The sequence below is a fragment of the Larimichthys crocea genome, unplaced genomic scaffold (genome assembly GCF_000972845.2).
Source record: "Larimichthys crocea isolate SSNF unplaced genomic scaffold, L_crocea_2.0 scaffold456, whole genome shotgun sequence".
Lineage (NCBI taxonomy): Eukaryota > Metazoa > Chordata > Actinopteri > Sciaenidae > Larimichthys > Larimichthys crocea.
The window spans coordinates 3,147-75,235 of NW_020855938.1; the positions used below are offsets into that span (position 1 = coordinate 3,147).

Genomic DNA, 72,089 nt, shown 5'->3' on the forward strand with positions numbered 1-72,089 from the left:
TTCGTGGACTACAGCTCGGCATTCAACACCATCCTGCCACACAAGCTGGCGGTCAAGCTGAGGGACCTCGGGCTCCCTGAGGCCACATGCAGGTGGATCAGCAGCTTTCTCTCTGGACGCAGACAGAGAGTCAGAGTGGGTCATCATACATCCACGGCCCTTAGCCTCAGCACTGGCTCCCCCCAGGGCTGTGTGTTGAGTCCCCTGCTTTACTCCCTCTACACACATGACTGCACCCCTGTCCATCACAGCAACACCATTGTGAAGTTTGCAGACGACACCACATTGGTGGGGCTTATCACCGGGGGGGATGAGTCCGCCTATAGAGAAGAGGTGGAGCGGCTGTTGGCTTGGTGCACAGCCAACAACCTTCTTCTCAATACTGCAAAAACAAAAGAACTCTATTCTTAGACTACAGGAGGAGAGACTGTGGTCCACCGTGCTCATCAACGGGACAGTGTGGAGAGGGTGGCAGACTTCTGCTACCTGGGAGTCCACATACAGGCACGTCTTTCCTGGAGCTACTAAAGAAGGCCCAGCAGAGACTGTACTTCCTGAGAATACTCAGGAGAATAACATCACACAAGACTGCTGGTGTTTCTACCGTGCCTCCATTGAAAGCATACTCACCTACTGCGTATGCATTTGGTACACCAGCAGTACAGTGGCTCAGGAAAAACGCTCCAGGGGTCATCAACAACGCCCAAAGGACTGTCGGCTGCCCTCTCCCAGCACTGGAAGACCTACACAGATCCCATTGTCTCAAGAAAGCCCACAACATCATAAAGGACACTTCACACCCTGGTCACCCCTGTTTAAAATGCTGCCTCAGCAGACGTTTACAGAGCCATTGGTGCTAGAACAAATAGCTCCAACACAGTTTTTATCCCAACTGCAATAGCCACTGTGAATGCTGCTAAAAATGATGTGCACAATGTTTTAATGTTTTATGTTATGGGTGTATGCTCCTTAGCATATTTAGTATTTATTTTGATTTTGCATGTTTTAATTTTATTTATTTTAGTACATTTTAATGTCTCAGGTATTTTATTCTTATTTATTCTAGTTATTTTAACAGTCACTAGTCCATTTAATGCTAGGATTTTATTGCACTGACTAGAAGCACTTTCAATCTCGTTTTACCTGTGACAGTGACAATAAGTCTATTCTATTCTATTTATGGGGTTCAGTCCATTCCTTGTATTAGTTTACGGGCAGACCTGCCATTTCCAATATGGCGTCGACGTCGACTACGATTCCGCGCTCAATGCGGCGTCTATGTATATATGTCTATTAGGGATGTAAGGATACACTCAACTCACGACTCGATTCGAGTCACGATTTTTTGTTCACGATACGATTTTTTCACGATTTTTTTTTTATCAAAATGAGCTACAGACAAATTCTGACCAAATAAAATTATCTTTTTATTTGTAGGAAAAAAATCTCTCTTTACAGAAACTCTCAAGCAGTTTGTGTCTTTTAGGGCTGCCAGCAAGCGTGATCTGACCATTACCTTTCAGCTTGAAGTATGAGCTAACTGAAAAAAAACAATTAAGATGATAGCTCATTAACCCTTTAATGAGAGTCCACGGCCCCGGGAAACGGCGAGGTCCGGGCGCTGTAAACGCAGAGCCGGTCGCGGCGAACCACCTCGGAGGAAATGAGCCTCCCGCACCGTGCGGCCGTCCCTGCCCGAGTTTAATGCCCCGTCCAGACTGCGCGGAAGTCGCGGAGAAGTTGCGGTGATTGGTTAAATTGCAACACCCCTGAATTCACGGGGATTCACTGAAGTTGCGTTGAAGTTGCAAATTGCAAATCGTGAATTCCTGGAGGATCGTGTTATGGTTCATTTACAGTACAGTCAGGCCTGACGCCGTACCACTACTGGCGCGTGTGTGTGTGTGTGTGTGTGTGTGTGTGTGTGTGTATGTGTGTGTGTGACACGGAAAGGCAGACGCGGCAGTTGAAGCTGCAGCCACAACGTAACCTGTTTCTAATTAAAAAATAGACGAAAAAGAACATATCCTACTTCTCTCGCATTCGCCAAGAATCGCGATTCATTTTTTCTGTCAACCGATGCGAGTCGTCACGCATTTGTACCGATTTTAATCGTGGCACGATGTATCGTTACATCCCTAATGTCTATAGTCAGTCCGGTCCAGAGTCCTGATCGATGAGAGAAGAATCATGCTTATAGAATCAATAAAGCCTTCATAGAATATTTATCTAAAGAAATCATCAACAAAGTGAACAACAACACAACTGCTCTCTTTACATAGACTCCATGCCCTGCGCTATATAACTTCACTTCAATAGTTAACAGTTAAACGTTACACAACATCAGACTAATATCTACAGTGGAGCACCAAATATTATGATTAGAGAGAAAATCAGGATTTTGTACTAATGTGGTGTTTATTGTCCAGAGATAATCTCAAAAATCTCAATAATCTCAGCTCTTCCCAGACATAGACATATACATAGACGCCTCTTTGAGCAGGTTGGTCCGTTGCTGCGATACGTTAACGCGTCCGCCATATTGAATGTGGCAGATCTGCCCGTAAACTAATAACAGGAAATGGACTGAACTTCATAAAACGCCTTTCTACAAAGTGCTTTAAGTTAATGTCTCTTATACACCCATTCACACACACACACTAATATATATGGAAAACAAATAGGCACCAAAAATGTATATGTATATATATATATATGCATGTGTGTGTGTGTGTGTGTGTGTGTGTGTGTATATATATATATATATATAATCAGGACGCGCATTGTGTTCTGCGTCCTGATTGGCTAAGTGAGAACCGCACGTGTAAGAATACTCTTGCACAGCTTTTTCCGTGTGTTGCCACTCTGCAACTTAAGGGCTGCGCTCTACTTTGCCACATCCAAAATGGCGGCGACGTCGATGTACGATTCAGCGCTCAACAATGCGGTGTCTACGTATGGGCGGGACAATTAACCAGTCAATTATATGTTACGATAAATATGTACAGAATGCACGGGAATGTGTTATGTGTAAACTATACAGTGGTGTAAACGTGCATGTTTTGAAGCTTTTATTTTATTTTATTTTTGTTTTATTTTGAAACTACTTCCGCTTTGGACTTCCGATATGGATTGGATATATGGCGGGGCTCTTGTCGGCCATCTTGCCTGCAGATGGGTACTCTTAGGCCAGAGTTAGTGGACAGCATGGAGGTATGGAAAGAAGCAGCTCCGTTCATTCTTAAACTGCTGCTGTTTCCCATTTTTTAGTTGGTATGATGGATATGTAATGGGTATTGAGATAAAAAAAGAAAAAAAAGAACCAAAATAATAATAATGTAAACTAGCATACACAATAAGCTTATTAAGCCTGATCAACCCATTGTATACTATGACAGTGTATACTTCATCTGCATTATGGTGTGACCTGTTTGCCTGCAAATGATCCACAAATTGTTTTATTCAGATTTTCATAGTATTCTTCAGTGGTAACACAGAAGAGCTAAAAGTGAAAACAGAAATATTTTGACACTGTGAAGCACAAAACTCAGATATGATTCAATATTTAATAAGAAACAACAGCGGTGAAGGTTTTCATGGTGTATTTACATCATTTGAAGACACTCCTGGACCTAAAAGCAATGCATTGTGAGTTATTTAAGCATACAAGTGACAAAATATGCAAATACTTATTCATCTTAATAACCATGTGGAACAAATGGTTATTTATATTTTACATCTTTAAATCATGTTTTTTTTAAATATAAATGTATATATTATAGAACAGTAATTGATGTTTGTAATTAACAAGAATTGCTAAATAAATCATCTCAGTGTAAAAAAAAAATACAGTATTGCCACCATTAAAGCACTATTTATGGGGCAGCTGTCATACTTACTCATATGCTTGCTGACAGCTCAGTCTACATAAAAATCTTTGAAGAAACTATGGTTAACTATTAATTAATGGTTAATTACAGAGTCAAATAATGATTGTTTTGATTAATTTTCATAAATCTGTTTATTTGAGTAGTGACAGTTTTTCATAAATATGCTCATGTTAGCAGACATGAACAAACCAATCTTGTTTTTAAAATCACACACAGTGAGTCTGCGCGAGCTTGTTGCAAAAAAAAAAGCAAACTTAAAAAAAAAAAAAACTCATAGCAGAGGTATGACAAACAAATTTAAACAGTTAACCACCATGAATATATTTAACAATTTCTTTAATTCCCAAAATACATTATTCAAGAGCACATGGATGTCTTCATGAAGGACAAGATTAGGCATATATTCAGTCTTCCATTCTGTACACATTTTGTGGATATTCTTTCATTTAAAGATGCAATCAGTAATATCATTCTGTGATCGAGTGTTCTCTTGAAGAAATAGAGAAGTGCTGGTCTTCATGCTAGTATTTATGTTTTTGGTGGAAACACCTTAACTCAGTCAGTTTGTACTCAGGGAGGAGGTGGATACCTGCCAACATAAAAGAAATTAACCTTGAATTACAAATGATACTTTTGAGCATTACAGGAAATGTAGAACTGAGACTGAGATTGACATATTCAGGATATTTAGGCCTATTCAAGTCAATACTGCATCCTGTTAACATAAAGCTAAAATTGAATTATGTAGATCTATTCCTAATGCAAACTTTACGTCATTAATCTACAGGGTTATGTTAAGCATATACATTGTAATTAGCAAATGGTGGTAAATAGTAATGCCAAAAAGCAAGACCTTACTGATTGCACCTTTATCTAACAGTTACAATATTAATTCACCAGCAGGATACTGGATTTAGACAGTGACAAATAAAAACATGATCTCTAACTTTTTCTCCACCGCTCATTAAATGCAGCTAATGAGATAATTAATTCAGTCCAAGTGTTCAGTGTTGTATTTCAGAAACAAATCTAAGTGAGACAGGGCAATAATTTGATAATTTGTACAAAGGACAGCAAATAATCTATCAGTAAGTTTAAGTGGCTGAAGAGTTGACCACAAACTGCTGATTATTCCATCACAGCATTTACCGACATAGCATGCACCTTGAACACAATTTTATTATCAAACTGTCATGTCAGTGGGCACTTCCAACTGCAGGACATAAAAGCAGCCAGCAAGTTATTTTTGATTGTTAACTGGAAGATTAAGATGGTGAATACAAGGCCCAGTATGCAATGTTGCAGGTTCTTCAAGCATACAAACAGAAAGGCACCATTGATATTTTTCTGTACTGAAACATACTGTGAACCATTGCTACATACTAGTGTATGGCACTTTACCTACAAGACATGAACACATTTGTACACTTTTATAAAACTCTTTATTTACTACATCACTAAAATAAAAGTTTCATTTCATTTACACAGCAAATCATTTATAGAAAATAATGGTTTAATAGTGACTATTCCTGCCCCCCTCAACATAAAAGGATTCTCAGCTATTTTTCAGCTATTTCTCTTTTTTTTCTTTACACAGCGACTGGATCTTGTTTGGTGGCAGAACTGGATAACTTGGCTTGCAGGTCATCATTTGGTGATGCTGGGTTAGTCCTGCGGCTATACATAGCCCTGAACAACAAGGCTGTAGTGCTATCTGTAGTGATGCAGGGCATGTGTCCCCCCTGAGGTTCCTCTGTTTTGCTCACCAGCATGCCAACACCACTGGACTCTACATTATGCAGCAAATGGGCATTGGTGGTTCTTTTGGTGCTGCAGTCAATGTTGTTGTTTGTATGACATAGCTTCTCAGGTGAAGCTAAGAACATATGGCTGGAAGCTGTGGTTTCATGATCACCTATGATTTGATAGTTACCATTCTCCATGGTAAACAATGGGCTAGGTGGTAAGCTATGGGCCTCATGGCCATGGTTAAAGTGGGCAGAGTTCCTCTTCTGTTCATTTCGGCTCAAAGACTTGTTTGGCTGACGTGTGTTCGACAACAGCAGGGGGCACTCCTCCTCACCAGAGGGACTTAAAGCCACTGATGGAACAGAGAAGGCCTGGCTTGACAAGGGAGCTGACATGTCTGATAAAGGAGACCCTGGAGTTGCTAGAGAGGTCCGGGACACCGGAGACAGCTGGGTCGGAGTTGTTGTGGCAGATACCAACCTGCAACAGACATCATAAAGATTTTTTACACCTTTGTTTGAAAGATGTTCATGTGCACTGTTTATATGTGAGTGTGTAAACGTCATTGTCTGGTTAATAGAAGGAAAAGGTGATATGTTTGTGTAAGCAAGGTAAGACAAAAGACAAGAGAAGGGTTGAAATACAGATGCTAAAGACAGAGCAATACACACTGAAGTTACAACAGCTTTCTGTTTCATGTCAGAACATCAAAATTAGAAAACTGAAATACATTTATAATGACAAGAGCAATCATCCCACCAAATGTTTTTTGAGGGGTGATCAATGTAATTTTATTTTGCTAATTCAACCCTAATTCCCTTGCTAAACGCCCAATTCAATGGTCTGCCTCTGAGACAGAGCCATTCAGCAAGCTAACCCAGTAGCATAAAGCCTGTAACATCAGAGAATGGAAGAAAGCAACAACTGCATAGCCTGAACATGTAACTGTACATTTATTTTTTGGAACAGTGGAAAGACTAACCAAGATGGTTTTGGTGCAGTTTATTTTGTTTGCAACGAACATGACAGTGGGTTAACAAGGCAGTTAAACCAACATTATGTAAAACTGGTATTTTTCCAATTTGTTGTGTAGTGTAATCCCACAGTGGTAAATATGGACAGCTGTACTTGAGTATTTGTTCTGATTACATTACTTATGATCAGAAACTAGCAAGTCGACAACTTTGCTAACAGCCAAACATGAACAAGGTCACCAAGAGCAGACACAGCAGCAGCTAATATTACTGACTAGTCCAATAGCAGTCAGCCCAGCTTGGCATCTTTCAGCCTTTTATTTCACCAAGCTCTCACCAACCACTAAAAGACAGTCCCACATTTACTCTTGTCCGGCAGCAATCTGGTTACATTGCCCACTTGCCCAGCTCTGGTTAGCATTCCCCCAACCTTCGGGCCTCAAAACATCCTCTACTTTTTCCCAGGGTCCAAATCACCTGTGGTACAAACACTAACACTCCCCTGGTGCTCTGAGCTCACAGCTCAGTTAACAGACTAAGCTAAAATTAACAGCAGCTACAGGAAACTCTAAATCAGAGAGTTGAGGCGGAGCACCTGGAGGACATCAGAGGGAAAACCAGAAAACATTTTCTCCATAAAATATGATCCAGTTTCACCAAAATCAGTAAAATAGTTGGTGGTGTGTGACTTAGTGACGTACTTCTCCTTACCCGGCGCAAAGTCATATAGTGTGTAAACAGACATACGAACAGACACCGTTCACCTGATCACAGGTCAGTGTAGATCAACAGGATTTAGAGAGATAGAGGGTAATAGCAAATTTTGGGATAGATAGTCATCAGTGAAAGTTGCTTTTGACAGGGCCCTAGTACTCATGGTAAATGGACTGTACTTATATAGCCTTTCTAGTCTTCCGACCACTCAAAGTGCTTTACAGTACATATCTCATTCACCCATTCACACACATTCATACACTGCTCATCAGTGTGAGGAGCTAACCATTCATACACATTCACACACTGATGGCACAGCCTTCGGGACCAATTTGTGGTTCAGTATCTTTCCCAAAAAAAGCACAGCACACAATAAGTCAGCTTCACATACATGTACTTGGATTCGCTCAGGTTAAAATGAGTCATATTCTGTAAACAAATAAATCATATTCTAACTAAACAAATAATTTACGTTCATGGAGTCTTTGACAGAGCGACCTTTACAGTTTTCCTGACAGAAAAGACCAAGACACAGGCACTTGCCCTATATCTCTAAGTCCAGTCTGGTGGAGTCCAGTGGCAATCAAGTGCTTTGAATGGCTGGTCAGGGGTTACATCTGCTCCTCACTACCCAGCACACTGGACCAAGTACTGGTACTACTTACCATCCCAACTGATCAACAGAGGAACAGGTAAATGGATTGTACTTATATAGTGCCTTTCTAGTCTACCATTCACATACCGATGGTGCAATTTGGGGTTCAGTATCTTCGACATGCAAACTGGAACATAGGCCCTACCTCTGAGCCACAGCCTCCCCAGGACATATCCTCCACACCACCCTATCCCACCTGGCAACCCATTGCTGTGTTTGGAACCTGGACACACACACACAACTGTGTAGCCACATTTGACAACAACACCATTGTCAAGTTTGATGTGGTACTACTGATCACTGAAAACAATGAAAAGGCATATCTGAAGAAAGTGGAGAACCTGAACCCACTGGTGTCAAGACAACAGGCTACCCCTGAACATCAGCAAGACTAAGGAGATGATAGCAGGGCAGAAACCCCTTATATAAATGGGGAAGTATCTCAGCGTCCACATCACAGAGGATCTGACCCAGGCACTACATACTGATTCTGTGGTGAGAAAGGCAAGACAGAGACAGTTTCACCTCAGACACTTGAGGAAATTATGGGTATCTCCATAAATCCTGAGGAATTTTTACTCCAGCACCATTGACAGCATCCCGATGCAAAACATTGCTGTCTGGTACGGAAACAGCACCAAACACAACATCCTGCAGAGTGGTTTTGTTCTGTTGAACAATAGGTAGTGCTCTACCTGCCTAAAGTATATATCTGCATAAGACTAGGAGATTATTTAAGAACCCCAACCATCCAAATAACGACCTTTTCTCGCTGTTAACATCAGGAAGGAGCCTTGAGAGACTCAGGAAGAGCTTTTACCCACAGACCACTAGAAGACTAGGAGAATGAATGGGAGCAGCTTTCATATTTGATGTAGACCACTGGCTCACAATATATATTTTATATACATACATATACAGTACGTATATAAATTTTCATTGCTTATATACTGTATGTCTTTGTTTTCTTGTTGTCAGTTTCAGTTTCTTCTTAGTTTTTGTTTGTTAAAATTAATCAGTCAGTTACCTTGTACTTCAAGACAAGTCCCTGTCGAAGTTGGGTGTGTCTCGGCACTTCTTTGAATGAGCAATTAAGTCTCTGGTACCACCAGTGGCATTCAGACGACCCCGGCCGCCCTGTGTGGCACGTTGGCTATTGTCCGTCAATGACATCACCGAGACAGACTCAGTATCAGACAGAACACTGTTGCTCCAGTCATTACTCCAGCTGCAGAGACAGGGAGGGGGTCGTTTAAATGGAGACAGGTTTGAGACAGGCCTCTGGACCATGACATAACGAAATTTTTTATCATTTATACAGTAAATGAAACTGCTCTTTAATCTGTTAGTATACAGTATGTTCATCCAATCAGGATTTAGCCTGCCCAAATGTTTTATCCCATTCTTGATGACTTTATCAATGGCTGAAACACCATAGTAATATGTTTTTCTGTTTTTTACAGTTAAGGATGACTTGGTGCACAGGAGGCACAGCAAAGACTGACATTGGTGGAATAAAGAATGTTGGAGTTTTCATGTTAATAAATATTTCTATTATTCAACTTCACTTATATTTACTAGATTTGTTTTAATTTATGATTTTGGAATTTGTTGCTGAAGCACATACAGTATTATGATAGAAATACACGATGAATACAACGATGAAAAAATTATAGGATCAAAGCCATTTTCAGTTCCCAATTCCAGTTCCAGTACCCTGTGTACTCCTGTCTAATGTCAGGTCACAGGATAATAAAATGAGGAAATAAGTCCAACTACTTTGTGGAAAATTAGAGACTGTTGTCCATATCTTTACAGAGACCTGGCTCCATCACAATATCCCTGATCAGCACTTGAAAGGCAGGCTGTTTTCAGGCCAATAGGCCTCTATTGTAAGGGCTGTCAAGAACAACAGACAACACCTCTAATTTTCCTTTCTCAGTGTGTAGGTAGAAACTATGATGGCTGTGAAGCTCACGAAAAACACAAAAGGCATTCTCTAAAGCCAGTGTCTGGTTTGTCTGTTCTGGGCTACTGTAGAAACATGTTGGTTCAACATGGAAGACTCCGTAGAAGATAACCTGCTTCCCTGTAAGAATCATGAAAAGGATTCTTACAGTATTATTTACTCTTATTTTCAGATGATTATACACTAATGAAAACATGAATATTATGGTATTGATGGCATTGGATGGCAATGGTCCTGACTGCAAAAGGACTGTGCAGATTAGCTCTCTGAGGTCAATTTCAACCTGAGCCTCAGTCTGAGCAGAGTTCCAGTCCTGTGGAAAACCTCCTGTATAGTTCCACTACTAAAGACCACTTCAAACCTGTCACTTTCAATGGATGAAGACTATGGAGAGTGTCATTTTCAACCAGCTCAAAGCTCTGGTGAGCTCAAATCTGGACTCCCTACAATTCACCTACTAACCAGGCATTGATGATGCCGTCATCCACCTAATACACAGATCCCTCTCACACCTGGAAAACATTGGACACTGTGAAAATCATGTTTTTTGCCATCACTGCTTAGGGGGAAGTTATAAGGGGACCGCCAACTACCTCATCAATAAACCACAGTATGTGAGTCTGCATGACTGTGTCTGATGTGGTGACTTGCAGCACAGGGGGCCCACAGGGTCAGGTGCTCTCCCCTTTTCTCTTCAGCATGTACACATCAGACTTCAGACACAACACTGACTGCTATCACCAATAGATGTTCTCTGATGACACAACCATCGCTGGACATGCATGTACCAGAAGGAAACGAGCAGGAGGGGGTCATCACAGATTTTGTCGACTGGTGCACTCTCAACTCTCACTTTTCACATCAACATCAGAAAGATGAAGGATGGTGATTGAGGAACACACATCAGTCCACACCAGTAAACATGCAGGGGTTAGATATCGAGATGGATGGAGCATACAAATACCTGGATGTTCACCTTTACAATAAACTGGACTGGTTGGACAACACAGATGTACTGTACGAGAAGGGTCAAAGTCTCCTTCACTTGCTGAGAAGAATGAGGTCCTTTGGAGTGTGCAGGACAGTTAAAACTTTCTATGACACTATAGTGGCACCTGGACTAACCCCTAGTCTCCATAGAGGAAGTGGGGGGGGGGAGAAAGCTGATCTTACAACTCTGCCATATTCTTCAACCTAAATCTTACACAATTGAACTTTGATACAAACGTAAATCCAAAAAAGTTTGGTCACCGACTAAAACGGAAACAAAAACAGAATGCAACTTCAATCTATATACAGTTCAATAACCAGATATTTAATGTTGAAACTGATCAACTTTATTGTTTGTAAATATATATATACACTTGTGAATTTGGTGCTTGGTCAAAGTTTTACTCTAAAAGAGCAGGTAGTGTCTCCTGTGTGAATATGTGTGGCACATTATGAAAAGCAAAATAGGACACTTGAGCAACTGCAGCAAAAATGGAAAAGGAGGCTGAGCATTGACTTTTTTTTTTTTGGCATACCCACAGCCACAGCCAAAATATATAACATATAACCCCAGTACAAATGTCACAATGGCAGTTGTGACTGTTGATTCCCTGTGTTCCCCCTTGTTTCCCCATCCTTGTGTTTCTGGTGTTTACTTGTCAGTCTCTGTCCTTGTTAGTCTCTGTGTTTTTGTGTGTTGTGGGCGTGGCACATTTCCCTGGTCCCTCCTGGATAATCACAGATGAAGCACACCTGCCATTCTTCAGCTCACCTGCCTTCCACCAGTTCATCACCTCAACTGCATATAAACCCTGGCATACTCCCACGCCTTGTCAGATCGTTTGTTCAGCTACTGTGGCAGTCTACATTCGGACCTCCTTAACTGTTGTTCTTTGTGTTTCCCATTGGTTTCCTAGCCTGTTTCTAACCTCTGATCCTTTTGTGCTCAGGTCCACCATCATCACCTCCTGCCATATACCTGCTTGCCTGCTCTCCACCAACCATCTCTGGACAGCCCACATTCCGTGCCTCCACCGTCTATTCCACCCACTGCTTCACCTCAGCCATTCCCTCCACCTCATCATCGGACCCTCTCCTTCTCCTTTTTTCCCACGTCACAAATAAATCCCCTTCTCTTGCCAACCTTTGTCTGAACCTGCATTTTGGGTCAGTTCCTGTGTTATCATGACACAAGTGTCTGGAAAAACCTGTGTCTTTTAAAATAATGAATCAAATCAAGTGGCCACTTGATTTGATTCATTATTTTAAAAATGGCTCCTGAGTAGTAGTAGTAGTAATAATAATAAACATTATTTATATTCAAAGTAACAAGGTCTATCACATAGTTTTGCACGCTCTAATGAGATCATCTATAACTGGTCAGTTATAGATGATCTCATTAGAGCGTGCAAAACTATGAGTTTGCAGGTATTCACATTCTATGGCCTTGAGCTATTCTGAGCTGTGCTAAACAGTGTTCTGTGGCAGCAGCAAACACTGCATCAGTATAACACAGAAACCACAGCAAGAACAAGTAGAATTACTTTATTTAGTTTTGTAGCTGACTGAGTGGCTCCTTCCTAGTGTCCTCACAAAAACACCCAATGAATTAGTAGTCACTGTTTAATGTCTGCCATCTGAGTTATCCATGTTACCTCTATATCACTTCCCCAAAGCTAGACCAAGCCCTAACTGATTAAAACCAAACCATGTTTATCAAACTAAATACAATTCAAGTTCGTTCTTACCTTTGGCTGGAGATGTGGGTGAATGTAGTGGCTTCATGCGCAGATAATGCATATTTACTTGTGGAGAAGGTTGTTTCTGTCTCCTTCTCAGTCGCATGCTGCATTACCATCCCATTACATTGCTTTAAAGAGAGAAATAGAAGAGACATTGACAACTGATTTGAGTGTACAGATTTAACAGGTTTTCATGCATTTTATTTGATACCAATGAGTTTAGCATACATTTATATGCTGCAAATCTTGAAGAGGTAAGTTAGAAATCTGATGTCCTCTGGCTGAGCTTGCTAGGTTGGGGTCAATACCAGTATTGGCATTGTTGTTTCTCTTATTCCTCAGGCTCTGCCTCAGACGATCATGGAGCTTCTTTCTCTGCTTCCTGTTATTAAAGAAACAAATTAAATTGTGAAGCAGCCCAGATCACAACTGGACAACTTATCAGAGAACAACAGAGGGGGAAGATTCCAAATGTACCAAAAAAAGGTACATTTACTCCAATTTTATCTGATGTTATTTTGGCTTGACTGTAGTAATGATAATTATTATTTCTTTCTGTACTGCGGTCAGTATAGATTACACTGTCATGTTATAGCGTCCAATAGCGCCACAAATCCCCAAACTTCCTTGCAGCACTTTTTTTTTCTTTTTTTTTTTTTTTTTTGGTTGGTGAATGATGTCCAGCTTTATGTATTTGTGAGAGCCTGGAAACTCTCTACTGTACTCTGTTCACTTACTTATCACTGAATACATCAAAACATAATTGTCAGACAGCAATGCTGGAATGTCTCACAGTCTTTAATTATAGGTATAATAAAACTAAAGTGTCTGTCTTTCCTCCCAAAAAACATGTTCATCTTATTTAAATATGGTTTACAAAAACAAATACCCAAAACCTTATTTGATTTCTATAGAAGCCCTAAGTGGCCATGCATTCATATATTTTATTTCCTCCATTTTCTTGTGATAATGAGTTAATTTAATTTGTTTTCTCAAGATCTCAGATTAATTAGGTCATTATCTTGAGAAAAAGTTTTATTATCTCAAGATATCAAGAAAGTTATCTGAGAATAACATTTGTTATTTCAAGATAATGACATTAATAACTCAAGATCTCAAATGAAATTAACTCCTTAAAAGAAAAACGTAGATAATGAAATGTATGAATGTATGACTGCTTAGGGCTTCTATAGATTCCTAGTTAAAGTTAAGCATCCAGCATCCCTTTTGTAACGCTGGTAACACTATGAAGACCACATCTATAGTGAGAGTTATCATAATGTCTATCATTGTTTAAGCCATGAATCTCTAGTACAATTACAATTACTTCAAAATTCTGTTATGTAATTACTAATGAAGACTTTCTTTCCCAGTAAGACTCAACAGTCTAGCCAAGTGCTAGCCTTTAAGGGGATCAAAACAAAGTGTCCTCCTGGTTTCTAGCTTGTGCTTTTGTTTTCTTGGCTCCCAGGTTATAGAACATACACATCATTTATGCTTGTATGCCCTGGTTCATTAATCTCAACATTTATTCACGTTTTGTTATTTTTGTCTTTTCTTTAATGTGCATTTTGATTTGATTTTGCTACGTGCTATAATAAAGCGTTTACTTTACAAACTATTGATATTTTGAAACACAGCACAGTCACAGTTGAGGAGACTGGGGCACTGTTGGACACTATAAAAAAATCATGGAGTGTACATTTTAGTTTAAGTAAGCATAAAAATGTGACATGAATTACTTTGTTTTGCAGTAGGCAACCACACACATGATTCCAACGACTAGGAGTGCAATGCAGATTCCTGATATTGTTAAAATACGTTTCTGATACAGCTCCTCAGCTTCTGAAAAAGAGGACAGTCCATTCTTAAAACTTCACATCTACATAACACACAGACAGACATATACTCATACATAAAGACCATTCCAGCCATAAACCAAAACAAGTAAAAGCTCTGTATGGAGGTTTTTACATTTTCAGCAACCAGCAGTCCAAATTTATCATTGTATCAGAACATATTTTGCACTATTGATATGGTTTAAATCTAATCTGAGCTGGGAGACACAGAGCTGGCCCTCATTACCTTTTTATAGCAGCCAAACATGATAATTATGATTTAGTGTGTTCATGCTTTAAGTGGTACTCCAGTGATTTAGTTTCATAACGTTTGCATACTAATGAGTTTTAAAAAGAATGGTCAAAGGTGTAGCAGTGGTCAAGATATTCTGACTTTTAGCCTACACTTCCCATAATGGATTTTAATAGTCTTGTCACATTATGATTGTAGTGATGTCATCGGGTCAGTGCCATCATTGACCTGTGCTGACATCACAACTGTACGACTTAAGAGTTAATTGGACATGCCATTTCTTAGTAAACATTAGTAAGAGGTTGTTAAACCACTGCCTAACAAACACTTCTCTTCAGGGGCTGGGCTTCCATTTTTTCAGGGGCTGGATGGAATGAGTGGATGGGTGCAAAGGCAGAAGCCATGATGTTCATGCTCCAACTCACTTTTGTGTGGGGGCCCTGTTTTAGCTTATTGCAGGTGTTAGTGTATACTTTATGTCTCTCTCTTTTCATAGATTGGCCACAGTTATTTAATATAACAAGTTTAGAGGGATTCTGGAGAAATGTTTAAGTTTGTCTTTATGTTGGAGATTATTAGCCAATATATTAACATCAGATATTTTTAATGTTTAAATGTACATTTTGGTGTTGGGCTCATAAATCTTGTATTGACAGGGCTTCAGTCAGCAGTCAGAGAGAAATGGCTCTAGCATGTAATATACTAAATCCAGCTCTCCACTCTGGTTCCTGCTTCTCTTTATCATCCTAAAAATCTTAAACATTGTCTTTTCAGGGATGCTGCACCTCTCAAACAAGTTAGAGTTAAATGAGGTGGATCATCTTACAAATAATAGATGCCTGCCTGGAAAACAATTATATTCATTTCAAAGCAATATAATGTTAAAGATTTTGATATTGTATGATCCCTCCCTGGGTCACATCCATTGTCCTGTTCTATTTTCTTTCACTTATCTAGATTGTCTTCTGTTGTCAGTGTTGTTATGTTTGCCTTTGCTCTGGTATTTATGAATTTTAGGACATCAGAAGCTGTAATAAGATTTCGATCCTTCCTTATGTTGATTCTCATTGGGCATTTTGGAGCTCCTGTTTTCCAGCATAACAAAGCTTTTTTGGGAAATTTGATATAAGCAGATTCCATGCAGTATATTTAAAGCAGTCAACTGTCCTGATGCTTTTGTTAATTAGATGTTACACACACACACACACACACACACACACACACACACACACACACACACACACACACACTGTTGCATTCAATTTTAATTAACTAGTCTCATTGAAAGTGAAACAAAATATTAACATGAATTAATAACAGTGTGATTTAAATGTGTAACATTAAGGCTAAATTAATTTTGTCATTTTTGCAGAAACAAGTTGATCCTGCACTCAGTGTAATAAGAAGAGGCAGTAACTACAGTGCTGCTTTAAGGAAGAGGCAAGATAAGGAACAGTTGGAAAGACATCTGGTGGAGGTGGAAACAGGAAGGTAGATGGCAGAAGATGGATGGATTTAAGACGGAGATCTGTTGTTTCATGCTGAACACTGGTTGCAACAGAAAGTGCAGGGGGGAGAGCTGAAGGGATGTAAACATACAGCATCAGAAATGTACAGCCTCTATGGCTTCATAGCGTACTCAAATAAATCTGCAGCATTGACTGTTGAGGCACATGTGACATTAGATCACAAAACTACAGTTTGCAAATGCACACAGTGCTTTGTTATAAATAATGTAGACGTGTTGGTGTTTAATCACTAAAATATGTACCGAATGTGATATTTCATTTGTGTTCATGGTCAAGGCTGTATGATCCCTTCATCTGGCAAGATAAAACTAGCTTTAGTGTAGGGTTTAAGCTTAGAGTCTTACATCTGCAACTAGAAGGAAGAAACAATCCATACCCATAAATTCAATCCCAAGATGTTCTGTCAGTGCAGAAAGATGAAAAAAAGATAATTGGATTTTACAGATGAGGTAATATTTTTTAAGTAGAAGATATGTAGTCAGATTTTGCTTAATGGATTAAGGACACACTATCAAAAGTCATTATACAGAAACTTATACATAGTAGACCGTTTATATAAACATGATATAAATATGGTATTCTAAAGGTACAGGAAACAAATTGACCTAAATGGTAACACTTTCAATGACGACTACATCTATGGTGCATTGTAAGGATATTCAAAGTACATTTTAATGCATTCATTATGATTTATGACCACACTCATTAACACACATAAAGCTTTCTGGAATAAAACGTTATAAATGTGACTTACAGATGCTCTTGACTAGAGGTTAAATGATTGGGGACACATTATGACTACCTACACTCACCTATAAACACACCTGACTGTTAATATAGTGCCTTAGAAAGTTGATGAGTGTAGTAATAAAGCATTATGGATGCATTGTAATTCACAATGAATGCTCCATAACATGCTATGCATGTGGTCTTCATAGAATGTGTTACTGCGAATAAATTTGGTTTCTATGGCAACACACAAATGTTGACCCAGATGAGCACTGGACAACCATAACTACAGTTACTAACATAACAGGAAACCCAATGGAAAGTGTGTGTATGCTCATCACTGACATCACATATGTTTTATCCAGTATCAGACATTAATCTGTGATCTGTGAAGGAGTGCAAACTCTGGTCTCCGGAGTCAGATGTGCTACACAGCCATCAACCAACATACACTGACTTACACCAGTCTTGAGGCAGAGAGAGAATTGAACTTAATAATACCAACAAGTTGTTAAGCATTACTGCACAACTCTGCCAAATGTTCTAACTCTAAGTGTATAATGTGTAGGTAACAAATATATTTCTGTCATTTCATTTCTCCTTTGAAAAGAGCACTCACTCACTGCTATGCTTTACAGTACTGTGACACAGAGCCCCCACTTCCTCCACACATTTAATTGCCACCTCAGTTTTGTTTTTTTATCCAGTTTTGATGCTTCACCCAAATAATACATTTTCTCTTCCTGTCACTTGGAATAAGCTCCTTTGATATTTTATAGTGAAAACCAAATTTACCATTGTCATTTACTGTAAGTAGGTACAGGAATTGTCCAAATTCTCTCAACACTCATGACTGTCACACATCAAACAAGACATCTGGGTGAGGGCAGTGTTCCCCATTTCAAATTTGCTTTGTATATGTCTGGTAAAACACTGACAAACTGTTTTGAACTCCAGTGTTTGCAGGAAGTGAAAAAATAAGTGCTTTAAAGGTCCAGTGTGTTTCAGTGTGTCCAGTGGGGGATCAATTTGCATGGAAAATGATAACATATTTTTTTATGTCATGTTCAATCACCTGAAAATATGAATAGCTGTGTTTTCATTAACTTAGAATCAGCTCTTAAAATCTACAAAGAAAACGGGTCCTGTTCTGATCATATTGCACTGCCATGTTACAGTAGACTAGAGCCTTTACATTTTGTGGCCACTGTAATTCCTCCTACAAGTTTAGAAGGGAGTCAGGTGAGGGGTATTCAGTTGATTGTAACTTCACCACTAGTCCTAAATCTTACACACTGAACCTTTAACACAAGTTTAGTTTCCTGTACCTTTAAAATGCTGGTGAAAGTATACTTATCACAACACCAGTTTATTTTTTTCAAACAAATTTTGTCCTGTAATGTAATATCTAAAATGATCATAAGAAAATATAATACATTATGTATCCAACTGTTAGGCACCACTAAAGCAGTGACATGGCTTGATCCATGCACTTACATCAGTGTCCTTGCATTTCTAGACTGTCATAGCAGACAGTTAGTGGGACAAAGATATACACTCAACAATCACTTGAAATTTAGCATGCTATGATGATCATGCACCATTCCCAACACATACTCAGGTCTCATTTACTCAATCTATCAGTATGTTGATTGGTTAAAAAATAATATACTATACTTATTATAACAATACGATTAAAACAATTTGCAAAGTAAACTCTCATTTAAAGGCCCTTTGTATGCAATGCCTTTAGAGCTGCACACTTTGTTTTGCTTAATACAGCAAAAAGTCATAATGACATGGCACAAGCTATTGAAAATAATGGGTTACAGTGGTGCTGTTGTCTCGTTGTTTCTGAAAGAGTCACAACAGTTTTCACACTGGCCATCTAAAAAAAAGCACACTGCTGCTGATGTTTTGCAGTGAGCATTGGCTATGAAGTGAGACTTTCCTCATTAGAAAAAACTCAGCACTTCAAGCAACCTTGTGGGCGAGATTGGACATTGTTGAAGTGGACATTGTTAAAGAGCTGGTGAACCTCTTAGAAAAAAAGTGCATGTAAATGGTAAAATGCATAATGTGTCTGACTTTGACACCAGAAACTGACATAGCCCATCTCCTGCTAACAGTCACTGTTGGTTGCCATTAACAATGAATGATGAACAACTTGTTTTTAAACCCACACCATGATCACCAAGTTGTTTTGGTGCCTAAATCTAATTCTTAATGATAGTAATGGCAGTTCATAAGAAAAAGCTCATATTGTGTGGGTCATTTTAGAAGGCAATGACAAACAACTTGTTTTATAATTTAGTTTGGAGTGTAAACAATGAAAAAACTTTGTTCAGCTATTCCTACCTTCAGTCACAGTATAGAAATGTGTAATGGTGTCAAATATGAACATGCTATGGACCTGAATGGTATTTGCACTTGTTTGTTGTTGTGGTAATTATTGTGAGCTCTGGGTAGTCAGGACCAAAAGAATGCCTAATAACTCTGGATGTGCGGGAACCTACAGTGCAGGTACAAAACAGTTCAAACTGATATTGTGATTCTTTTAGTGAAAATAAATCTGATAAAAATTGAATTTGAACAAATGCTATTATTAAGGTTTCTGCCTCTTAAAAGAAGCTTTTTCTTGCCATTGTCACCAAGCGTTTGCTCATGGTGAAATAGTTGGGTCTCTGTCAATAATACTTTAAAGAGTACAGTCTAGACCGGCTCCATATAAAAAATGTCAAGATAACTTCTGTTGTGATTGGGTTACATTATAAATAAAATTGAATGGAAATGAATTCAATTGAATTCCAGTGTTGCAGCAGTGAATTCAATTCATCTCACCACAGACACCTTTCATTCACTCAGTCCAAGACACCAGTGATATCATGTCTAAGGGAGTTTCATAATTTGACAAGGGGCCAGTTAAAACAGGAAGAGAGATTGTTTTTAAGATGGTCAGATACACCACAGCCAAAAGAGTATATTATTTTTCTTCAGCAACGACAGCTAAGAACATAAAATGGTGGCTCCTTGGTCACTGTGTGGTCCTGTCTCCTGGTTCTGGGCAGACCTCTTTACTCTCTAGGCAAGATAGAAATTCATTCAACTCAGTCAAGCCTATCATGACCTTGAGCCTGAGTTGGTTGGTGAACATGGGACTGTCCCTGAACATAGTGCTCACCATTCCAAATGCATATGAGAAATCTACCATTTTGTTTTCACATCACAAATTCACAAATATGGTTTAAAAAAATAGAGCTGGAATTGGTAGTGCACACATTAGCAGTTTGCTCAGTGTTGTGGGAATAATTGCAGACAAGATTTTCTGATAGTATTTGGTGAAATAGACGTTACAAGGTGTAAAGCAGTCATAGGCTGGTATGGCCTTGTGGTTCAGTGTACCCTGTGCACCCCTTACTCAGACAGTCACTTCCACGGGGTAGGTCTTAGGTTAAAGGCTCTTAGCTAGCTTAGACAACTAAAGCCATATGCCTGAAGCCTGTCACGCGTCTTCTTGAGGGAAGGTAGTATTTTACTATTCATTTTAAACTGCCTTTTACACTCTCACTTTTTTTTACTGAAGAAAACAACACAGCCCGTGGCCCCCATGGTTGCTATGCAACAATGAAGCAACTTCTGAACCAACACAGGATGAAGAACCAGGTCAAGAGATCAGAACAGCAAGATTTTTCAATATTTTATAATCACCCTGCTCAAACAGTTCCTCATTCACCAAAAAAAGAGTGAATGCTCTGAAATCTTACACTGCAGCTAACCAATATTTCTATTATTTATCATGATAGATACATCCCTTGAATTACCTTCAGGATCAATAAAGAATCTATCTATCTATCTATCTATCTATCTATCTATCTATCTATCCACCTCATGGAACTACTGACTAGAGACAAATTAAAGGAAAAAAACAAATAAATAAATGGAGAAACATTAAGAATGCAGATGCTTCCACAGAGGCGCACTACACAGGGGAGCCCCCGAGGGAGAGAAAGGGATACCATCAATTACTTTCTAATCAATTTATATTGTTTTTTTCCTTTAATTTTTCACCTGTCTGTAGCTTGTAACTCAGTCATAATTTACACATTCAAGCAGCAAGCTTCAAATTTAAGTGGTTAGTCATTGACCAATTTTAAAGATGCCAACCTGTGCCTCTTTTAGGAAAGATTAGGAAAAGGAAAAGAACAGCTGTATCTGCAGTTCTAAACTGTTTTTTTATTTCTCGCTGATAGAAGGCATAGGTTGGAGACAGACTGCATATTAAGAACTACAAGCCTGAAGCAGCTGGTACATCTTGGTACTATTCTTGAAGTAGATAATACTGGTTAGGCCTGTTTCAAGTGCTTCATATGACATGGTTTGTCCTTGTGGCATTCATCAGGTGTGTGTACTTATATGTCCATTTACATAACACTGATTTTTTTTTTTAATGAAATAAATAGTCCAGTCAAGAAAAAACATTTTTGTCATTCATGTGCAAAACTTAATTGATTCCTTACACAAATACAGTATACAGCTGGACTGCTGACACCCTACTTGCTTATCTGTATATCCTTCTACTGGCAACTAGCTTGATTTTTTGTGTGTATGAATACACATATATATTTAAGCATAGACACAGTAAAGATTGTAACACTGACAATTTCCTAATCTTCCAGTTTAAAAACATAAATGTGTAAACTGTGCAAAGATTTCAACTGGAAATAATATTAATTTAACTTTTACAGTGCCATACAAAAGAATACGAATTTCAACATGCAAAAAGTTTTGGGCTGCATAAATCACAGATCTAAGGAGGAAAATAACATGTACAGGTACACAGCACAAGAACTGCATGCTCCAATCCAAAGGGATTTTCCAGAGATAGAAAAGGAAATAGACATACTGTAAAAGCTGGCCATTACATAGTTTTGGCAGCGATCACCGGTAAATTCATTTGGACACCTGAATAGGAAACAAAAGAAACAGCAAAGAAGAGAGAGGGAGTTAGTTCATGCAAGAACTGCACAAAACCCACAACAGTCATCACTGGTGTTGGCAGAAAGGGCCAGCTAGACCACTATGTCTAGCTATAGTCTGTGAGTCTGAATTAGCAGCAGACTGAAATTTGCATGTACATACACGGTTACACAGGACAAGCCTAGACTTTGCCTGTACAGTACCAGCCTCTCAGAATTGCCGTCTGGCAGCCAGATTTCTATTTCTATTCATTCCATCCACATAGGCAAGTCATTGACCAGCTGGCAATTCTAGTTGACTGTATATCTGTAATATAATCCTATAGGGGGTGTCATGACCCCACCCAAATAGCAGCATAGGCCCAGATTCATTGCAATCAAAAAGAGAATTCAGGGCTCCCAGGAATGGCTCTGTTAGTCCTGATGTAGCAGCAGCCCAACCAGTGATCCCTTGGGTTTCATGTACGTCATTTCTGTTCTTATGTTAATTTCTTCTGCAGGTAACAAGAGTGTTCTCCTAAGTGTTGGTGTCTGAGAGGATGGGGTGAGGCTCAATGGAAACAGCAGTAGGTAGGATGTCTTACATCCAGACATGACACGCTACTTAATGCAACTGGAGATGGAGGCAGTTTACTTTTCTGAATAGTATGGATGAGGTGTGATGAGATGTGTAGTACATGCAAATTCCAATTCACTTCCCTGCTGAGGAGAATGTACTTAAGCCTTTGGACCCATGCAGAGGGCTCCACTTCAGCTCATAAAAATATAGTTAAAGCATACCAGAAAAATGCCTAGCTTATTACCAGGGAAACGTAGACGAGAGACAGGAATATCTCTGCCATTTCTTGGAGAAAAACATGACAGGAGTGAAACACCAGCAATGACATGTGGGATTGAAAGCAGTTGTGTTCACATACGTTTTGGGTCTGAGACTTTCTTAAGCACAGCTTGTTCACATCGGTGCCCAGTGAATCCAGCCAAGCACCTGGTTGATGGGTAGAAAGGAAAAGAGATAAACAGCACTGACTGCATAAGTACACATGGACCAACACAAAACATGGCATTAAATTAAATTGTGAGGTGCAGAATTGTCCAATATAGATGTAATTAGGAATTTTAGGATCGGGTACTGTAGGTACCCAAGTTTGAACTATTAGATATTCAGCTTCACAAATCTCAAAGTACATGTGGTTTGAAATTGCCAGTCTTGGAAACTATACAAAATATGCAATGTGAGGATCACATGAGCGACTTCTGGCTGACTGTTTATTTGACTTGACTTTGTTATAACATTAAAAATTCTTAGTCTTTTCACTGTATTTTTACTTTGACTTCCACATCCAGCAAAACATGAGTAGCAGCAACAGTAAGTGCAAGTCTTGCTGACCACCCTACAGATGAAAGGATGTGAGGGAGAGTTCTGTAGTGTTCTCAGTTACAGGTCAGCAGGACAGAAGTGGATTTCTTGGGAGAATGGATGGTATGCGCTTGTCTCTACTAATAAGACAATCCTACACTGAAAACAGAAGTCTTAGCATTTCCATCTACCCTGATTCTATGCTGATGCACTGGTGCTCCATCTTCCACAACCAACACAAATATTTGCAGATTCACATCTGATCGCACAGCTTACCTTACTTTTAACTTTGCTAACTCCACCTCTTGGGAGAAAGGAATCAAGCTTTTTCAGCAGTCTACCTCTGCTGTGACTATTTTGTTCTGTCCTGACCATACTGAGGACACATTTTTGGCTCATCTGCTCATTAAATGCATCCTTCTGGCGGTCAGATGACATCAGTCTGTGGTGTGCACTTTGTGCAGTATGATTTGCTGCTGGTGTTTAAAGCTCAGATCACCCTAAAACTGCTGTCCTTTAAAACAGCACTTAAATAGCTTTGACCTCATCTAAGCTATGAAGTGATTGATGTGCCCTTTCCTTTCCTTTGCCTCATTGTGATTAAGGACAGCAGCTCAGTCAGACAGTGCCATTTTGCATTGCTGAGGAAGTAAACGTGCAAAGAAAAAGGCCAGAAGCCAATATTATTATATTGGGTTTTTTTTAGAGAGAGAACAAACGCAAACAACAATTCTGAATTGTCCTTTTTCATGCTTAACGCATTACACCTGAGCCAAACCTGTGCCCTCATACAGATTTAATAAGAGCTCTCCTCAAAGAATCAAACTTGTCTCATGCCTCATCAAAAAACTCAAACAGATTTGATGTGGCACAATTTATGAGAATTCACCAATCTTTTCATATGAATGTGCTCTATATGGCTCATAAAACTCGACCTGAGAGTTTAAATGTGCTGAAATGAACCATGATAATAAAATATATTCGTTCGCACATTTACTTAGAGTTTGTTTGTTTTATTTTTAGGGCCCGAGCACAGCGAGGCCCTATTGTATTTCGAACGCTGAACGACGTTTAAGAGTAAATCGCATTTTCCACAGCCCATATCCCCCCCAAAACTCACGAAAATTTGCCTACCCCCCCAATGTCAGGCGTAAAATTACGTATTTTGGAGGTCTCACACATGCACGCGCGCATACGCCTCCACAGCGCCACCTAGGTGCGCGTTTTTGCCGGTGCCCCTCGCCACGGTTTCGCCCACGTGCACGAAACTCGGTGGGAGTATGTAACATGCCCAGACGCACAAAAAAGTCTCTTGGTGCCCCGGGCGACAGTGAAGCGTACGGCGTCCAATTTTGCTCAGATTTGGCCTTTTCCCGTTTTTGCCTCATTTCCAGGGGTCGCATTTGAACGAACTCCTCCTAGGGATTTCATCCGATGTGCTTGAAACTTGGCGTGTGTGTTCTCAAGGCCTCGACAATGAAAAGTTATCAAAATCACAACTTTTTATCAGAGGGCGTGGCCGTGACGGTGCGTCAAAGTCGACGCTGCCGATTTTTTCACAAAAAAACAAGACTCCATTGACTTTTGGGCTGATTTTCGGGCAAAAGTGTGCGGCTATCATATACTTTGTCAGAGCTGTCTGAAACTTATTGGGGTTGTTGAGAGCAATATTATGCACAATTCGGCTGCATAATTAATGAGGGGGAGGGGCAAAAGCGCTCTATAGCGCCCCCTTGAATTTTTCTTTGGGACAGCCCTGCCACAGTTTTGGACACCGAGTTATGAAACTCAGCCACTTTGTACAACATGGCAGGACCTACAAAAAAAGTCTCTTGTCCAAAACTGTGGGCAGGGCTGTTTGAAAGAAAAAATCAGCGGCGAAGGCGCCGATTTCGATGTGAGCTCATATCTCAGGAACGCTTTGGCGAAACGGAACCAAGTTTGATGTCATGCTTCGAGGCGCTGTCCCCAGTCCAGGAAACAAATATGGTGTAATTTCGTCTCTAGGGGGCGCTATAATTAGCTAAACATTGTTTTTGCTCATATCTCCTGAAGTGTTTGTATTTGAAATGAAATTGTGATATCCACAGATACTGTGGCTTGCCCCATTGATAGCTGATGCCAACTTTTCATGTTAGCCAATCGCTGTTGGCGGCAACGCCGCTAGACAGGACGTTTGCTCATATCTCGTCAAGGCTTTGACCTCCGAAGACCAAATTCGGTCACGTGCATCGGCCCCAAAGTGTGCCAATACAATTTGGTGTCATTTGTCCACTAGGAGGCGCTGTAATTAACAAAATTGCATTTTTGCTTTTTTGTCTTGACGTGTTTGGATTTGACCAATATTATGCACAATTCGGCTGCATAATTAATGAGGGGGCGGGGCAAAGCGCTCTATAGCGCCCCCTTGAATTTTTCAGTGGAACAGCCCCGCCACACTTTTGGCCACATAGTCATGAAACTCAGCCGAATTGTAGAACATGCCAGGACCTAGAAAAAACTCTCTTGGAGCAATGGGCTAAGATTGAACAGGAAGCAAGATATTTAAGAATGAAAATCGCCATTTTCTGTGTTTCGGCCTGGTTGAGAAGGGCTCATGTTTGAACAAACTCCTCCTAGGGATTGTATCCAATTCACTTTAAACTTGGTAGGTGTGTTCACATAGACTTCCTGAGTAAAAGTTATCAAAATGATGAATTTTAAGGAATCGCTGTGGGCTTGGCGATCAATAAAAAAATTCAAAGAACGCATCAGCAGGAAGCACCTTCTCAGAGCTGTCTGAAACTTCTTGCGGTTATCAAGGTTATGTTATGCACATTTCGACGTGCGAGGGCCCGACCATCGCTGCTTGCAGCTTTAATTGGTTTTGTTTTTAAAGATGTTTTTTGGGCTTTCTGCACTTTTTGAAAAAGGCAGCTGAAGAGTGAAAGGAAAGTGGGGAGAGGGAGAGGAGGAATGACAGGTCAGGATTACACCCTGGGCCGCTGCAGCAAAGACTGAGCCTTTGTACACGGTGTGCATGCTCTACCAGGTGAGCTACTGGGCACCCCCTTACTTAGAGGCTTTGTATAGATTTCATGATATAATTGTCAGATTTCAGTACAGTAACTTCTGCAGTTCAGTAGCAAATGTTGAAATGTGTACAAAAATGTAAAATACAATGTATTATCTATTAATAAAACATAATTTTCCCTCAACAGCTGATTAAAGAGCTTCATACAGATCACTTCCCAGTATCATGCTCTGTCCAGTATCTAACAGTGATCAGCTGCTGTGGGATAAAATATTTGAACCCATAGCAGTGTCAGTAGTGTCACATGACTGCCTCTCATATTAATCATGGACCACCAACCTTTTAGCATCTAACTGAATGAAATTTGTTTACACATGGCATACAGTAATTTTATAAGGTAAACTCAAAGTAAGACAATTAGGTAAAACATGAGGTCCAATGCATTTGATGAATGGTGGTCAGCTGTGGGACTTTTGAACACAAAACACTCACCACTATGGAGACCAAGGCTGATCAAGTAAGTGGCTCCTTTTTTCCTACTTGCAATGCCTAAGCAATGTAGTTGCTTGTTGTTTAATCTTAGGCTGACTCTCTTTTTCAGTGGTTCAAGTGACAACATTGGATTGCTGAATGGTTAAACTTGTAGTGTGAGACTTTTACACATGAATGAACATCCATTGTCAAGTACGTGCCAAATGGTTTCACACAAGACTGATTAAGCTTATCACCGCCATGTGGGGCTGTGGCTTAAAAGCAGAGCAGGTCGTCCACTAATCAGAAGATTGGCGGTCGATCCCCATGCATGTCGAAGTGCTTGGGCAAGATATTGAACCCTAAATTGCTGTGTGTGAATGTGTATAAATGGTTAGCTCCTAAAACTGATGAGCACTTGGCCATCAGTGTGTGAATGTGTGTGAATGGGTGAATGAGATATGTAGTGTAAAGCGGTTTGAGTGGTCGGAAGACTAGGAAGGCACTATATAAGTACCATGTAAATCTTTGTGTATTTTGCAGTATATAGGGGTTTTAGATCAAATTTTTTGATTTTTGTGGCAACCATAGACTGTATAAAACCTGAATGTTGCCTCTGTTTCATCACTGATGGACATCACTATCTTGGTAGTCCTGCCCCCTCCTGGCTAATCCAAAAAGGGGAAAATAGGTGGATCCTGGTTGGAGCTGAGGTGGGCTGATGCCACCCACCTGTCAATCATGCATGAAGGTATAATTTTAAGCCTTAATATAATGTGAACAGGTGAGTTGTATATAAATTCACCCTCAGTACAGTTGCCATGAACGTGGAAATTAGCTACAGAGACCAAAACAGTTTTTTGTACCAGGCTGTAAACATTTTAATTTCTGCTGTGAAGTTTTTTAACACGTGGACAGCGGCAGCATCTTTCTCAAAGCACTGTTTTGAAGTCGAAAATATGTGCCACTGGCAGACGCCATGTTGGATGTACTGCTTCTTCCACCTCATGTCTAATCTAAATGTCGGTAAAGACGTACATCATCGGCAGACCTGAGGCGGGCTGAATGACGTAGGCGCTCTAATAAGCCGTCTGTAATGGCATGTACCTGTCAATCACACTGTTAAATTCATCCCCCCACACAGTTGTCATGAACAGGGAAATTATCCGTAGAGACCGAAACGGTTGTCTGAAGCAGGCTATAAACACATTTATTTCTGCTGTGAAATTTGGCATTTTAATTTGGCCTCCTATGGAGCTTGACTCAGTTCTGCAGCATGCCTTAAGTGGAATTACAGTTTTTAGCACTTCGACTTCATTTCCCAGCACTGGAGGTCAGAGTGTAATAAACCAACTCATTACCTTAACCACACTCTTTTTCTTTTTTTTGAACATCTAATAGTCTTTCCACAGAATCCTCTTCTGTCTGACCATTTTTAATAACCTTTCAGTTCATATTACTGGACTATAAGCCTTTGTGCAGAAATTTAAGGAAATGATTCCTTCAGCATTGAATTCAATGCCATGTCTAACTGTAACAGAGGACTTGTCTGCTTCCTTTAGCCCCTCACAAATAGATCATCTTGTTGATAGTACTACAGGCTCATTACGGACAACTCTAGACTCTATTGCACCTCTGAAAAAGAAGACAATTAAACAAAAGAGGTTAGCATCATGGTATAGCCAGCAGACTCGTAAATTAAAACAAGAGCAAAAGCGCTCTATAGCGCCCCCTTGAATTTTTCTTTTAAACAGCCCCGCCACAGTTTTGGACACAGAGTTATGAATCCTCAGCCGAATTGTAGAACATAGCAGGACCTACAAAAAAGTCTCTTGGAGCAATGGACTACAATGAACAGGAAGCGAGATATTTAAGAATGAATAATGAAAATCACCATTTTCTGTGTTTCGGGCTGGTTGACAAGGGGTCATATTTGAACAAACTTCTCCTAGGGATTTTATCCAATTCACTTCAAACTTGGTAGGTGTGTTCATATAGATTTCCTGAGTAAAAGTTATCAAAATGATGAATTTGGGGGAAACTGTGTGGGCGTGGCGATCCATAAAAAGATTCAAAGAAGAAATCGGCAGAACCTTCTCAGAGCTGTCTGAAACTTCTTGTGGTTATTAAGACCTATTGAAACGGGCTTGTGTAGGACCCAAATGCAGCACAACAGCAAGGGATACTTAGTAATGTTCCTTATTGAGAAACTCACAGCAGGCGATATGGCAGGTGAGAGAGAGGGAATAAGTCCAATCAATCGGAGAGTCTGTGGCAACGAACTGGAGCAGGGGGACAGACTGCCCGGGGAAACCTCCAAACAGCCAGGGAAACAGGCAGACAGACACCAGAAACACTGAGGCAGAACTCGTGGTCGGGGACGAAAAGCTGAGGTGATTACCGGGGCAGAGACAGACGAGCAGGTCAAAGGCAGGCAGGGTCGGCAACGGGAGATCAGTCCGGACAAAAGTGCTGGAAAGACTTGCATGACGCGAAGAACAATCTGGCAAAGAGTGTCTGGAGGTTGGTGCTTAAATACAGGGTTGATTACTGATGAGGAGCAGGTGTGGGAGGCGGGAGAAACCATGGTGACTGATGAGGAGGCGGGGCTGACAGGTGAGTGGAAAGTTACTGGGTGCAGGTAAGAGGGAAAAGCAAGCAGGGGACCGGAGTGGGTTGTGACACCTATATTATGCACATCTCGACGTGCGCACATGTGCGAGGGCCCGACCATCGCTGCTTGCAGCTTTAATTAGTTATTGTTTTTCTGCTGTCTGTCTGCCTCTCTCTCTTAACACTTGCTACATTATAACATATTTAGTCAGATGTATAAACTTTAGTTATATAACATACTGTCCCATGTCATACCTGCAAAGAAACTTTGTGCTGCCTGGCATGATTTCAAGGGTGAAGCACTCCCCTCCATTAACACAGTAGTTCCTCTGGCTGTCACTACAGCGCGTCACATGACTGGAGGTCTTGGCTGTACTGGTGGCAGCTGCAGAAGACACAAAGTATAATTAGTACAGCAAGAAAATGATACATACTGAGTTTAGACAAAAAACATTGTGAATGTAGAGAAAACATCCCATGATTCAATCCTCAGAGGAATACCTCGTGTTTCAAAATGTTTCAAACTGTCTGCAGTTTGGAAAGGTAGATCTGAAATGAGCCACTTTGACTGCATATAAATAATATCAATATGTTCAACAAAAAATCTTGTCACTACTTCACTACTACACTCTTCATTCATACATTTAGTATGCTCGCACCACTCCTATTTTATATTACAAGACCAAAACTAAAAATATAAGCAAGTGGAAACTGAATATTTAGCCATATTTGCTCTATTTTTGTAGTCCACTAATCAGATGATCAGTGGTTCAATCCCCGGCTCCTCCAGTCTGCATGTTGAAGTGTCCCTGGGAAAGATACGGAACCCTAAATTGCTCCTGAAGGCCACGACATTGGAAGACTAGAAAGGCACTATATAGTGTGTGTGTGTGTGTGTGTGTGTGTGTGTGTGTGCGTGTGTGTGTGTGTGTGTACATGAAGTTTACCATGATTATGTGTTGATGATGAGTGATGCTCAGAGAGGATCATATCTGATCATCTCTGAGCATCACTGTGAAACACTTTTGTCCAAAATGCCTGACCCTTTCTCATCTAGAATACACAAAAGTCAGATCAATTTAAATATGAGCAAATAATTTGCATCTGACAAAAAAACTGTGTTGCAGTTCCATCTTGACTTTACAACTACAAATGACATTTTGACACTTTGGTCAAATGTATCATCTTTGACTGATGTGTTTTTGAAGTCGTAATAATAATTTCATTATCATTCATATAGCTAAGATTAGATAAAATGCTTTTCATACAGAGTGCTCTACAATTTGTCTCTCATTCATCAACACATACTCCCAGGCATATTCATGAACTCTGTGGGTGTGTGGGTCATCTTTGGATTATTGTGCGCGCTTTGAATAGGAAGTGCTGTGTTGCTCTTGATGAGCAGAAGGCAGCCATCAGTGTGTGAATGGCTGTATTGTTGTAAAAGCACTTTGAGTGGTCGGTAGATCAGAGAGGTACTATATAAAGTCCATTTAGCATTTACAATTACATAAATAAACTCTTACATCAGAGTTGATGGACTTGTTCTGTTCATACATCAACCTAAACATGTGGAACAACTGGGATTTGGTGTATTTAATACTTAAATTTAATACAAGAATACTTGTGTAGTATATGTGCATCAATACAGAAGGAGCCAAGATCGAATCATTAACCCTGCCATGAAATTATGAAATGCAAATATATAATTGCTACATTACTCATTACCTCAACCACAGAAAATGATGAGAATGTTAAAAAATTAAGGGCTCATGACACCCTTGTGGAAGAGACTCTTGCTAACTGCGGCCCTTGGCAGGCCTTTTCTTTTGTTAGCAGGAGGTCTGTGCCCCTCAGGACTGCACTGGTTAATGCTTAGTCCAAGTCCTTCATAATGAACAATTTATTTATCTCTAAAGGCTTGGTTTTCCTGTTTCTTCCTGAGACAAAGGAGCATGGAATACTGTTCCCTAATCGAATTGTGCCTACCGGATTGTACTTTTTCTGCTCCCCTTCACAGGATTAACGAATTAAACCACAGAACTACACACAGTCAGTCAGAATTTAGATTGTTACACTTCACAGGTAAGATTAGATGGACAAAATAAATCTGTGCTGCACTTTTGACAATTGCAAGATGACTTATAATTTGTTATGGAGTTTTCTATCCTTAGTTACACAAGGTCCCGTGTGGGCCTTGAGGTCCTCAGCAGTATTAATTGTTTGGCTTTGCTTGAGAACAGTGCCAGTCTATCTCAACACTGTGGTGACCAGGGCTGAAAAAACTGAAAACAGTGGACACTGTGAAAATCATGTTTTTTGACTTTTCCAATATGGTCATCACTGTTAAGTGGGAAGCTGGAGGGAATGACAGTGTATGTCATGTATGTGGTGATTTGCACCTTGTATATATGAGCTGTTGTAACAAGTGAATTTCCCTGCTGTGGTATGAATAACATATGTCTTATCTTATTATGTAGACTATGAATTCTTGTTACCAGTGTAGTTAGAGACTTTTAGTTAATTACAAAGCAAATTTAAATAAAGATGAAAACACAAGCTAGCCATTTTCATCTTCCTCCAGTAATGGACCAGGGAAACTTCTCCAAAGTACAAGGTGATGAATACAACAGTTAGCGAAACCATCAGTTAAAGCTTAGGTCAGCCAGACGGAAACTGCACATCCACTGCAGTCCCTATCATAGAATATAGCCTAACTCCACTCAGCTAAAATGAACACAATGTAATGTGAAAAGTCCTGCCTTCATGATGGTTAGAACGTTCTATTTGTGTCAACTGTTTTAGGGGGAAGTTGAATCAACTGTGTGATCAGTTTGGAGGATATACTATGTGCTGTTGAACTGTGTTGATTTACATTAAATATTTTGAGGGTCGCCGCTTCGGTATTGCACTGTCTGCAGCTTGTTGTGTTTTATTTATTTTAGTGGAGCATGTGTTAGACTGAGGTGGCAGTAGGATGCAGCACAAATATTCTGGACCACTGCTTTACTGTTACACAGGACGACTATCGCTCGGTCCCTCGTGCAGCTTTGGGTGTCAAGCTGAGTTTTTGTTCTGTCTCGTCATTTCCTGTTTTATTTTGAAAATTACCTGCCCTCTTGTTTCAGATCACTTGCCCTTCCCTTGTGTGTCACCTGTTGCACCACAGTCTAAGCGTGTTTTGTTCCATAGTGCTTAGTTTAGTTGTTTTTTCAGCCTCCCTTGGAGAGATACTCAGTTCCTTGTTTATGTGTATAGTATTGTCTAGCCTCCACCTTTCAGGAGAGTTTTTGTTTTTCCCCTGTTTTTTCTAGAGATCCAGTTAATATTTTACAGCCTTTTGATTTTCTTCCTTGAGAGTGATTTTGATTTTGATAATTTTTCATAACCAGTATAGAGTTTTTCCTCCTTAGGAGTGTTTTTTGTTTTCCTTAGTTTAGGTCAGTTTTTCATAGCCTGTTGTGTTGTATCACTCTGTCGAGAGGTTTTTGTTGTCTCCAAATAAATCTGCTCACTGACACCTCAGCATCTGAGTCCTGTTTGAGTTCCGGCCTGACATTGGGACTCTTTGATCTCTGTCAGGTTCATCTTTTACTTCGACCTACAGGCAGAAACCAAAATCCGCCTGTGTTCAAGATGGTGAGGTGATGGACCAACAAAGCAAACCTGGATAAAAGGGTTTTTAAGGCTGTAGCCACAGACACGGACAAACCCACTGACTGACACACATCAGCTTCTGTGTGTGTACCTGATAAAACATCTAATGCACATACAATAAACACAAACCCTGATTTACAGCAAAACTGAGGCAGCTTCGTCAAGCCAAGGAGCAGGCCTACAGAAGGGGACAGAATCCTTTACAACCAGGACAGAAACACACTTACAACAGAGGTCAAAGCAGCAAAGAGGAGCATCTCTGAAAAGCAGCTTTTCGATCTGGCGTCTGGCCTGCAGGAATGTGATTGGATCTTGATCTTTATTAACCTATTACAGCAGAAATCACACTAGCTATTGCAATTTGAATGGGCTTGCACACTAAAGTATGAGACCGAAGTTTTAGTATCAGTACTTCAGTGAAAAGCAGTCTATAGGATAATAACAAATACACAAATCAGGTCCATCAAATTAAGATCCAAACTCGTGACACCAGTTTGGTACATGAGAAATTGAATGTCAGTTTGTGCGTAGAAATGTATGTTTAAAATACTGAATATTCATACTATTGAAATGTTTGTTTCACACAAATATTTAACAAGCAAAGTATGCTTCTTTTTCATTCAGGAAACTTTGTTCACATTTGTAAATGTTGATAAATAATTAATAAATAATAATATGGCCAGCAGTTTCTCTGTTTTCTGATAATGTAACTTTTATATAGCATGACTGATATTGTGAACCATGTGCGAAAAGTATATATTTAACAAAAGAGTTTAAATAGCATTATTTTGTATTGGTTTGAAATCAGACCTTCTGGAATAAAAATGATATTAAAGTGATGACTTGTCCTCCAACATGTCTCATCTTCATTTAAATCCTTCATTTGGATTTAATGTCTCAGGGCCTCCTCCTGTACTGTTAACTCTTCTGTCGGCTCAGCCAGTGTTAGGAGTTACGTTTGAATTGGATGATTCAGCAGCATACCATTTATTTCCAGTGCCAACATTTATTGCTAATGCAGGGAGCAGTGTGCCCTTTATGTAGTGGTAAAAGTAAAATGTCTTAAAGGAGACTGAAGCTTGGATATCAAACAGTTAATGTTGACATTGTCATTTTTTATAAAACAATTACAATAATAACTTCACTATTTGCTTAACCTTAAATGTGATCTGTGGAGTTTTCCTGTAAACAAGGAAAATGATTGTTTCTCACTAAAACACATTATAACCTCATTATGATCTTGCATAGATGCTTGAGGTCAAACAAATGTGTTATCTGTGAAGTTTGCTTCCTAATAAATAATTTTTAATACTGCATTGTTTGAATCTGCGTGTCTTACTGTTTACATCTTCTTCTCTGGCTTTCTTGGCATATTATGTTTCACGTTTGTTAATATGTTATGCCACCAATTGTCAGTTAGTGGAATAGTATGAAACCAACAGCAGGATGTAACTCAGTCAAAGTGTGTGCATCCTCTAACACACGCACAGTTGAAACATGAAAATATTGCTCCATAGCACCATCAAGGGAGAAAAACTCCACAAGAAACCTTTAACCAGGTATTTTAGGTACCTACCCATAATTGTGTGCCAATGTCCCACATTTGTGATTTATACTATGTATGAGTGATTTAAGAGAATATTCCATATGCACCATTTTTTGAAAAAGAACATGAGAATGTTCTTAGTATAAAGTAAATCCTACATATTATGCTATAAATGCATAGTTGGTCCTCCTCGGTTCAATCCCGGAAGGTTTTGAGGGGAGAGCCAAAATCTATTTGTTACAAATACTCTTGGGAGCTGCCATTAAATGTGTCACAATGAGATGGTTGAAACCGGAACCACCAACATATAATATATGGCTTAAAAAAGTATAAGAACTGTATGAGATGGAACATTTAATCCTGTATGTCAATGCAATAAGGGAGCTTTTTATTTATTCATTTAGTGTTTCTTTTTATGCATGTAGGTATATATTGATTTGTGTCATTGATGTGTGTGTATGTATGTATGTATGTGTGTATGTATGTATGTGTGTATGTATGTATGTATGTATGTATGTATGTATGTATGTATGTATGTATGTATGTATGTATGTGTGTGTGTGTGTCAAAATGAGAGCAAAATATGAGTTCTAAAAAAAATATTGAAATTAGCTGATCTGGAGGCAGGTGATGTATAGAGTGGTAGCTTTCATCACCATCCACATCCCCATCCAGTCCTATAAAACCAGCATCTCCCAACTCTGCAGACTGCGGTCTGCTATGTAGCCATATTGACACTCCCAGACAGTCACACAAGAGGCTGACTGAGCTGTTAGCTTAGCCTTACAGCACAGGCTCCACAGAGAAACTCTTACAAAGGGCAATGAAGGTCCTTCAAGTGACTGTCAAAGCTCCAGTGGGTTCTCTGTGAGTCTGACAGCAGATGCTCATAGCTGATAAGTTTGGTTAGCTGTGACGACAAGCTCCTGTGTATCTGCCACACTGAGCAGGGGTCAGTCTATCACTCTGATCATTGTTCTCTCCCATGTCTCACACGTAGCCACGAGGCCACAACGTCTGTAGTGATTGTCCTCTGCAGTCTTCTGCTGCATTTTAACTCCTAGAAGAGAGGGACATAGCAGACTTTCGGGCTGCTGTTACACTTAAAGAATTGGTCATCTGTCTATGCTGCTGATTAAGAAAGCAGTAGATTAGCTACCCCACTTACAGTGTAATAAATCACAGTGATGTGACTACAATAGAAACGTCATGGTGGCGAGCCACTGGCAGGCAGACAGTATTAGCGGGTTGTTTTTCCCTGTGGCTGAGGAAAGGAGGGAGCATCAATTAGCCTCCAGCAAGCTCTGACCTTGAAATGGAGCACAGGCGGAGAACAGGAAGTCTCCCTGTACCACAGCGTGGAGTTTCAGTTTATGTCCCACATCATTTATTGATTTTCACTTTTTCATGTGACTGTAAATGTACGTCCACCCTTTTTAGGGATCTTCCTTATTGTATGCTACCTACAACCTTTTACCATTTAACCATTTAAAGTAACATCATACAGGCATCCAGTTATCGTAGTGTCCCTAAATCATTGTGGCATAATATCAGTGAGATTTATAGTGAATATTATACATTATATTATATTGTTAGACATTCACTCACTGTAGCGGTAAAGGAAGCTTGAATAGAACAGTTGTTTCTTGCACACCTATCTGTGTAGCAATATTTCAGAGGCTTAGTCATGGGCCTCTGTGCTTCACCTCTGCAAGTCACAACATGTCTGCTTTCAGACAAAGTTCTGACGTCTTCCTCACACTTCCTAACACAGTCGACGGAACACAGCATTTATTAAATCAATGATAAAACATGAAAAGAGAGCCACATTCTAATCATTTATAGAAATATTACAGTCCAAGGTTAACCAGGACTACAGCTCAGAATTACATCCTATATTGTGTTGTTAGAGGCTAGTTTTGAAAAGAAAGCCCAATCTCCGTGCTTTCACTGAATAAGCGTTGGGTACTTACAGATTGTTGAGACGATGATGTCGTTTAATTCCTGTGTCGTCTGAGAGTTGGAAGTCTGCTTTGGGACGGTGGGACGTTCATTGTTGTATCGCATTGTAAAAGTGTGATCAGACAGAGTCACTCGTGGAGACTGAGCCACATATGGCCCTTGTGTAGATTTCTCTTTCACTAAAACATCAGGATGTCCTGGGGTAATGGCATTGGCGGTGGTCAAGGAGACTGTAGATGAATGAGGAATCAACACAGTTAGTCCGAGTGTGGGGTCTGATACGGTAATTGGGCCCTGTCCAATGGGTTTAGGATCTAAGTGTGTTGGTGGTTCATACTCAAAGATCTTATCCACAAAGACCCATTTGAGTCCAGCTGTGCAGAGGGCTAAGCTAAGCAGACAGGCCAAGATAGGTAGAATGCAGATTTTTTCAGAGTGCAGGCAATGGTTAATCTGTTCCATTTCTATGCACACACAGCAGGTTCCTGGCAAGGCCACAATTCCCAAAGCCCCCAGATGCTCCCCATCACCGTTACCACCTCCCTCTGCAGTTCTCTCTGCATCCTCCTCCCCACTCTCACCAGCTGCCTCCGTCTCCTCTGGTTTCTCCTTGGGGATTTGTCCAGTATCAACAGTCGAGCTGGTGGGGGAAGTCGATCCAGGGGGGGGAGCTGGCCCTGCAGAGAGGTCCTCCATTCCCTCAGTCATCCTTTCCAACTTCTGGATGAAGGGTCTCTGAACAGCTCAACTATTAACTCAGAGCATCACACAGTGGCTGTCTGCCATCAGTCTCCACTAGTATGTTTTCCATCATGAGACCGCAGATTTCAAGCTGGGATTTCAGAAGTAAAAATGCTCTTCAGAGTGAGTCGAACCTTGCTAATAGACTGGAAGATATATAGACAGCCTTCTGCGCAAAACGGAAAGGAGTTCCTTGCTCATGCTTTCTCACAGGAAAAACAATCATGAGTCTATAAATAGAATCTGTAAATTTACTGCAGGCAAAAACAAAAAAAGATTGCCAGAGATTTAGATTCCTTAAATGTTCTGCATGGTCTAATGGTGAGCAATGGTTGAATAGTAGTGCTCACTCACCTGAGCACTTGGGCAGAAGAGGCAGTGTCGATGTGACGGGCCGGCTGCAGCTGCAGTAGTTGTAGTGCAGAGGACAGGACAGCCAGGCACTGCAGTGGCAGGAGGGACATGCTGTCTTGTCTGTAGAGCAGCTGAAAGGCTGAATCATCAGGGAGCGGCAGGTGCCCTTCCTCTCAGCGCAGAAACAGATGAGTAAGGATAAAGAGAGAAAAAGAGAATCATAGAGGGAAGGAGGAGGAGGGAGGAGGAAGGGCTGCAGTAGCACAAACGAGCAGAGAAGACGGATACTCCCCTTTTTCTTCTCTCACCCCTCCTCTCAATCTTTCCTCTCCATTTACAGAACAGGGGAGCCTTCCTCTCTGCCTCTCTTCCTGTCTCGTGTCTGTGCTCTCTTTGGAGGCTGCAATCCCAGCACAAAGCATCCAGCAAAGCAAGTTCCTACTTGATCCAATTAGAGAGCATGTCATAGGCAGGCAAACTGCTGTAGCCACCCCTCCAGCACCACTCCCCATTGATTATGCTGATACTAAAGGGTGTGTTTTTTGTCAAGGGGAAGGAGCCAGGGAAGGAACTAGATATATCATTTACCCCAAGGATGGAGCCATTGTGTTCTACTCTTAAGTATCTACATTCATTTGTGTAATAATATGATAACGTGGATGATAATGATAATGAATAAGTCAGTGGCAGAGACACATGTGTAAATATGCATATGTTTACTTTTAGGCACAAGAAATATATTTCAGATTTAAAACATTGTTTTTGAGATATTTATTTGCTGTTAAAGAAAGAAAGTAGCAATGGACCACTTTTCAATGATGTATGTAGCTAGGCTTTGTACACTATAGCATAGTGTATGATTTAATGTCACAATGTCAAGGAGGTTCAAATGATCAACAACATAATATGATAATTTTATAATAATATGATGATAAAACAGAAACAGTTGCAGCATATTAAAAATGTGAGGGTGCTTAAGACAACAGAATTTAGAGCTGACAATACAGTGGTCAGCCAAGGAAGGAGTGCAGCAGACACAGAAGACACATCAAGCTGACTTCCCTTCATAATCAGACAATGGCCATCATTGCTGATGCATGCATTAACACAGAACCATCAGAAATCTGAAGGACCCCGGTACAGGCTGGAAAAGTCTGATCAGAGGTGCTCTCTATGGTAGCCTCTCCTGTTGTATGTATGTGTGAATGGGCAAATGTGACAGGTGTTGTAAAAGTACTTTGTGTGGTTGGTAGATCACACCAGTCCATCAATCAAAACAGAATAAAAGTATATGCATTCACAGAAGGCATTTTTTTTCACAGAAGTGTGAGAGTGCTATGAATTGATGAAGTGTCTGTAGCCAACAGTGAAGCATGGTGGGGGTTCCTCACCCCATTTGCGTCTCTGCAGAGTTTTTGGGGTTTAGACAGAAATAGTGCTCTCCTCAGTGCTGAGAGGACAGGTATGGGTATATTATTATCAATCACACATTCCATTCCAAATTTATTCTGCAGCATGACAATGATTACAGACTATCTTCAGCAAAAACACAGTGTCCTGCAACAGATGGTGTGGCCCCACGAGCCCTGATCTCAACATCGAGACAGTCTGAGATTACATGAAAAAACTGAGGAAGCCTAAATGCATGTAACAAGGCCTTGAAAAAAAAAAATAATAATAATAATATATATATATATATATATCTGTATATATCTATATATCTATATATATATCTATATATTATATATATATATATAGACAGTAACCCACCAGGTTGCCAATAAAACTATTAACTCCCCAACCCCCAACCACACAGACTAATAGGCTAGCAGGTTAATCCAAAGTCTTCTCGAGGCATCAGGGCTTAAACAAGATGAAGACAGTCCCAAAGGTCAGGTCAGCAGCACACTGAACATTGACACTGCTGTGACCCTTTCCTATCCTCAGACAGAATTAATATCAGTAATGGCATCTGTGGGAGAGGCTTCCTGTCAGGCCCCTGCTTTAATAATATTGATTTGCTTCTCAGCATTTTGCCTTTCTTATATTGGGGCCAAAAAGTGAAACAATGACTGGGAACGTATTCGTCTGTATAATTTGATTTAATTTTAATATTTAATTTTTCCATTTATGGATTCCTATAGATTTAATTTACAATTATTTATTCTTTAATATTATTTATTTATTGCCTATTGATTTTGTCTATTTTTAATCTGTCATCCATGTTTATTATTATATATATTCTGCCCCTGCTTGCGTGTGTTAGACGTCCTCGAGCCTGTTACGTCAGCTCGGCAGATAGCGAACAGTCTCCCAAGAAAGAAGCTGAGGTTTCTTTCCAAACTTTACTTAGGATCACTGTAAAACTAAACAAACATACAAATATGTGTTATTATCTCATCATGTCATTTTATCTAAATACATTCACATACAAAATAAAAGTAGCATGTTTAGATTCAAAAAAGTCCGCTAGCTTAATGCTAACTTATATGGGAATTTGCATAGCGATGCTAGCGGTTAGCATGTACGGATTAGCGAATGTATTTCTACTGCAATCTGTTAATGAACGAAACATTCTCTAAATGAGGGTGTTACAACATCTGAAAAAAAACAATACTCACAGGCAAACGTTTTCTGGCCATTAACAAGAATAAAAAGGATGGGAGTTTCCCGCTGTCTGTCTCTCTCTAACTAATTGTCAACTAAAAACGCTCCCTGACTTCCGGCCGTCCGAACCAGCTACGGCAACACTGAAGGCACAAATTAGCATTGTACAAGAAAACTCTGTGTTAAACTCAAACTCAAAACAATAACATCACACTCCTCGCCTGTTATAATGCATTATAACACTACTCGTTTTTTACAAGCAATACAACCTCTGAAACAGGCCTAGTGTACATCTTCTGAGTACCATGTCTGACTACTTTAACATCTACTTTGCGGACTTTAGAGTCTTTGCTAGAAATGGCGTTCACCACCACTCCTACAGGCCACTCATTTCTTTTAACTTGTGCATCTTTAAGAAGCACGACATCTCCTTCAGTCAGGTTCGGCTTCTCCACATGCCACTTTCGCCTTGGTTGAAGTGACACCAGGAACTCTTGACGCCAGCGTTTCCAGAATCCATCAGCCATAGCCTGGACTTGTCTTCCACTGCTTTCTGTAGAGGTCTTTGGGTCATACTCTCCTGGTGGTGGCAACACTGGCTCAGTTTTCTGTGTCAAGAGCATGGCAGGTGACAGGATAGTGGGCGCATCTGGATCAGAAGACACAGGAACCAGAGGTCTGGCGTTCATAATGGCCATGACTTCAGACATGAACGTAACCAGAACCTCATGAGTCAGGTGGAGTGTTTTTGCCTTAAGCAGCAGTGCATCCAATATTCTGCGAGCAACTCCTATCATCCGCTCCCACACTCCACCCATGTGTGAGGAGTGGGGAGGGTTAAAGATCCACCTGCTGCCTTGATTTTGAAGGTAAGTTGCCAGCTCAGGGTCTTCAGAGTTCATTCTTAACTCCTTGCACGCCCCCACAAAGTTTGTTCCTCGATCAGAACGGAGAGACGACAGGACACGACACGGGCACAGACGGTTAAATCGTCTTTCTTGTTCTCTGCAATGCCACCTCGGGTTCGTCTTGTGCTGATGATCCATGGGCCAAAACACATCAACTCCTACATTTGTGAGATGGAGGACCTGGCGTGAGTCGTTCAGCAGGTAAGTTTGACATTTTTTGTTCTTCCATTCTTCCTCTTAGCTTGTTACAGATTACACATTTCTGTATGATGTTTGTCACCAGCCTTTTGCCTCCAATCAGCCACAGACCAGCAGAACGTACAGCACCTTCCGTCAGGTGCCTCCCCTGATGCGCCACCTGTTCATGGTAATGTCTCACCAATAAAGTAGCTACATGGTGTTTCTTGGGAACCATGATCGGGTGTTTTCTTTCCCAGGGAATGTCTGCCAAGAGTGCGCCCCCCAACTCTCAGCAGGCCATCTGCATCAGAATTGGGTTCAGTTTTCTCAGGGGACTAGACTTGGAGATGACATCACCCCTGGAAAGACATTTCACCTCTTCAGCAAACACGTCGTGTTGGACATTTCTGATGATTACCAGTCTTGCTTGTGTCGGAGCATCTATCTTGCTGTTCAGACTTTTCGTGTGCGCTCTGGCCTTGTGTATGAGCTTGGTGATAGCCCGATTGAGTATCTTCCAGCTGGAGAAGCGTTCAAATCGGTGTGAACTAAGCTCACCTTCAAAGGATTTGGTTGCAAAAGCTGTGACCTGCTGTGTGTGTACATCTATGTCTGTATCAGGTCTATCAGCTCAATGTCTCTGGGGGGGCAGGATCTCTGACAAGAAAAGACTTACATGGTTTCTTCACATGAGTGCACTACTCCTGTCTCAGGGTGTCTGTGCTGGGGTGAGGGCGTGGACTTTCTGATGGGCAACTCTGTTGGCTACATATACATAGAATCTTCTGCTTGTGTTGTGAATGTAGCCCAAAACAATCCGACTGTCTGTGTAATGTGACCTTGTGGATGTCTATGTCCAGTTTCATCAGTGATTAAGTCTGCCATTTCAGTGGCCAAGACAGCCGCACAAAGTTCTAAGCGTTGGTGGTGGTGTGGGGATGTGGAGCCAGCTTCGATTTGCCCATGACGAACCCGATATGAGTGTTTCCCTCCGTGTCTGCTGTTTTCAGGTATGCCACTGCTGATATGGCCATAGTAGAAGCGTCAGAAAAGACACAGAGTTCTCTGTATCTTGTGGAGCACAGAGAAACAGGTGTATATGGTCTGTCGATCTGAAGTTGTTCAAGTTCACACAGTGAGTCATTCCATTCGTCTCCATGTTCTTCCTTCAGTGCTGGCAGAGGAACGTCCCATTCAGCTTGTTGGGCGGATAGCTCTCTGACTAAGGCCTTCCCTTGTATCGTTACAGGTGCCACATATCCCAGGGGATCATAAAGGCCATTGACAGTCGACAAAATTCCCCTTGTGTGATGGTTTTCGTTCTTTGGATACGTGGAAGGTGAATGTGTCTGACTGCAGGTTCCAGGTAAGACCTAGACTCCGCTGTGGTGGCAAAGGGTCCACAGTCAACTCCAAATCCACCGTTTTTGGCCCTCTTTCTGCTGGAAAGGCATCCAACACAGCACGGCTGTTTGGCTACTTTGTGCACGTTTGATGCTGGACTCTGCTAGCATTTCTTTGGTTCTTTTCAGGACAGTGATGGCTTCGTCGTCAGTGGGAATGGGGACAGCCCATCATCAACATAGAAGTTCCTCATGATGAACTGTTTAGCTTCGGCACCATGTTCTTTCTCTCCATGCAGTGCTGCTCTTCTCAGGCTATAGATGGCTACTGCAGGAGAAGGTGTGTTTCCAAAAACGTGGACTTTCATACGGTATTCAGTGATCCGCTTGCTGGGGTCATTATCTTCAAACCACAGAAATCTCAGGAAATCGCGATGGTCTTCCTGTACGATGAAGCAGTAGAACATCTGCTGAATGTCTGCTGTTACTGCTACGGGCTCTTTCCGGAAGCGCATCAGGACTCCCAGCAAAGAATTGTTCATGTCAGGCCCTCGGAGAAGAACATCATTGAGGGAGATGTTCTCATGCTTGGCACTAGAATCGAAACACCACACGGATCTGGTTTTTTTCTGAGGGTGATAGACACCGAAGATTGGTAAATACCAGCATTCTTGGTTTTGCATTAGCACTGGAGCAGGCTCTGCTTGGTCTGAGTCGAGCATGGCTTGCATGAATTTGAAGAAGTGTTCCTTCATGGTGTGTTTCTTCTCCAGCATGCGGCGCAAGGACATGAGGCGGTTGATGGCGTGCTGTCTGTTGTTGGGTAAACGTGGCCTGTTCGGCCTGAAAGGCAGGGGTGCTACCCAGCAGTTAGCTTCATCCATGTACACCTCTCTGTCCATGAGGTCCAGGAACAGCTTATCTTCCATGGACATCCCGAGCTTATCATCATGATGTGTTCTTTGAAACACATTACTGCCCAAGCTGTCATTGTCGAGGCTGGCTGCAGAGACGCTTGGGAAGCTGTCGGGGGGCTCCAAGCTGTCAATCTTTTCTTTTACAACAAGGCTGCTGGTGCATGGGCTGAGAATAGAGTGCACGCCACTCACCAACCCACTGGTTCTGAAGACAGAGACATTAGTTGGTCTGTGCGCTCTTCCCAGGCAAACGTCACCGACGATCACCCACCCAAGGTCTAGCCGCTGGGCAAACGGAGCGCTGTGAGGTCCATTACATTGTTCTCTTACTTTGTGCACCTGGATCAAATCTCGCCCGGGAGGAGGAGGATGGATGCATCTGGGTCCAACGGTGGGATTTTGTCCGCCAGGTGCTCAAGATGAGGATAGTGTTTGGCTGCCTCTGACGATGGTATTTCAGACCTCTCATCTAGCATGTACATTCAATCAAAGTAGGCAAGGGAATTTGTGTGCTGCCATCTAGTGATTCCACAATGAAATTGCTGACACGTCTTCCTGCAGTCTCGAACACCCCTGAACATGTCTTCAGGGTGTATGTTGGTCCCTCCCCTTTAATGTCGAAGTAGTCACAGAATTCTGTCCTGCACAGTGACTTGTTGCTTTGTTCATCAAGAACAGCGTAGGTCTTCATAGCTCGGTCTCTTTGCCCTGCAGGATACACCAGCACAAGACAGATTTTGGAGCATGACTTTGAAGTGTTTGTACTGCCACAGATTTCTGTACACTAATCACTGATGGATCGGTCTCCCTTTGCTGCTGCTGTTGCTCCCCGCCATGGTTTGCAGCGCTCTGGTGAACATCTGCCTTCCATGGCGCTGGCCCTGGATGTAGTGCTGTAGGATGTCTGTCGCTGTTACACTCCATACATTGCACTGGCTTGTCACAGTCTTTAGCGACATGAGTAGATGATGCGCAGCATCTGAAGCAAATGTGTTTGTCCTTCAGATAAGCTTTTCTTTCTTCCAGCGTTTTGTTTCTGAAGCCACGACACTTTCTCAGAGGATGAGGTTTGTTATGTAGGGGGCAATGTTTGTCTGGATTATCTTCAGGTCGGGCTGTTGTAGTGCTGCCACTGTTGTTGCTTCCTGTTGAGACTTCAGTCTTTTTAACAGCTACTGATGTTCTCATGTTGTTGTTGTACGGGTTGTTTTTCTCTGTCTTGGGAGCACACCATGTTGCTGCAATGCTGGCAAAGCTGGGATCATTGCGCATTTTTGCTTGTTCGCAGATGAAGTTGACAAAGACTGAGAATGGAGGATATGGAATTCTGTGTTGTTCTTTGTAACGTGACCCTACTGTGATCCACTTCTCCTGTAAGGCGTGTGGGAGTTTCTGGACTATCGGGCTGACTCCTCGGGAGGTGTTGAGATATGAAAGACCAGGTAAGTATCCATCTGTCTTAGCTGCCTCAAGCTCGTGTTGTCCCTAACTGAGATTTTGGGGAAATCTTCTATCTTTTTCAGGAGGGCATTCTCAATCACCTCTGGTGAGCCGTAGACATCCTCCAGTCTCTGCCACAGCATCTTGAGACCCGTAGGTGTATTGTGAATGTGTACTGCTCTGATTCTTTTAGCTTGCTCAGATGATGATGGCCCAAGCCATTTACACAGTAGATCTAGCTCTTCTCTGGCAGGAGAGCTTTAAGTCGTCCGTTGAGCTGATGAAAGATGCTTTCCAGGCCCAGTAATTCTCCGGCTTGTCGTCAAACTTCAGTAAGCCTGAACTCACCAGCTCACGTCGTATCAGGTACCTGCCTAGGTAGTTGCAGCTGCTGTACTGGCAGGGCTGGCGTTGTACATCGGGCATGAATGGGTTTGATATGTCCGTTCATCGATGGTATTGGGAGGTTCCCTGTCACAGTACGATTTTCTTTGTGCATTTGTAGTGTTAGTGACATCATGTGAGCGACCAGTGGTTTCTCCTTGGTGCAAGTGTTGTGGCGTTACTTCAAAAAACTCATAGTCACTGATTTCACTCAATGGCGTATCACCCTGATTCCTGTAGTTCTGTGCTTCACCGCTGTCCATGGTAGGCTGGCGCACTGGTGGATGAGAACTTGTGGATGGCTTTGTATTGGGAGGTGAAGTTGTGACTGCATTTAATGAGTTGGCGGTTATTGCACTCTGATAGGAGAAGTGACCTGGATATTGAACAGGACTTTGTACTGTAGTGCTCACATTGTGTATTTCATCTGGTTTCTGAAACAGCATGTTTTTACTTAGCTGAAGTGGGTCCCCCTGCTTATATTCTTCAGCAGCTGCTTCTAGCAGCTCAGCTTCAGCCTGTGCAACTGCTGCTGCCTTTTCCATCTTCAGTCCTGCATACTGCTCTTGTAGTATAGCTTGTTGTTTTAGCATCTCTGCCTCTCGTTTAGCGAATGCTAGCTCTGTACGTGTGGCTTCAGCTTTGGCTCGTGCTTTCAAAGCGAGGGAGCTGGCTACAGACAGTTTGCTGGTTCGTGAGCAGCTGGAAATTTGTGATCTTGTTTCTAGTTCTTCAAAATCCATTTCTTGTTTGCTCTGTGTCATGTCGATGACTTGTTTTTCCTTCCTACGCACAGGATGCTAGATTGTCGACCGTTGGAAGAGTCTGCCTTTTTACTATTCTGCCCCTGCTTGCGTGTGTTAGACGTCCTCGAGCCTGTTACGTCAGCTCGGCAGATAGCGAACAGTCTCCCAAGAAAGAAGCTGAGGTTTCTTTCCAAACTTTACTTAGGAACATGTAAAAACTAAAACCAAACATACAAATATGTGTTATTTATCTCATCATGTCATTTTATCTAAATACATTCACATACAAACATAAAAGTAGCATGTTTAGATTCATAGAAAAAAGTCCGCTAGCTTAATGCTAACTTATATGGGAATTTGCATAGCGATGCTAGCGGTTAGCATGTACGGATTAGCGAATGTATTTCTACTGCAACTCTGTTAATGAACGAAACATTCTCTAAATGAGGTGTTACAACATCTGAACATAAAAACAATACTCACAGGCAAACGTTTTCTGGCCATATAACAAAGAATAAAAAGGATGGGAGTTTTCCCGCTGTCTGTCTCTCTCTAACTAATTGTCAACTAAAAACGCTCCCTGACTTCCGGCCGTCCGAACCAGCTACGGCAACACTGAAGGCACAAATTAGCATTGCTACAAGAAAATCTCTGTGTTAAACTCAAAACTCAAAACAATAGCATCACAATATATATTATTATTATTAAATGTTTAATACATATATTATATATTATTATAATTGTTTGAAATATTCATGGGTTCAAAAAGTGGAAAAACATGAAGGTGTATTCAGATACAAAATAAATGTAAAAATGTTTAAAGAAGCTCATATATTAATGTATTTAGAGAATTCATTTAAAAAGAACAGCACTGATTTTGTCTGTAGCAAATAGAAGGCAAGATAGTGATGTGATGACACATAAATATGTGGTGGAGTGTAGTTATTAGTGATAAATCTATAGCACCAGAATAACAGCATGATGCTGTCAAATATATGTTGTCTTGTAAAATTTCACTTGAATCTGGTCAGTTTAATTTAGTTCAGTTGATTATGGATCAGAACCAAAAATGGCAGACATATTAGTAAACATCATGTGTGCAGGGTATTTTTACAACATAAACAAACACTCATCACTCTGTGGTAGGGGGAAGTGTGAAGGCTGCAGTAACAGCTACATGGACCTTCTCTACCAAGTATCCTACTAGCCAGTGTGCAGGCTCTGGATGATAAACTGGATGACCTCTGTGGCCGTATCAGTTTCCCACAGGATATCAGGAACTGTGATGTCCTTTATTTCAAATGAAACTTGGCTGAATCCTGGAATAGTGGACAGCATTCCACCAATGGACTCTGTTTCTGTATATTGAACTGAGTTGTGTGCTTTAAGGTGAATAAGGATTGGGTAACAGTGGGAAAGCGGCACGGTGGTGCAGTGGCTGGGGCCTTTCTGTGTGGTGCTTACATGTTCTCTCCGTGTACTCCAGCTTCCTCCCACAGCCCAAACACATGACCTTAACAGGTTAACTGACTCTAAATTGTCTAGGTGAGTGTGAGTGTAAATGGTTGTGCCCTGTGATGAACTGGTGACTTGTCCAGGGTGTACCTCGCCTCCCTCCTAAACTAAGCTGGGACTCCAGGCCCCCGTGACCCTGATGAGCATAAGCAGTTATAGATACAGTAATGGATGTATGAACAATGGGAATATTAAAATACTATCCCTTTCCTGCAATCCAGTTGCTACAGGATAAGACACATTTTGATATATACTTTGCACTCTTTGTGTGGACACATAATATACACACAATATCAGCCATTTTGAATTAAATGTGAATAGTTTTTAAAACTTTCAATTAGACTGACTGATTTGCTCAGTGTAAAATTAAGACATTCAGGAGTTGACCAAAACCATGTCTGATCTGCTCACAGTGACAAGTACTGCGCTACATGCTCTACATATTCTGTCATAGCTGCAGGCTGTGTGGCCTGTTGTGGATCAATTCAGTAAACACTTGTTTTAAACACTAATGTAAAAACACTTCAGCCAAAACTGTCTTGGTAAATTGTTCCACTGTTCCAACAATCACCAGCTGTCATTTGGATGAACTAAACCTTTAGTAAAGCCTTAACATGGCTCTGCTCCTTATATTTAGATAGATAACTTGTCTGCTTGCATCTAGTGATCAATTGCTAACTCACAAAATAAGATCTGATAAGCACATCTCAGATAGACAGACAGTCAGACAAATTATTATTCCATTAATACAAGTAAATATATTCAGAAGTTCTTTTTTGATGTTGTTGAAGTACAGTATTGTCCATTTTAAAGACCTTATGCAAAATGTCCCCATCCATAAACTAGTCCTTTTTGCAGGGCCTTGGCATCAAACAGTTTAGGAAATTCTGGTCTAGCGGTGTAAAAACATGATATAGTTGCCATGTCTTTGGTTCTGGTAGGGGACCTTTGTTGCATGTCATCCCCCTCTCTCCAGTGTCTTTACGGTCAACTGTCCAAAGAAAATCAACAGTCCAGAGATTATGGAGGCTCTTACAATAATCAACAAAATTAACATTGTGCTTGAATTACTGACTTTGTGGGTAATAATGTTACATTTTATAGAGATTTGTTTAACTTGTTGGTTGGTTTCTCATCTATCTGATTATTGTATTTCTTGAACACAAAGCTACAAAACAAAAAGCTGGAGTTCTTAAAGACATGGTTTATTTTCACACACATTTCCCCTTTTCGATCCTACCATTAGTAAAATACATGAAGCAATACATTATTAGAACATATTAGGCACAGGATTTAGAAAATAGGCATCATATAAACAGGTCAACTATGTAAATCAACACTACTTGTAAAAATTAAAAGATTCTTCAGTTTCTTCAAAAAAATATGCACACAATAATATGGCTGTCCTCAACACACACACACACACACACACACACACACACACACACACACAAATTAGAGTTTACATAATCACTAAATTATTAATAGGATTCCCTGGTATCAGCAAAACACAACATATGTGATGAAAATAAAATCCAGCTAAAAGATGTAAGAAATTGACTGCAAGCAGCAGAAACAACCTTAATATGTTGAATATTTACAGTCACAGAGCATCATCATTCCAACTGATAAATGGAAGTCTAATATTTTCTCTCTTTTAGCTCAGGTTTTCATCTCCACCAACAGCTGAGGGAGATATCTCAGTAACTATGTTCAACCGTTAATCTACAACTGTTCCTGTCTGCTGTTTTGTGCGGAGCAGGTGGGCTAAAGTGGATTTTTAGAGCTTTGCTTCTGAAAATAGCTTTCTTCTTTGGCTGAAAATAATGCTATAGGAGGGTGAACCAAAACAAAGGTTGTGAGTCGAACAGCTGAAACTGACTATAAAACTCTGTAAAAGCTGAGCAGAGTTGGATAGTCAGCGGAAAATTATTTGCAGGTTCATCACTATGAGACACACGATTAATTGTTCTTATATATCAATTTGGGCTGCTTCAAAGTTCACTGAAAACTGGAGAGTTTCTGCTAGCTTGTTACTCATATCATCAAACACAGTTTGAACACAGTTGACAGTGTGTCTGTACTACATGGCTGGGCAGGTCTTTTAGCAGTTTAGGTAGAAGTACCGTGAAAAAATGATCTATAAGAAAGATTCCAGTCATAGAAATAACACTGGCTGGGTTTCATAATGAAGATAAAAAGCCCAAACCAAAACATTGGAATCCTGTTATTCTCTGGAAACATAAACTTTAAAAAATCACAACAATCATTCTTACTGCAGCAAATCTGACTATGTGGAGGCTGCGGTGGTGCTCATTATTCTGGTGGCCCTGACATAATTGAAACAATACATACTGCGGGGGTTATGCACATTACATGTGCTACATGTGAAAGATTTAAAGACGTGATGAAGATGTGCTTCTGAATGGATTTTGTGTCTGACTGCTTCTCTACATGAAGAACTGAGCCAGCAGGTTGGCTACGCCCAGCAGGATCAGGAAACTGTGAAAGAGGACTGATGGCCAGCGGAGCAGCCCCTGCCTTCTCAGGGAGATCATGTGGACTAAGGCAGGGAATACAAACACTAAAGCCAAGCCACATGTTGCTCCAGAGAACCTGCAAAAGGGGACAGGGAGTCATTATTAGAGGACATACAGTACAAGAACATAACAGGTCAACTAGTTAGTGATGCAAAGAGGTTAGGTGTAAACAAGGTACAACTAGAGGACCGGGGTTAAGCCCTGCCGAAGACAATGTTGTTAGTTTGAACAATAAAATGTGATAAAACTTAAAGGTATGTTTAATTTACAAATGAATCATTTACCCACACATTGATTCAGCAGGTTAAATACAATAGGCATATAGAAACTGCACAAAGGACCACCAGATCCCTAAAGCCTGTATGAGACAACACCAGATAGTGACACACTGCATATGGTTATTCATTATTATTATTACAGTCTTCCATTACACGAAAGGACAAGAAAGGATTATAGCCACAACATAAGGTCTGGTCGGGACAGGTTTGTTTGTCCTGAAGATCTTTGGTTAGCACAGTGCTAACTGAGATTAAACAAGTTAGCATCTGCAGAACACACAAGGTCTGCTGGCTGACTTTACACGGAAAAGAGGGCGGCTGTGATTCGGTAGAGTGGGTCATCTCCAGCTCCTCCAGTCTGCATGTCATAGTGTCCTTGGGCAAGATACTGAACCCCAAATTGCCGTCTGTGTGTGAATGTGTGTGAATGGGTGAATGAGATCTGTAGTGTAAAAGCACTTTGAGTGGTCGGAAGACAGAAAGCTGTTATATAAGTACAGTCCATTTACCATGAGTACTAGGGCCCTGTCAAATCAATTTTCACTGATAACCATCTATCCCAAGAATTCACTATTACCATCCATGTGTATAACACATACAACCATCACAAACTTTTAGCTGTCGTTATGGTTGAAATACAAGGCTACCAAGCTTAACCCTAACCCTTTCACCAAACTAAGAGTAGCTTAAAGCCAATTAGCTTAATTTTTCCAGTATTAAATAACAGATTTTAAATCCTGTTGATGACCATTTACCATTTGAGCTGTGCTCTGTACAGACAACCACATTTACTTCAACATGCCTGCACAAGAAAACAGTGCGCACTGAACCAGAACTTTCCTTACTGTCCTGATCACTAACAAGGAGATAATTTATTAAACACCAAATGAAAATTGTAATACCTCAACTTAAATGAAATGATTAATCAATAATAAATAATTACATGAATATAGAACTTGATTTAGGAGTCTCTATCTGAAGGTTGTTTTTGTTTCTTTTATTTCAGGTGGACACTTCAAATCAATCAGCCTCTGGTGGTGGGATCAATATTGTTGTTAACTATGATTGGTTGCTCTGTCACTATATTAATTTAATCCATTATTCACTTATCACTTATTAATACACAGCCTATGATTACTTTTTAATTTCATTGTAAAAATTTTTATGTATTGATTAAACGGTTTTTGTCACACCGCGGTGAGGTCAAGCTGGGTTTTTGTTATGTCTTGTCATTTTCTGTTTTATTTTGAAAGATTATTCTCCTCTCGTTTCAGGTCACTTGCCCTTCCTCATGTGTCACCGGTCTGATCGTCTTCCCCGCCCTGATTGTTTCCACCTGTTCCCCATTTCCCTCATGTGTGTATATATATATAGTCTGCGTTTCCCCTTGTCCCGTGCCGAAGTGTCTTCGTTCGTTCCGTCGATGCACCCAAGCCATCCCTTGTCTTCAAGGCTTGTTTACGTTTCCTGTTTTGTAAGTTTCATAGCCTTAAGTTGTAGTATAGATAGTATTTTGTAACCTGTTTTCGTCCTACGGGATCGTTTTCTGTTTGATTGTCTTTTCTTTTGATTAAGTTTTTCATCCTCCGGGATCGTTTTTTGTTTTCTAGCCAGTTTAGGAGAATAGGTCGTAGCTATAGATAGTTCTGGTTCCTCCTCATTTTGAGTGAGAGTTTTTGGTTGATAATCTTCTTAGTTTATTCCTTCCCATTTTGGTGAAGCACTTTTCTTTCTAGTTTAGTGTTGTCATCCTCAGTGAGTGTAGCAGAGTTATTTAGTTATAGTTAGAGTGCTGGACAGAGTTGTAATTTTCGTAGACTGTGTTCAGCAGCTGCCAATTCCGCATCTGAGTCTGCCGCTTTGTTCTGGGCCTGACAGTTTTATTCATAGGACCCACCTAGTCCTTGTGTCTTTTTGAATGGTTGTGTCCAGTTAGCTTTTGAATCCCAATCAAATTATGTTACGTTATATTCTTACAGCTAATTTAGGCCATAAAACATTCATTTAGATAAACTCCATTTGATTTACTATCATTCACAATGCAGCCATTCACGTGACAGCAGAAACTGATTTCAAACATGTTATGATTGGTTGAGGCAAAGGGTTTTCCAAAGAACTTCATAACAACATTGTTGAGCTACACAGTAATGGCACAGGCAGATTTCTCATCTCCTAAACGCTCCTATGAGCACCGCTGGGGTCATTATCTACAAGTGGAAGGAACATCAATTAAGCATCTTTCAAATACACACAGGAGCTCCTCGCAAGATTTCCACCCAGGCAGTCTAAAAGAGGAGTGAAGTAGCACCTGAACGCTGTCAGATTAGTTTCATGGTACAGTGTCTTGAAGCTGTCATTGCAAACAAGTTTTTATACCAATGTTAACGCCAATGTTGATACCAATGTCTGGAATGAATTTCATGTTAAGAGCTGCATTAGAAATACATGTATGTTTAATGTAGGTTACTAAAAAAATAAAAGTAGTAAAATTACTGTGATAATTCTCAGACAGACCAGGGGCCTCATGTACGAATACTTGCGTGGATTTCCTACTAAAACTTGCCGTACGCCAGAACCCAGAAACTGTCGTACGCACAAAAATATTCAGATGTATCAAAGTGTGCGTTCGCATGGATCCAAGCATGTTTCTTTTGTACATGCCAATCAACGTGGAATTGAGCGCACGTGCAACTCCTCCCTGTCCACGCCCCAATTTACATATGCAAATCTATTTAAATAGGCCCTGGACCTGAGATTCACCTCTTTGTCAGATCAGATAACGCGATGAACAAAGTAAAGAAAATGAATTTTACAGAGTCTGAGCTAAAGATTCTAGTGAATGAAGTGGAGATTCAGTTTGGTTCCCTGTCAACAGGGATAAATATGACCCAAAAAAAGACGTGAGTAGGAGCGTGTGTGTGAGGCTGTAAATGCCGTGGGATCCGAGCAGCGCACACACAGGTGTGGACAGGTGTGGACAGGTGTGGCGCTGCGGCTGACATTTTACGCCCGCTTTTACTGACAGGAATACTGAACACAGGGAGACAATCAGGGGCTTGTTAGAAAGCTGCAGCTCTAATTTCACCAGCAGAAAATATAGAAAACCAAAAACATGATATTTGAATGCCACATGCCCAAATGTGCATTGGCACACTGGCACACTGGCACGGCTTCTGGGTAAGTAAAGAGTTTATTCGTTTAATTGTTTCGTATGTAATCCAGCGTTATACAGGACAATTAAACGAATAGAAGCCACCCATCGCGCACCGTGCCAGCCTCCAGCCTGTTCCCAACCATGCTGTTAGTCATAATGAATTAGAGTTGCACGATACCCACGGTATACACGGTACCCCGCGGTGCCAAAACATAACCGTCGCTACTATACTAGAAATTTTACACGACGGTACTAGCGTGGATTACTATACTACCGGTGCCAGTCTCCACTACATAGAGGCCGCCTCTGCTCTCCTCCCGGCTTCTCACTGCATGCTACTCCTTTGTAAACAAACCAACATGGAACCGCAACCGAACGTCACAGCTGCTGAATGATTGGCTGTTTGCCTGTTACTGGTGACGTCCAGGGATATGATAGGCTGTTTCCGCACGCTGGGTCCGCCCGTCTGTTAGCTGATTGGCTGTTGTTTCTGCCGGCAAGAACGAACTCCGCGAAGACAGCTCCGCTTCGATAGAAACTCGCTTCAAAACAAACAACAAGCTAAAGTTCTGTCTCGCCCAGACACGAGACAACACACTCACCATGGCAGAAGCACCGGGCCCGAGCAGCGAGTCTGCCGTGGCGTCTTCGTCAGTGGCAACGTCGTTGTTTCAAACTAACTTGTACAAATACATTGCAGTTTATAAAAATAATAATAATAAAAAAAGGCCGCAGTATCGCATTAATACCCGGAACCGCGATACTTTGTCTGGTATAGTATCGTGGTTACTCATTTTAGTATCGTGACAACTCTATAATGAATGAGTCGTGCGTTGAACCAGGCCACCTTGCCGCGATGTTAGTTAGCTGCATTCACGCATCACATATGATTTGAACATTGATGGAATAAAAATGTTTCCTATTAACATAAACAAATTCATCCTGTGATGGCGCTTTTATAGCAATGTGTGTGCAGTCAATAGCTCCGATTACATTAGGGAAACCGGCTCTCGCTGCAAATTGCGCTTTAATGTCGGCCTGTTCAACAGCATTGTACGGGAATCTGATGTACCAGGAAGACATTCGGGTGATTCCGTCCCACACAGCTGGCATGGTTCGGCTCAGGGTTAACTGGCACACTCCTGACCGATCGGCCAGCTCCCGCTGGAATGCCCCTGTTGCCAGGAACCCCAGCGCAGTCAGCCCGCCGGCCCCCGTTGCGCTCTCGGGCCGGCCGCAGCTCTGCGCACAACTCCAGTAACACTGGCCTTGGTAACCGAAATCGGCTTATGAGCCAATTATCATGGTTTGCAAGTAAATCCTTGCGTTCCTTAAATCGCTCACGTTTGCAAGGTCCTCTAACAACGCTAACGCTGCCATTGTTAATACCATTTTCTTCATCACATTACGCATGCTTTTATATCCACCCATATAACTGCAAACACGTGGGTGTGTTAATTGTTCATAAGTGTGTCTCTGATGTGCACATCACTCTGATGACTACTTGTTTTCACATTATTAACAGTTTCTCAGCTTCACCTCTAAGTGTCGCCAAAGGAACAATAGCTGTAGAAACGTGCGTACGACAGCTATGAAATTGGCGTGGGGCACGCACATTTCTACGATTGTTTCACGTTTGATACATTTGAACGTGAGCGTGGAAAAGGACGTACGCCACTTTTTTGTGCGTACGCATGCTTTGTACATGAGGCCCCAGGTCTAGAAAACAAGATTTTGCCATTCCATGAGTTTTCAAGGTTTCCCATGACCATGAGAACCCTGCATAAAATTGACTTGACTTAGTTAATTATTAGTCACCATACAGTATATGTGGATTTGGAAATAAGTTTAAAACATACCTTATGATAGATCCAATATTAGGATAAAACTTGGCAATCAGTACACCAGCACCAACAATTAGGACGTTCAGTGCCAGAACGTGGAAGAAACTGAAGAGACACAATGTGACAACCTCTGATATACTGAAAGATTCCAGATTTATTGCATAGAAGATTAAAAAAAAACTTTTATAGAGTTCTTTTGTTATCATATAAAAAAAAAGAACAATTAAGAATTATTTAAGAATAATATTTCTCAATGTAAAATTGCAAAGAATCTGTGTTCTGAGAATTGCCTACAGTTCATAACATCAATAAAAGATTGAGAGAATCAGAGGAATTCTCTGTATGTTAGTGACAGGGTCAAAAACCAGTTCTGGATGGTCGTGATCTGAACAGACAGGATTCTGTCAGTGCATGGGCTGAAGAACACTTTATAAACCATCATCAGTGAACACAGTTCATCTCTGCATCCACAAATGACAGCTGAAACAAACGTACACAAACCAGATCCAGAACTGTCACCACCTTCTGTGACCTGAGCCCATTTAAGATGGACTGAGGTGAAGTGGAAAACTGTCCTGTGGTCTAAGGAGTCCACATTTGGAATTCTGTTGGGAAATCATGGACGCCATGTCCTCCAGGCTAAAAAGGAGAGGGACCATCCGGCTTGTTATCAGCACACAGTTCAAAAGCCAGCCTCCATGATGGTATGGGGGGGTGTTAGTGCACATGGTATGATTGGTATCCTGCACAGGCTCCATTTATGCTGAACTATATATATATATATATATACAGGTTTTGGAGCAGCTAATATCGAAATAACTGAAAACCTCTTATATAAACTACTAAAAAGAGATTTTCATTCAGAACAAGCTATTGCCTTTTTTTTTTCTTGATTATCAGCGTGACAAGCCTAATTTAACATACGACTGGCTGCCAAAAGGAGTGTCAGCATTCTTCTGAAAAGTTCAGAGATTTTCAACTAGAAGTCCTTCAAACCACTGCACCAAAAGTTAGACCACTTTTTAAAAAGTGAACACAAACAGAGGTGGTACTTCATATATTGGCCTCAGTGGAGACCATCAGAACCCTGTCAAAGCGATAACGATCAGGCAGCAACCGAACATTGCAACAGAGTGTGGACACAGTGGACAGTCATCACTCAATCCATCTGGAATGGTCTTGCCCGAGGCCAATATTTGTGTGACACCACTGCTTCAGTTATTCTACTTGCTGGCTGTTGAGCAGACATCTGTGTGGTGAACAAATGAACAACAGTTCACCTGTATTTTGGAATCCTCTCATACAACATACTTAATCATTATTGCTTATATAAGTTGAGATAAGAACTTCAATGATAATATTCTTCAGTGTTACCTGGGGTAATGATTGCCAAATATTTGACCCATCATCTGGACCCGCACCAAGTATCCCAACAGGGGGTAGACTGTGATCATCTGGAACAACAAAAAGGTCCGAGCCACAAAGACCATCACATCGCTGCTGGGGAAGTTATCTAAGAAGTTCTGCAGAAGAGAAGAAAGCAGTGATGGGTATGCAGTGTGTCCATATGAAATCCATAAGAGCTTTTGTCTAGCAGACTGTAGTAGTTTTCCAATCCGGATTTACGCGATAAACAAACAAATGTTTGTTTCTTTATCCTTTTTTCACTCTTTTTCTCACTACATTGCTAACTCTAATAAATATAACTAGCTGGTCCGAGTTCTTATGTCACTAGGGATGGGAATTGATAAGATTTTTTTCGATTCCGATTCCATTATCGATTATGCTTATCGATTCTCATTTGGGAAAAAAAGGAGAACAAACTGTTTCATCAGCATCATCTAGAGGAGGTAGTGAACTGGAGTGAGTACTAGTACAGTTGCCAGCCTCTGAGCCAGCCAGACTCTCTCTCGTCATGGTCATCTTCTAAATGTAATGCAGAAGGCATTCATTTAATGTTAACTGTTATATGTCATGTTTTACAAAGAAGCACATCGCGCTAACATGGTAGGCAGTGTGTTATTTACCTTCCGTACTTTCCGTAGTAACCGCAGAGGTGGTCATAGCCTGGCTGCTGCCGCTGCTGCTAGGTTGAGATTCATCTCCAGTCCGAAGCGTGTCAAAAACACGACATTCATTTAAAAATATTGCATGTTGTGTGCGCAAATGTTTCTGCATGTTCGTCGTGTTCCCTCCCGACGCTGTTATCTCCACTTTGCAATGATTGCAAGTCGCCCTGTTGCCATCTTTTTTGGTAAAATGCAGCCAAACTTTGGAACATTTGAACCGAGTGGGTGACACTGTTTACTACTGATTGCACTGCATGTGCCAAACTTGCGTAAGTTACGTGACGTAATTTGTCGTGCTTGCTGGAATCGAGCATGCATAATTTCTTGCTGAAGTTACGCAACGTGATTTGTGCTTTCTGATATCAATAAAAGAATCGTTAGATAAACTGCCAAACTGAAACTGCCAAATGGAATTGAAACACACGGAACCAGTTCTCAACAAGAACCGGTTCTCGATTCCCATCCCTAGATGTCACTAGATCAACTACATGAAGTTCATAACTTGGAAAATTCAATGAACATGAACTATACAAGCCGTGACTTTGCAGCTTTCACTTTAATATGGACACAAATAAAAAATAATTTTACATGTGAAACAAACTTCTTGCTCTTAAGCTTCTTAGTCCAAAAATGTTTTGGACAGAAAACAATTTCCTTTTTAAACAAGATTACATTATCATAACCTACCAAATTAAGTTACTGTAAAATAAATTTCATCCATTTGAAATTGTATTGTACCCCCAACACACACAAGATATGAATAAAGCTCACTGGTTCAATGCAGTCCTTCGAGAGAGGTGGTGAAGGAAAGGCAACAAAGATCAACACTCCAACATACAGATAGGTCAGCCCTACTAGAAGATAAGCCACAGACAGGTCCCGCACCTGAAAACATCAAAACACGTTCACATATTAATTACTGTGTTTCATGAGGCCAGCAGGATGATTGAGTGGTGTTGTCTGAACTAAGTTTGCAGAGGTTAGTACAGTGGAACACATATGTTTACAGTGTGTAAAGTTGTGGAGGAGCATGAGTGACGCATTGGCTCACATTGTTTTCTTGGTGCCTGTTGCTCTTCATTAATGTGATAATGCAATTGTGGATGAAGAAGGCCAGAGTGAGGACACCAGTCAGCTGAGGGAAGAGCAGTCTGAACTCTGAAAGAACACAGAACAAAACAAAATGATCAGACACCACAGTAGTGCACCACTAATGGTGGCATTGTTCATTACATCCCACAGTCAAAGGTGAAAGTGTTCAATGCATTCTGGCTTTAAGTCTAAGAGATCTATTGGTCTCAAGGGGACACTAGAGGAAATCTCAAGGAGGGCCCAAAACGTTCTGTGGAGCATCAGTGGTCTATATTCTCATCTGTCAATTTCATCTGAATTGCTGTGGAAAGATACATACAGAAGCATTCAAATCTGCAGGAGGTTTACCTGGAACATAGAACTGTGATGGGTCAAACCAGTGGAACTCCAGATGGAAGCCAAGGCGCACAGCTTTAAGAGTGACCAGTGCAATCAGGTAGATCACTGATATGGTACCTGGACAAGATACAACAACAGACAGCAACAATAGATTGATAAATGCTGCAGCACACAGAAGGAAAACCACCACCAGGGCCTGTGCATTTAAAACTAGATGCACCATCTTGTGGGAGTTTGCCTCCACCAACCAATCAAGTTTCAGTTCACATGTCTGTTCAGACTCATACATCTGATGTAGTGCAGACTGTGAAGGAATGAAGAAGGTATTACCTACATATTTTGGTGGACATGTATGATTGTGAAGCTTTAGCTTCATCCTAAAAATGTTTATTTTGGATCGTTTTGTCAACGTATGATGGCTGTCTGACGTTGACTGCTGTTAGTTATTGGTTTGAATAATGGTTGTATATTGATTACTAATGGTGGCTGATAAAGTTTATTATCAGCTGATCAGTTTAGATCAGATTAGTTTCTAACAGCACTATGGAAGAAATATTTGCCTTGTTTTTTTAACTACTTGTAGAAATATGTTCATCTTTGTGGTACAAACATGATGACCATCAATACATAATTTTTCTCAATACTGACACCTTTTACAACAACCTCTCCTCCTCTCCTACACCCACTGCCTGCACTCCCACTCCCTCATCCAGTCATTGCCCTTTCACCTCTCAGCCCCTGTCTCAGTTCTCCCCAGTTTCACCAGCTGTCCAAGATTAAGACAGGGATGAAAAATTGAAACAATCAACTCATTCCTCAGCTCTGGTTCAGTCCACCATCCACTCAAACTTGCTGCTGTCACCTCCATCCTCAAATTACCTGGACTCAACCTTGACATGTCAAACTTTCGGCCCATCTCCAATCTCTAGTTTCTGTCTAAAATACTGGAAAGCACTATCCACACAGCTCAAAGCCTACCTCTGTTCAAATGCATTATCATTGGCCCCAAATCCCACACTAAGACCACTCACAGTTTTTTGCCTCCCCGTTGACACATCCACCCTGTCTCCATCCTCTCACAGTCGCAATCTTGGAGTCATCTTTGAGAATAACCTCTCCTTTGAACAAGACAAATCAAATGACCAGAACTGCCTTTTTTCACCTCAGAAACATAGTCAGACTCCACCCATCACTCTCTTTCTCTGCTGCAGAAACTCTCATCCACCCCTTCATCACCTCCAGAATTAACTATTGGAACAGTATCCTCTACAGCACACAATCTAAAACTTCAAATAAACTCCAGTACATCCAAAACTCCGCTGCTCACCTGCTCACCCACACCCACGACCACATCCCCACCATCTTCCAGAACCTTCACTGGCTCCCAGTCCCACGGCACATCCAATTCAAATTCCTCCTCTTTTACACAGAAAACCCTCCATACCTCACTGATCTGCTCCATCGCCTCAATCCATCCCACAGCCATAGGTGTCCTCTGAACTCTCTATCCAAACAGATCTATGATAGTACTGACCGATCCACCTTCAAACCTCTGACAAAAACACACCTTTTTAAATTTGTTTTTAATATTTTGCTTAAACTAACATGTTTTTAGCACACTGTTTTGATGTTTGATGTTCTGCTGCTTCAATGTTATTGATAATATTGTTATTGATGATATTTTCACTATGTAAAGTGTCATTTAGTATCCAGAAAAGTGTTTGTAAGTAATATTATAACGTTAATGTTACGGTTATTACGGTTACACATCAGCAGTCAAATGTTTTAGTTATAAATCAAATATACTGGTAATTACCTTCAGCTTTAATCTTCAGATAGGATTCAGACAATCAAAGATCTAAAGATCGCGAGCATGTAGGCTTTCACCAGGCCACTTCTGATGTTTGTTAGTGGGAAAGAATTTCTAGTGGAACACTGGGTTTGTTTGTTTTCTCTTTTTATCACTGTCCTTGTTTCAACTTACCCAGGAAGGTGAACCTTGCAAAAAAGGAAGCTGAGCGGAAGCAGAGTAGTGGCAGCAGGAGGATGACGAGGTAAAAGGGGACAGTGTTGGTTTTGCTCCACCAGTGTTCAAAAGTGCTGACATCAGAAGTATCATTTGCACTGTTACCGAGGTAAAGTGCAACGATGGTGACGTTCCCACCAGGGTCAGTGTTTGGGTATGGGCAAATGACTGGTAAACAGAAACAAAGCATTATCATTCAGACAGTCAGGATGTTAACTTAAACTGTTTTGTTTTTTTCCTTCTTGAGGTTCAAGATATACACATATACATACACACATACATAATGGTATAAATGATAAATGGTTGTCAGTCCAAAATACTGGTTCTGGATCTATGAAGCATGACCACAGTCAATAAAGCTGAAACTGAAAATTGGATAGTTTAGGTGACTCACCTTTATCAGAGCCATTGGTTCCAAACTGTGAATTTGACACACTGGCATTGTGAGCATAGTCTGTAGACAGGAGAGGAAAGCATCAAATCAAAGTAAAAGCTCTTCTTGCACAGTTCAAAGATACAACCACAAATCACTTCCCATCTGTCTGCACAAACTAAACATAAGCAGCTGTGTTCAAATGTTATCTCACTTGTGCCAAAAAGCACCTTTCTCTGTATTTGGTGTATCAGAATGAACATCAGCACAGCATTTCAAAGGCTTCAAACTTAATACGGATGTGCACTTCCATCATACTTGCAGGAAAGATAAATGATGGAATCTGTCAGATGTCAGCTCAATACAGAATTACATTTTCTAAGGTTTTGGAAATATACTCTCATTGCATCTTGCCTTGCTCTGCATCTGTCACAGATTAAACTTAGAAAATACACACACATGCAACTAGTAAACAGACACCTTCATTCAAATTTAAATTAAAAAGGTGTCTATTTACTTCTTGCATGTCTGTGTATATTTGGTACGGTTAGCTTGAATGCTAGCTAATGGTCCCACCTCAGCTGAGTCGGTCATTCAGAAACACACTGAACATTATTACCATATTAATAAGTTTAAGTATTTGCTTAAAACTAGAGTTGTGGATGACATGTATTTGCCAGAGTAACCATGGCTAAATGTTACCAAAGAAACTACTATATTTTACAAGCTCAAACTTTAAAGTCATAATGTACTACATAACATGACAATGAGCTCAGTAGTAAGCATGTGGTGAGGTACACTTTGAAATTAAATGTTCAAAGGCTATTCCACACACAAATGCTGCACCCAGTATAATGGCAACACCAGTTAACCGTCAACCATGTTGCACTGTGTCATTTGTCACACACCAGATGCACTGTACAGACAACCAAAATGACAAACATTTGGGGCATGTCAACTATTACCAGTGTGTCTTGCCTGTGCGGAGATATACTTTGTTTAATTATGTGAAAGCTCCTTTCTGGTACTGATGAGAGCATTATGACTTACTGTAGATAAATTGCCCTGTGTTGTAGAGGAAATTGGACATGAGGACCCAGTAAACCACCATGGCTCCAATTAGTGACACCATCGAGAAGACCAAGCTGGACCACTGGCCAAACTTGCCAAAGTAGTACCTACAAACATCAGGGAATTCCCAATCGGATGTGTCCACGTAGGCTGAACAGAACAGAGAGAACGAACAGAGCAGTGAATACCCGTCAAAAATATTACTATTATATTTTCCAGGGCAGAATATAATACTGGGACACACTTAGTAAGCAAGCTAACATTCTGTTGAGTCACCACAGAGTCTGATAAAACTCACCTGATTCAGAGGCACTTTGTCCTGTAATCTTTCTTATTATTGCTCGCTGTCTTTTACTGTTTTTATATTGTTATTTCCTGTTTGTTATGTACAGCACCTTGTCATTTTGGTTTCGAAAGGTGCTTTACAAATAAAGCTGACTTACATAATAATAATAATAATAATATATAAGTAATAATAATAATAAGTAATAACAACAAATAATAATAATAATAATCATAGTGTAAAAGCACATTTCTAGGTAATTAAGGACTAGGACACTTAAGACACATAAAAAGAACATCAAATCAGCAAAACAATATGAAATAGTACACTAAAAACACATTAGACTGAGCTAAACATTAAAAGCAATTTTAAAAAGGTGTGTTTTTGTCAGAGATTTGAAGGTGGGCAAGTCAGTACAGTCACAGATGTGTTTGGGAGAGAGTTCCAGAGGGAGGGGGCAGCTGCAGAGAAGGCTCTGTTGCCCCAGGTTCGATCCTGAGTAGTGGAGTAAGGAGGTTTGCATCAGATGAACGGAGGCTGTGGGATGGAATGTGGCAATGAAGCAAGTCAGTAAGGTGCTTTACAGTACGTATCTCATTCACCCATTCACACACATTCATACACTGATGGCACTGGTTGCCATGCAAGGTGCCAAGTGCTCATCAGTTTTAGGAGCTAACCATTTATACACATTCACACACTGATGGCGCAGCCTTCAGGAGAAATTTGGGGTTCAGTATCTTGCTGCTTGATTGCAGTAATCAACTGGAAGTGATGAAGGCGTGAATAAGGGTTTCAGCAGCAGAGAAGGAGAGTGATGGGCAGCGTTGGGCAATGTTCTTAAGGTGAAAGAAGGCAGTTCTGGTGATTTGGTTTATGTGATGTTCAAAGGAGGCGTTATTGTCAAAGATGACTCCGAGGTTGCGACTGTGGGGGGATGGAGACAGGGTGGAGTTGTCAATGGTGAGGCGGAAACTGTCTGTGGTTTTAGTGAGGGATTTTGGGCCGATAATGATCAGATCTGATTCGTCACAGTTGAGTTTGAGGAAGTTGGTCTGCATCCAGGATTTGATGTCAGCAAGGCAGTTGGAGTTGGAATGAGAGGTGGGGGTGATGGAGTTGGTGGAGATATAAAGCTGGACGTCATCGGCATAACAGTGGAAATGGAGACCATGGTGGCGAATGATGTTGCCAAGGGTAAAGTATGAAGAGGAGAGGACCAAGCACTGAACCCTGGGGGACGCCTTGGGACAGAGGAACAGTAGAGGAGGTGCAGTTGTTGATGTGGATGAACTGTTGTAGGTCTGTGAGGTATGATTTGAGCCAAAAGAGTGCAGTGCCGGTGATGCTGAAGGAGGACTCAAGGCGGGAGAGGAGAACGGTGTGGTTTATGGTGTTGAAAGCTGCAGTGAAGTCCAGGAGGATGAGGATTGTGAGGTGGCCGGAGTCTGCGGAGAGGAGGATGTCGTTGGTGACTTTTAGGAGGGCTGTTTCAGTGCTGTGTTGGGAACGGAAACCGGATTGAAATGGTTCGAACGGGTCATTTGAGAGGTGGGCTTTGAGTTATGTGGCGACAATACGTTCCAGTATTTTGGACAGAAAAGGGAGATTGGAGACGGGCCAGAAGTTCGACATGATGTCAGGGTTGAGTCCAGGTTTTTTGAGGATGGGGGTGACAGTAGCCAGTTTGAGTGAACGGGGGACTGAGCCAGACCTGAAGGAGGAGTCGATGATTTAGAGGTGAGGAGGGGAGAAGCAGATGAAAGAGTGGGAGTGCAGGCCATGGAGGCAGGAGAGGAGGACAAGTTGTTATAAATGGTGTCGATTTTTGTTTGAAAGAATGAAAGAAAGGAGTTGCATTAGTCAGTGGGCTTGAGGAGTTTATTTACCATAGAAAACAGAGCCTTGGGGTTGGTGGAGCCAGAGTGTATGAGGTGAGAGTAGTAGGTGGACTGGGCAGTGCTGAGAGCATCCTTGTGCTGCTGAAGGTAATCGGTATAGGCTTGTAGATGGACAGTTAAACCAGTTTTCTTGTGAAGTCTTTCAAGTGGTCGTTTTCGTAATTTCATTTTGTGTAGTTCACGAGTGTACCAGGGGTCAGAGTGGGTGAAGGAGACAGTTTTAGTTTTGGGGGCTCGTTGATTGAGACAGGAGGATATTTTACTTACTGACAGAAAGTTGACGTGTTGAGCGAAGTTGAAGTAGTGTAGCAGAAAAGTCTGTAAGAAAGGAGCGGTTTGGTATGGTAGGGCAGTAGATGATGGTAGTGACCAGAGGAGTGGGACCAGAGAGTTTGAAAGTGAGATGTTCAAAAAAAGCGAGCAGCAGGGATGAAGATGGTGGATGTTTTAATGTACTTGGACAAATGCAGCAGGTTAAATCTGCTCACTTTCAGTTTGAGGACCATTTAGTGCTCACAATGAACTCTGCAGCTATTAATGCAGTATTTAACTCTCTTCATCCTTCTAACTTTCTTACACCTATGATTTGCACCTCCAGCTGTATGTAGTATTTGGACCCTTATACCATACCAAACTGACAGAAAACAAACAAAACACTGAAGAAGAAAAAGAACACTGTGATTTATCCTAACAGAAAACACTGATGTCAATTTTACAGTAGGAAAATTACTTCTCTTGCCATGTTCTATCTGTAAAACACAGCTTACGTGTTTATATGTTTGCACTTTTCATATGTGCTCTGCTGGGAGAAGAAACATCTAAAGAATGTCAGTGTGCTTGTGCCTGTGGTGAGGTAACTTTGGCAAGTACGTACAAAAAGGAGCCACTCCTCTGTGTGAACATTAGACAACACTTTTCTAATGAAGAATAATTTATGTGGATAAGGAAACTATATAAAGTATAATCACAAAACTAGACCTGCAGAGATCAAATTTGGAACCAAATTCAAGCCATGGATAATATCATCACTCAATAGGGGACAAAGGGGCTGTTTAAATGTGCTATTGTTTGTATGCTTGAGCAAGCTAAGATGCCCTCCTGCAATGCACACTGCCAAGATGTGGTATAGCCTTGGACAAGGATTAGAGTGTGCAAATCTGGGTTATAAATAATCTCAATACATTGTTGATTTCATATTACTTCAAATGACATTGGATCACATACTAGTGAAGAGGATAATAACTTATACTCACCTTTCCTAACAAGGGATTTTCTAAAATAAACATCAACAGATACAACAATAATATCAAATCTGTGTGTGTTATAGCACCACCTATGGTTAGATTTGGGGCAAACCTAGCATGGTATGGTATCTGGATTTGTCAATTGAGGATAGTATTGATGAGATATAGTGTCAAAAAAAAAAAAAAAGAAAAACAAAGTTTCTCAGTAATTAGTTAGAATATACATATAATTGATTGAACTTGTTATTGATTGAGTTACTGATTGTAAACATACTTAAAAAGTAAAAAGTAACTCCCCCCTGAACCCAATAACTGGTTGTGCCACCCTGGGGAGCAACTACTTCAATCAAGCATTTGTGATAACTGGCAATGAGTCTTTCACATCGCTGTGGAGGAATTTTGGCCCACTCTTCTTTGCAGAATTGTTTTAATTCAGCCACATTGGAGGGTTTTTGAACATGAACGGTCTGTTTAAGGTCATGCTACAGCATCTCAATCAGAATTAAGTCCTGACTATGACTAGATCACTCCAAAACCTTCATTTTTGAGTTGTTAAGCCATCCAGAGGTGGACTTGCTGGTGTGTTTCAGATCATTGTCCTGCTGTGTAACCCAAGTGGCTTGAGCTTGAGGTCATGAACTGATGGTCGGACATTCTCCTTCAGGATTTTCTGGTAGAGAGCAGAATTCATGCTTCCATCAATTATGGCAAGTTGTCCACGTCGTGAAACAGCAAAGTAGCCCCAGACCATCACAATACCACCACCATGTGTGACTGTTGGTATGATGTTCTTTTTATGAAATGCTCTGTTAGCTTTACATCACGTAACGGGATGCACACATTCCAAAAAGTTCAACTTTTGTCTTGCCAGTTTGCAGAATATTAATATAAGTCTTGTTGTTGGATGTCTTGTTTGTTAGATGTTTTTATGGAAAATGTGAGCTGAGCCTTTGTGTTCTTTTTTGTCAGCAGTGGTTTTTACCTTGGAACTCTCCCATGGATGCCATCTTTGCCTATTCTATTTCTTATTGTTGAATCATGAACACTGAACTTAACGGAGACAAGTTAGGCCTGCAGGTCTTTAGATGTTGTTCTGGGTTCTGCTGTGACCTCCTGGGTGAGTCGTCAATGCACAACAAGTAATTTTGGTAGGGCGGCCACTCTTGAGAAGGTTCACCACTATTTTCTCCATTTGTGGATAATGGCCCTCATCGCGGTTTGCTCGAGTCTCAAAGCATAAGAAAGGTCTTTGTAACATTTCCAGACTGATAGATATCAATGAATTTGTTTCTCATCTGTTCTTGAATTTCTTCATTGTGGCATGATGGGCTACTTTTTGAGATCTTTTAGCCTTCTTCAATTTGTCACACAGGTTCTGTGTAAGTGATTTCTTGATTCAACAGGTCTGGCAGTAATCAGGCCTGGGTGTGGGTAGTGAAATTGAACTCTGCTTTCCAGAAAGGCAATTACTTTTTCCACATAGGGCCAGATAGGTTTGGATAGCTTTTTTTCCTTAATAAATGAAATCATCATTTAAAAACTGCATTTTTATTTTCTCAGATTATCTTTGTCTAACATCAAAATTTGTTTGATGATCTGAAACATTTAAGTGTGACAAATAAACCTAAACTAAGAAATTGGGAAGGGAGCAAATACTTTTTCACAGCACCGTATACAGCTTTTGAAGCATGCTGCCAAGTGGACAACATCCGTTTCAGTGACGGCCGAGACAACGTCAAACCACATTCTGTATGTATTCAAACAGTGTGGCTCTGTAGTAAAAGAGTTCAGGGCTGACCTGGCCTGCCTGCAGTCCAGACCTTTTACCTATTGAAAATCTTGGGTGCATTATGAAACATAAAATATGACAAAGGAGACCTTGAAATGAAACAATGCAGTTTCAAGATGACAGCAACGTTCACAGAGTGTTGTTAAAAGAAGAGCTGATTAACAAACACAGTGGTAAACATGAACAACTGATTTTCAAATTCATACATTTATTTCAAAATGGCCATTTTGTTTCTATTTATATTTTACACAGCGTGCAAACCAAGTGTTGGTTTGTAGTATAATGCACAGATCTTTACTTATAATATGTTTAGATAGATTTCTTTTCTAGAATTGAGCAACATACACAGACATATGCAAGAAGTAAATAGACACCTTCATTCAAATTCAAATAAAAGGTCTATTTACTTTTTGCATGTCTGTGTATGTAACAACCTGCTGCTGATTCTGACTTACGTATTGCCTTGGGTGATTTGAGGACGATGTAACAACAGTAGAGCATTAGCAGGCCTGTGAAGATGAGGATGAGGATCCCAAGAGTGAAGCCTGCCTGAAGGGACAAAGAGAACACTGATGATTCTGTTCTGTTCGTTCATTCATTCATTCATTCATTCATTCCACATAAGTACGTGCAATAAAGCAAATTACCTGTTTTATACCCCATGGTATGCTGAGTATGGATGTGCCCATCATTGTGTTCCATATAGCAAATCTGTGAGGAGAATAAAGCAAAACTTCAAAAAGGAGCCAATAACATTCACTTAAGTTTGAAAAGAACATGGCACAGGTCGAGTTAGTGACTGATGATGACAGAGCTTACATGGTGATGATACTGGGGTTTTTAGAGGAGGGGTCAGTGCCTGTCACCTTGAAAGCTGTACCCAGTGGGCTGTAGATGTAGATCTCCTCTGGCCCTGGGATCACATGGTTTGGAGGACTCTGAAAAAAAAAAAAAACAATTCCGACACGGGTGAAGTCTTCAATATGTCTCATCTAAACGGGAACAATAAAGGCATTTTTTTCATATTATAGTTGGATAATATTTTATATACAGAGACAAAAACATCAACACTATGAGCTTAAACACAGGTGTGACGGTTCAGATCATGCTTCAATTAAACATGAATTCAGTAAAACAGGAGAAAAAAAACTAAAGCATTAGGATGTGTTTCTTTTTATTGAATGAATACATTTGTATGTCCGTCGTGTTTACATTTGCATCCCTTACAACATCTATTCCACAACTCTCTTTTGCTGTTGTAGCCGAGTGGGACTGCGGTTTGTGACTGAACTTGACGACACGTTCCAAGTTTTTCAAATTTTCCAGATGACTGACCTTTGTGTCTTAAAGTAATGATGGTCTGATGTTTCCTTTTACTGAGCGGTTCGTGCCATAATTTGGAGTAGGGCTATTCACTAATACTACCAAAGAAAAAAAAATGAATGACCTCTGAACAACTCAACTGATAGTTTCAAACACATTAAGAAAGTAAAAAGTGGCAACTTTTTTTGTTCACCACATTATTTCATAGTTTTGTTGTCTTCAGTGTTAATTTACAATGTAGAAAATAAAGAAAAACTAAATGAGAAGTTGTGTCCAGATGCTTGACTGATACTGTATGTTTCAAGCAAATTCACACATTTCTTCCTGGGGTCATGTTCATCATTATCTGTCTGTGGCTGTAGCAGCTAATTATCTAGTGATTTCACCTACTAGCAGTCTGTCAGAAGAGTTTGTGAGTCGGCCGTAGTAATGGACTCTACTGTTGAGAATTGCAGCCTCAGCAGAGACTCTCTCCTGTGGGTCATCATCTACGATGTTCCTGGGCTCGACATGGAAAGGCCTTGAAGAAGCAGACGACAAAAATAATTTCTAGCAATATTCAAGCTATCTATTTTCATTATTCATTAAGTGTTCAAGTCTAAACCTAACATAACCCTTTCATTTTTCACTTTCTTTAATTGGAGTTTTTGCCACCCTTCTCCTAGTTCATACACACTAAAACAAACATAGAAGACAGGGAGTATCTGTAATGCTGTATGTGCTTGAAATCTAGTTTGTCACTGTGAAATACCTAACTGGATTAAAATTCACACAAGTAAATGCTAGAGTGAGACACACACACACAAACGCATGTGCACACACACACCACTAACGTCTTAGTATTTGCTTGTCAAGTGAGTTCCAGGAAGCCAAACTTGTTTGTTATTTAACAAACACTGTCATGGTCTAGGTCAGGTTATTGTCCATGTTGGATCCATACTGTAAAAAGAAGTTATTTGAATTGATGTGTTTTGTATTATAAAGTGCTTTTGGTTAAACTTGAGTTTTGTCCTGTCTATCAGCAACAACAGCTCAATGATCTCAATTTGAAGAAAAATTGGTCAGTCTGTATTCTCTAGGAAAATTACTGTTCCGTGCCCTTCAACAGAAAAACTGATAATGGATGGCTGAATAGCCCTTCAACTGGGTTGACATGGAAAAGCTAACGTATGCTCAAAAAGGCTATAAAACTTTGAACTGTGTGTGTGTGTGTGTGTGTGTGTGTGTGTGTGTGTGTGTGTGTGTGTGTGTCTATATATCAAATCAGTTTTGCTCCACTTCTCATGTCATTGTTGTTGAAAAACATAGTATATAGTAGATAAATAAAATTAAACTTGTCTGATATACTTGAAGAGATTGGTTTGAACTGGATTATATAGAGAAACCCTTATTAGAAGCTTATTAGTACAGATTTTTTTTAAAAATCAATGAGCCAAACTGTTGTTGATTTTGACTCATATATCACAAATGTGTATTAATCCAATGTAAATAGTACCCAACAAATGCACTATTTGGTCCAGAGTATTGTTTACTAAAAACTACAGTGTCCAGCTGTTTGTGGAGATTACTGAACCATTAAAAAAATAAACTATATAATAATGAGCTGCTTATTATGCTTCACATCTTCCTTATGGACTAATGCGCTGGAGCTGAGAGTCGAGGTAGACTAACTTTGTTGGTTTTGGTCTGCGTAAACCATTTTTGTTCTAACTGGTTACAGGGGGCTTCTGTTCAAGTACACTGACCATAAATTATGAATATGACTAAATATAATCCAGTGTGCAGCTTTCTGACATCGAGTGAATTGACTGATTAATTATGGCTTTGCACTTGTGGTTCAGGGTAAGAGACAAAATGAAGACGGCTGAGAAGGCAGCAGAGCATGACAGTAAACACTTAGAGGTCTCCATGATATCTATTAAACAACAAGCAGGCACAGTGCTGGTTAATATTGTATAGGTGTTGGTACCATGTCTCTGTGAAATCTACCTTTTAGCCTTGAAGTCCAGTGAGTCTGTGGAGCCTCTGTGTGAGTAGCCCTCTACAGGCTGCTCTGAGCTCAGCAGAGGCCTGCAGTCGTCCTCCATGATATCTCTGACTTGCAGCTAAAGCTTCTCAACTGTCATCACCTGACTGGGAGGGGAAAAAAAATATATATATATATATATATCACCACCATAACAGGACAACCAGAATACATTGTTTGTGTAATACAGTAATTCAATTCAGTACATCAAGCAAGTTTCAAATCTCTGAAGCTGATTTTTATACAGTCAAAGGCAGATTTAACCAAAATAACCTGCATGCTGGCCCAGGCAAAAAATGAGCAGCCCAAGTATGTCATGTGGAAATATGATCAGGTACCACTTTCTATGAAGACTACATCCATAGTCAGTTAAATAATATAGAATGCATCCATATGCTTTCAAATGCAGTATAAACAACAATCATAAAAATATCTATATAATAAAATATTTTAGGGATCCTCTTGACTAGTTATAATCTAGAGTAAGTAACCCATACTCACACATAGTTACCTGTGTCTAACAATACCTGTTGCAAGGACTCATAATAGTGAGTGTCAGAACAGAGCCTGGAGGTGTGTTTTGGGTCACTGTCCTGTTGAAAAAATGCTGTCTTGAATTTTGAATAGATCACCAGCAAAGCTCCCCCATACCATCACAACTTCTCGATACTTTTGGGAACCACACATGTAGATACCATCCATTCACCTTCTTTCCATCTCACAGAGGGGATACGGTGATAAAGAAAGAATGTGATATATGGGATGGAAAGGGATCAAACAGGAAAGTCAAAGGACTGGACTCATCAGATCAAAGTCCAGTTTTCCAGTAGTCTAATGTCATTCCTCGTGTTTCTTGGTCCAAACAGTTCTTTTCTTCTTCATCTTGTCTCCCTCAGGCATGGTTTCTTTGCAGTGATTCAGACCATGACGGTCTCCTCTGAACAGTTTTTTTTTTTTTGGCCTTTTCAAACTTTA

The 72,089-nt window shown here is 40.6% G+C and overlaps 3 protein-coding genes and 1 long non-coding RNA gene across 14 annotated transcripts in view; 1 reads left to right on the forward strand and 3 right to left on the reverse strand.

Moving 5' to 3' along the window:
• Nucleotides 1-2,864: 2,864 nt before the first annotated feature.
• Nucleotides 2,865-37,178, reverse strand: nrg1 (neuregulin 1). 7 transcript variants are annotated; one of them, XM_027276582.1, is made up of 9 exons: nt 36,639-37,178; nt 29,718-29,847; nt 21,936-21,994; nt 16,680-16,703; nt 14,426-14,528; nt 12,912-13,065; nt 12,690-12,811; nt 9,010-9,210; nt 6,013-6,119 (listed from the first exon to the last, which is right to left on the reverse strand). In XM_027276582.1, the coding sequence occupies exons 1-8, from the start codon at nt 37,087-37,089 to the stop codon at nt 9,018-9,020; spliced, it is 1,236 nt and encodes a 411-aa protein (XP_027132383.1). In that variant the 5' UTR covers nt 37,090-37,178; the 3' UTR covers nt 6,013-6,119; nt 9,010-9,017. The 7 variants fall into 7 exon arrangements, with proteins under 7 accessions (XP_019119862.1, XP_019119858.1, XP_019119852.1 ...); XM_027276584.1 differs by lacking the exon at nt 16,680-16,703; XM_019264317.2 differs by lacking the exons at nt 9,010-9,210; nt 16,680-16,703 and having other exon boundaries at nt 2,865-6,119; nt 14,426-14,525.
• Nucleotides 13,064-18,690, forward strand: LOC113745105 (uncharacterized). Its single transcript, XR_003461981.1, has 2 exons — nt 13,064-13,169; nt 16,147-18,690. It is a non-coding gene; the product is annotated as an uncharacterized LOC113745105 (long non-coding RNA).
• A 3,393-nt stretch (nt 37,179-40,571) lies between the features above and the next one.
• LOC113745106 (uncharacterized) lies at nt 40,572-41,238 on the reverse strand. Its single transcript, XM_027276585.1, has one exon. The coding sequence runs from the start codon at nt 41,229-41,231 to the stop codon at nt 40,572-40,574; it is 660 nt and encodes a 219-aa protein (XP_027132386.1). The 5' UTR covers nt 41,232-41,238.
• A 7,708-nt stretch (nt 41,239-48,946) lies between these two features.
• slc38a9 (solute carrier family 38 member 9) overlaps nt 48,947-72,089 on the reverse strand; it is a 25,239-nt gene continuing 2,096 nt past the window's right edge. Inside the window, exons 2-16 of one of the 5 annotated variants that reach the window (XM_027276577.1) lie at nt 71,078-71,221; nt 69,479-69,608; nt 68,585-68,703; nt 68,413-68,476; nt 68,221-68,314; nt 65,000-65,050; nt 62,528-62,698; nt 61,499-61,558; nt 61,063-61,272; nt 59,088-59,195; nt 58,699-58,805; nt 58,419-58,532; nt 56,953-57,101; nt 55,594-55,683; nt 48,947-50,378 (exon numbers count right to left, since the gene is read on the reverse strand). In XM_027276577.1, the coding sequence (XP_027132378.1) occupies nt 50,213-50,378; nt 55,594-55,683; nt 56,953-57,101; nt 58,419-58,532; nt 58,699-58,805; nt 59,088-59,195; nt 61,063-61,272; nt 61,499-61,558; nt 62,528-62,698; nt 65,000-65,050; nt 68,221-68,314; nt 68,413-68,476; nt 68,585-68,703; nt 69,479-69,608; nt 71,078-71,175 (1,731 nt within the window). In that variant the 5' untranslated portion in view covers nt 71,176-71,221 and the 3' untranslated portion in view covers nt 48,947-50,212. Of the gene's footprint in view, nt 50,379-55,593; nt 55,684-55,832; nt 56,828-56,952; nt 57,102-58,418; nt 58,533-58,698; nt 58,806-59,087; nt 59,196-61,062; nt 61,273-61,498; nt 61,559-62,527; nt 62,699-64,999; nt 65,051-68,220; nt 68,315-68,412; nt 68,477-68,584; nt 68,704-69,478; nt 69,609-71,077; nt 71,222-72,089 lie in introns of those variants that run through there. The other 4 variants (XM_027276578.1, XM_019264206.2, XM_027276580.1 and 1 more) reach the window with 4 other exon arrangements.

What these genes read in the sequence shown, in the direction of transcription:
- nrg1 (XM_019264307.2), bottom strand. Translation starts at nt 37,089, where the DNA reads ATGGAACAGATTAACCATTGCCTGCACTCTGAAAAAATCTGCATTCTA. An exon ending in AGCACAAAGTTTCTTTGCAG is followed by an intron (nt 22,994 to 29,717) that starts GTATGACATGGG and finishes CCCATCAACCAG; the next exon opens with GTGCTTGGCTGGATTCACTG. An exon ending in GTTGCCTACTGCAAAACAAA is followed by an intron (nt 13,066 to 14,425) that starts GTAATTCATGTC and finishes CTTTAATAACAG; the next exon opens with GAAGCAGAGAAAGAAGCTCC.
- LOC113745106 (XM_027276585.1), bottom strand. Translation starts at nt 41,231, where the DNA reads ATGAACTCTGAAGACCCTGAGCTGGCAACTTACCTTCAAAATCAAGGC.